Source organism: Nicotiana tabacum, chromosome 6 (genome assembly GCF_000715075.1).
Source record: "Nicotiana tabacum cultivar K326 chromosome 6, ASM71507v2, whole genome shotgun sequence".
Lineage (NCBI taxonomy): Eukaryota > Viridiplantae > Streptophyta > Magnoliopsida > Solanales > Solanaceae > Nicotiana > Nicotiana tabacum.
In genome coordinates this window covers 7,365,580-7,437,668 of record NC_134085.1, presented here as the reverse complement: position 1 = coordinate 7,437,668, position 72,089 = coordinate 7,365,580, and the positions used below count along the sequence as shown (strand labels likewise).

Below are 72,089 nucleotides of genomic sequence, written 5' to 3'. Positions count from 1 at the left end.
TGATAGGATTAGGGTGGGTAATAGCATGCAATAAGTAAACGAGACCATTCTGCACTTTAATACCTTAACGGGGTGGGAAAGGGTAGATATGGATATGATGACCACGCGATAACATCACGTGTAGCCCCTCACTGAGGAGTGATTACCGGATGTTGTGTGGGGTGATCCATATTATTAATAAACCTAGGACTCCCCTTTCCCTTTGTTTCTTCCTTTTAAATCTTTTTAAACCATTTCTTTTAAGGAAATCAACTCTTTTTAGTTCCTTTTGCTTACTTTTGTTTATTTGTAACCATTACATGAAAATCCCCTCTTATTTGAAGACTTTATTTGCCCATGTGTTATTTGCACTTAAGTCACAACAATAGTTTTGCCGGAAACCACATTAGTGGATCCTGAGGGGTGCCTAACACATTCCCCTTATGATAATTTCAAGCCCTTACCCAATCTCTGGTTACTCAAATCAAACCTTTCTTAGTGTCCTGATGCACTTAAATCATTAGGTGGAAACTCTTCAATTCAAAACCCGATTCCTGAAAGGGAACGAGTTGTCTCCCAAATGTCATTAACCCGATTTCACGAGAAAAAGGGGGCGCGATAGCATGGCGACTCTGCTAGGGACTTCTTTTAGGCTTTACCATTTCAGGCTATTATTGTGACTTTGCGCTTCACTATATGTATTTATTTGCTTAATGTCTTTAAGTATTTAATTCTCTCTACTATTATAAAACTGACTTGTCTTTTGTTTCTTTCCTTTATTTCTTTTACTGCTTTCCTTTACTGCACTCCTTTATTACTGTTTTAAATTATTGTAATTATTGCTTTATGAACATGCAAATACGTGACAACTTGTTTTAATTATTGCATAAGCATGTTTTCACCATCATATTCCACTCGTGCCAAACAAAATACCATAGCAACGCTTATAATGAGTGGTTGCAATCTTCCGATATTATCACCCCCTAAATTCGGCAAAGGCGTATTTGCGGTAAAACCAGTCGATCAATGGTGTGGTCGATAGTTCAGTGTCTTTCCCTCTTGAGTTGTCTGCTCAAGTGTACCAGTCTAATACCCATAGAAACCTTACTCTGTTTAATTGTGCATGCATCATTGTCAAACCTAGCTGAGTTAGCTATGTTGTCCGCATAATGACTCTTTAAGATAGCCTTGTCCAAAGTCCATTAGGTTTTCCCAAAACCCAAACGGACACTATCATGTTTTGTGCATTTATTTGGAGAACTATATGTCATATGCCAATTATTGGTATTTAATAGTCGAGTTTGGTAGGGGTAAGGGCCTAACCCTTTTGTCTTGTAGAAAGGGGAAACACTAACATCCACCCAATATTGCTAAGCTGGTGGGAGGATCTTCATTCCAGTGATTAGACTCTTGTCTAGAAATACCTAGTAAATCTACCTTTCCTCCTGAAGGTCCAACCCAACAACAAAATCATAAAAGCTACTACTCTGTTTTGGGATTGTGATAGGTCTGTGTTCCGCTTCGGGGACATTGAGATGACACCCCTGCTAGAGGAAATAGGAGGATTAGCTGGTATACCATGGGAAACTCCGGGTTTGTTAATGCCGGAAAACTGCAAGGGTAGAGGTTTCCTCAAAATGATGGGTCTGAAGAAGAATCCAGACTTGACATGCTTGAAAGAGTCGTATATTCCCTTTGATTATTTGTACGAGAGATACGGTCACAACAAATCTTACCGTACTTATCCTGACGAGTTCGCCCTCACATCATTGGGGCTTCTTCCCCCAAGGGTCTTTGTGTTCATGTTTTGCATCCTGGGGATGATAGTGTTTCCAATGAAGAAAGCAAGGATCCACACCAGGCTAGCTATGGTAACCAAAACTCTAATGGAGGGAATTTTTAGGAAACCATGTAGCATAGTGCCCATGATCCTCGCAGAGATATACCGAGCCTTGAAGAAGTGTCAACAAGGAGCCCAACATTTCGAGGGTTGCAAGTTGCTACTCCAGCTCTGGCTCATGGAGCACCTCCAAAGAGGTGAATACCGACAAGAGATTCAGCGAAGGGATTTGGATGATCACACAGCCTTCCATCATCCAAGATGAATGAACTACATGCCCAACATGTTTGCTCAACTAGAAGATGCCAAAGGGTGGTTAGAGCTGTTTGAAAATCTAACTGAGGATCAAGTACAATGGATGTTCGAGTGGTTCCCTACTGAGGAATTCATCGCCCGATCCTGGGATGGACCATTTCTAATAATGATAGGTTTGAGAGGAACCTACCCTTATGTCCCTCACCGAGTTATGAGATAGGCTGGTATGAAGCAGGTTAATACCAAGGGTGGACAAGACGAGTCACTTCCAGGCAGAATTTCAAGATGATGATAGCCCTTACAAGTGCCAGACTTAGCATATGTGGCACTGCAAAATCGTCATGGGAAGGGATACCATCAAGCCAGACAGATACCATGCTGGTTGTACTCCATACTATTCAGGCTGGCTGGAGGATAATCATAATGGCCTAGGTCAACTCGGGTTTGTTCGAGGTCACAGAATCATAGATGAAAAGGTCAAGGCACAAGTCAAATACAATCAATTGCGCAAGAGTATTCGGGAGTGTGAAAGAGAGCACATTTAGATACAAGAAGTCCACTAAAAGATGATTGAGAAATGGAAAGACATGGCTGTCAATGCCAACAAGCGACTGAGATACTTGGAGCGTGGTTTAGTAGAGCTGGAAAGGAAATTTCTCAAAAGAATCGAGGATTGCCAAAATGTTGAAGGAAACGAGGGCGGACATCTATCCATAGCCTACCTGTTGCTGGGACTTCGGGAGTTGGTGAAACTGTTCGATGGAGCCAAAGATGCCGAGTCTGGGGAAGGTCCTTTTGGGACCAAGTAGATATGAGCTTGTTCTTTAGCTTTAAGAAATGTAATAAGGCCTATGGCCATTAGTGACTCTTATTTCCTGTTATTTAGTGTCGATTTGGGATTCGTCTGCTTTTTATCAATAAAATAAGGCATTTAGCATTCTAAGTTCTCCAAATCAATTTGTCGATAGGCCTACCTCGAGCACAAAGAGGTTCCCCAAATTAGGACACGATTTACATTCTTGCACTATGTGTTTTAATATCGCAACATTTTTTTCTCTTATAATCCTCACTAACTTGTTACCTTTTATTTTATTTTTCATTTTATTCCCCTCCCCAAAGGTTAGTCCGTACACTCTGGCATCGTCATCATATTCCACAAGATCAAAGAGCACTCCTCCCACTACTCCTCCTAGTCCTATCAGAAGTAGAAACAAAGGGAAGATGGAAGATTTGAACAACACCAGAAAGGAAAACTCAACTGAACGGGTAGAGGTCACTCATGGTGCTCAGGTCTCAAAAGAAAGTGCGTCCCAACTCGAGCAGAAACTGTTGAAATTTCAGGAGGAACTTGATTAGGTTCGGAATTTGGGAAACTTGTCATTTTCCCTCACCACTCCAGATATCAATTTTCCGAACGCTCAGAACCCCACGCCTCCACAAAACATCCCAAAACCACAAAACCACCCCGCTTCTCACCACCACTGCAATACTTGCCACACATCCAACAATACTCCACTACTCATCCCTGAACATTTCAATTCTACATATGACCATTTCCATGCCCACCATAACACCCCCATCTATGTGGAGACCATGCCACACTCCACCCAACCCATCTCAAGCACACCCGAGTCTGATGATAAAGACTCACTTATCAGGAACCTGGCTACGGAACTCAAGAAATTGACTAGTCAAATTCAGGGTGTCGAAGGAAGTAAGGGGATTGAAGGGTTGACTACGAAGATGTTTGCATACAACCAGATGTCGAACTGATCGAGGGGTACAAACCTCCTAAGTTCGAGATGTTTGATTGTACAGGGGATCCAAGAGTCCACTTGACAACATATTGCGACAAGCTGGTCGGAGTAGGGAAGGACGAAAGGATTCGCATGAATCTTTTCATGAGGAGCCTAAGAAGAGATGATATGTCTTGGTACATTAGGAAAGACCCGAAGAAATGGTCGAACTGGGTGAGTATGGCATCTGAAATTATGGATAGGTTTAGTTTCAACACAGAAAATACGCCAGATGTGTTCTACATCCAGAATTTAAAGAAGAAGCCCACGAAAACATTCCGCGAGTATGCTACTCGTTGGAGATCAGAAGCCGCTAAGTTCATACCGGCTTTAGAAGAAGAGCAAATGAATAAGTTTTTCGTCTGAGCTCAAGACTCGTAGTACTATGAAAGGCTGATGTTGATTGAGAGCTAGAAATTTTCCAACATCATCAAGCTAGGGGAAAGGATCGATGAAGGCATCAAAAATTGTATGGTTACAATCCTTGAAGCTTTGTAGGCTACCAATAAGGCGTTACAATCTAGTAGTACGTCCAAGAAAAGGAACGTAGGTGCCATAATGGTTGCACAAAGAGCCAAATACCCTATCAAATACCAAGCCTATCCAATGCCTCCACTCACATATCAATCACCTCCACCGCCCACATATCAACCTACTTCACCCAGATATTCCCAACCCACACATGTCTACCAAGCCTACAATGCTCAGCCATCCCACTATCAATCACTTCCCACACGTCAAAACTTTCCTAGACCTCGATCAAATTTCGACCGCAGACCCCCCAAATAGTATACCGCCATTGCTGAACCCATTGACCAGCTGTACGAAAGGCTCAAAACTGCTGGTTATGTCACCCCTATCCCTACTATAACCCCTGAAAACCCTTTTCAATGGGTCAATCCAAATAAATCTTGTGCATACTATTCCGGCATGAAAGGGCATACCATTGATGAATGCCACTCTCTGAAAGAAAGGATCCATACTTTGATTGATAACAAGATCATTGTGGAAAAAGATCCTACTCTGAATGTCCGCAACAACCCTCTGTCGGACCATAAGGGTGGAGGTGTTCACATGATTGAAATAGAGGATGATCGGGACCCCAAGGGATCAATTGGTTTGATTACAGAAGGTGACGAACCAAAAAAGCCAATAGCCACCCTTAATCCGATTGTAGTCTAGACTCAGTCATCTGGGGATGCCAAGGTAAACATGTCTGTACCACTTGAATTTGAAGCACCACCCCCTACAAAGATGCCAACACCAATTGAGGTCGAGTTTGGGTCTCCAGCAAATGCACCCGCACCATTTGAAGTTGCAGTTTTACCCTCCAAAATACATGCTCCGTTCGGAGTAAAGGTGCCCATTCCAGTAGCAATGTCGGCCGTAACACCATTCCATACAAATAACATACCTTGTGATTTACACAGCTTAGGCAAGAAGGAAAGGCAAAGCCAAGTTCGGGGAAATAGTTGCGACATAGGGTATGACAAAAACTGGCAGGATTTATACTCCGGAGCATTTAGTTGAGTTGAGTATGCAGGCCTCTGGTCGATCAACCATCACTGAAACCGGGCTAGATGATATTTGGAGAAAGATACAAGCCAAGGAATACTCAGTCATTGATCAGAAGGGTTGAGCCACAACAAAGCGTTTCACATCACAGTACAATGCGAAGATTATTTTATCACTATGATCCTGATTGATGGAGTGTCCAGCCTTAATATTTGTCCGTTGGTAAAACTCAAAACATTGGGAAAGAGGCTGCATGAGATCAAGGATGGGGCCATCAACGTCAAATCTTTCGACGGTTCCTAAAGGTCCACTATTGGGGAAATTAGTTTGTGCTTGCAAATGGGGCCTACTTGGTTCGATGTTTATTTCTATGTAATAGATGTGTCGGCATCTTACAACTTGTTGTTGGGATGACCGTGGATTCATGCCGCTGAGGCTATAGCGTCAACACTACATCAGGCAGTGAAGTTTGAGTGGAATCACCAAGAGGTGATCATTCACGACGACGGTAGCAATCCTATATAAATTCGCCAAACCATCCCAGTGATCGGAGGAAGAAGAAAGATAGGCGGGGAAACCTATCACCATATCGAGCGAGTCAACACCGTTGACAAATACAAATGGTGGGACAACAAAATTGAAAGCATATTGAACTGAAGCGGATATGAACCTGGCAAAGGACTTGGCAAGAACCTCCAAGGAATCGCCAAGCCTATCAAACTGAAGAAACATGGAACCACATTCGAGGTGGGATACAAGTATACTTGGGAGGAATTCAACAACTGGTCACCACCATGGCGCGGTCTATACTACCCGCTGGAGCATCCAATACCACATTTGGAGCAGACTTTCCAGCTGGTCGATGTTATCTATGGGTCGAAAGAAGAGGAAGCACTGGCAGCGGTGAGGAATTTGTTCCTAGAAGATGATGACATGGATTGTTGTGTCAACTTCGAGGAGGAGAGGGAGGAAGGCCCTTCCATATAGGCCGTAAGATGAGGAGCATGCCTCAACAATTGGACCATCAGAACCACTAGAGCTCGGAAAGCCTCGGGGTAGCAAAGCTGAACAAATCATCATGCACTATCTTTTATTTTTACTAGTTCATTTTCCTTTCGCATTTTGAATTTTTGCAATAAGATCTTCCAATGTTCAAAACAGTTACGAAATTTATAAAAGTATTTTGGTTTCCTTACAAATCTTACTCTTATTATTTTCTCTCATTACTTTATTTATACATCATTACTATTACCTATCTTAATGAACCAATGGTTGTGACATGCAACGAGACAACGCAACAAATGGACATAGATTCAAAGGAAGATGATATACCAGAAGAGATTGTTAAAGAAGTCGAGAACATTGAGAACAGGCCGAAGTCCAACCTGGATGAGATTGAGATTGTTAACTTGGGAGATGCAGAAAATGTCAAAGAGGCACGAATCAGCGTTCACTTATCACCGTTAGAAAAGGAAGAGTACAGAGAATTTCTAAGAGAATACGAGGACATATTTGCCTGGTCATATGATGACATGAATGGTCTGAGCACATCTATTGTGGCCCACAAATTTCCAACTGATCCGACATGTCCCCCGGTAAAGCAGAAGCTCAGAAAGTTCAAGCCTGATATGAGTCTGAAGATCAAAGAAGAAGTCACTAAGCAGGTGAAAGCTAAGGTTCTCAGGGTAGTAGAATATCTGACATGGTTAGCCAATATTGTGCTTGTCCCGAAGAAGGATGGGAAGGTTAGAGTCTGTGTCTACTATTAGGATCTCAATCAGGCCAGCCTAAAGGACGACTTCCCCTTGCCGAACGTACATATTCTATCGACAATTGCGCAAGCATGAGTTGCAATCATTTGTAGATTGTTTCGTTGGATATCATCAAATTTGGATGGACGAAGAAGATGCTGAGAAAATGGCTTTCATTACGCCATGGGGGATGTACTGCTACAAGATGATGCCATTCGGGTTAAAGAATGCAGGGGCCACCAACATGAGGTCCATGACTACTATTTTCCATGATATGATACACAAAGAGATTGAGGTGTATGTAGATGATGTCATCATAAAGTCCAAGAAAGCCACTGATCACATAGAAGATTTGAGGAAGTTCTTCAACAGACTGAGAAGGTACAACCTAAAAATGAATCCCGTGAAATGTGTATTTGGGGTTCCTGCCGGAAAACTACTTGGGTTCATTGTGAGTCGCCGAGGGATAGAACTGGATCCATCAAAGGTCAAAGCTATTCAAGAACTACCACCGCCAAAGAACAAGAAGGACATAATAAGCTTATTGGGTCAGCATGATGAAACAGGGAGGAAGGAGCAGACCATATATTACCTTAGTAAGAAGTTTACCCCGTACGAGGCTTTGTATTCTCTGTTAGAGAACACATGTTGTGCTTTGACTTGGGTGGCGCAGAAGTTGAGTTACTATTTTTGTGCCTATACCACATATATCATATCAAGGATGGATTCTTTGAAGTGCATCTTCCAGAAGCCCATGCCCACTGGAGAGCTAGCCAAGTGGCAAATCCTGTTGAGTGAATTTGACATTGTCTACGTAACTCAGAAGGCAATCAAGGGACAAGCACTAGCTGATCACCTTGCTGAAAATCCCGTAGACGGAGAATACGAACCCCTGAAAATGTATTTTCCTGACGAAGAGGTATCATTCATAGGAGAAGACATTGCAGAATCCTATGACGGTTGGAGAATGTTTTTCGATGGAGCATCAAATTTCAAAGGAGTTGGCATAAGAGCAGTCCTAGTATCAGAAACCAGTCAACATTATCCAGTATCTGCCAAGCTCAGGTTCCCGTGCACCAAGAACATGGCCGAGTACGAAGCCTACATCTTAGGGCTTAAGATGGTCATTGACATGAACATCCAAGAGTTGCTAGTAATTGGGGATTCAGACTTGCTTATACATAAGGTCCGAGAAGAATGGGCGACCAAGAACTTCAAGATACTCCCTTATTTGCATCATGTACAGGAGTTGAGAAAGAGGTTCACAAAGACAGAATTCCAGCATGTTCCCAGGATGCAGAATGAATTTGCCGATGCACTGGCTACCCTATCATCCATGATACAACATCAAGACAAGAATGTCATTGATCCCATTCCAGTAAAGATCCATGATCAGCCAGCTTACTATGCTCATGTCGAAGAAGAAGCATACGGAAAGCCTTGGTTTCATGATATGAAGGAATACTTAGCAAAAGGAGAATACCCAAAACTCGCAAATGCTACTCAGAAGCACACGCTTCAGAGGTTATCCAACAATTTCTTTCACAGTGGAGGAATCCTGTACAGGAGGACTCCTGATTTGGGATTACTAAGGTGTGTCGACGCAAAGGAAGCATCCAGGCTATTAGAGGAAATTCATGTAGGGACCTGTGGTCCACATATGAATGGTTTTATCTTAGCAAAGAAAATACTCTGAGCTGGTTACGTTTAGATGAGTATAGAAATAGACTACATCCAGTATGTCCGAAAGTGTCACCGCTGCCAGATACATGCAGACATGATAAAGGTGCCTCCAAATGAGCTTAATGCAACAAGCTCGTCGTGGTCGTTCGCCGCCTGGGGAATGGATGTTATCGGACCAATCGAACCTGCTGCATCAAACGGGCACAGGTTTATCCTAGTAGCAATTGATTATTTCACCAAATGGGTTGAAGCAGCATCTTACAAAGCAGTGACTAAAAAAGTCGTGGCAGATTTCGTCCATAACCGTATCATTTGCCAATTCGGGATCCCGGAGTCAATTGTCACTGATAATGGTTCCAACCTCAACAGTGACCTGATGAAAGCCATGTGTGAAACCTTCAAGATCAAACAGAAGAATTCTACAACCTACAGAACTCAGATGAACGGAGCTGTAGAGGCCGCCAATAAGAATATCAAGAAGATATTGAGGAAAATGACAGAGAAACATAAACAGTGGCACGAAAAGTTATCATTTGCTTTATTGGGGTACCGCACCACAATCCGCACATCAACTGGGGCAACCCCCTATATGCTGGTTTACGGTGTAGAGGTAGTCATTCCCGCCAAGGTGGAAATTCATTCCTTAAGGATCATACAAGAAGCAGAGCTCGACGACGCAGAATGGGTGAAAAGTCGTTACGAGTAGCTAGCTCTTATAGACGGAAAGAGAATGAATGCAGTTTGCCACGGTCAGCTCTATCAGAATAGAATGTCCTAAGCCTTCAACAAAAGAGTCAAGCCGAGACAATTCACACCAGAGCAGTTGGTGTTAAAGAAAATTTTTCCGCATCAAGATGAAACCAAAGGAAAATTCTCTCCCAACTGGCAGGGTCCGTATATGGTTCACCAGGTTCTGACAGGAGGAGCCCTCATACTTGCAGAAATGGACGGAGAAGTTTGGCCAAAGCCGGTCAATTCAGACGCAGTCAAGCGATACTATGTGTAAATGCTTTCCTTATATGATGTAATTTGAACTACGCCTGACCTGATTCCCGTTTAAGAGGGGGTACGTAGGCAGTCCTATGGGTTCAGTCACATGTCAATAAAATTTTCATTTCCCCCGCAATTGGAAAGTGGGGCAGAATTTTGAGGAGGACCCTTGCCGCAAGCAGCCGTCAGAAGCAGCAACCCAATAAATTGGGGTAGAATTTTGAGGAGGACCCTCAAAATTCCGGAGCAAGAAAGATGCAATATCTTAAACCACCTCCCAGTCATCGGTTCATCTAAACAAAACTATTCTCGATTATTTATTTATGTTATATTTTTACTAAATCATACATGTTTGTTACCAAAATTGCTTTGTTTAGCAATGCTACCCCAATGATACACATAGTATCACCGAAACAGAGCCGAGCAGGTCAAGAAAAGTCAGCAGGGATATGAACTAACCTTTCCCCCTTTACAAAATCACGATTTTCTTTGGATGCAGGCACTTGAGTTGCAAAATCATCAAATATACTATACGCTCACTCACAGAGTTCAGGAATACAACTCTCCGAACCGTTGCACTTGCTTGCAACTATTATCTGCACACAATAATGTCCCTAGAAGGCATAATATCCCCAGCAATCATGATATTGCAATCCGCTGTCAGCTAAGAAAACTCTACTACCACTCTGCCTTTCGAGGTTAAGCTCTACTTCCATCCGCATTTTGCATTACATAAGGCTACCATTCTGCCTTCTGAGACTAATCTTTGTCTCCATCTACTTTCTCCACTACCATTTCTGCCTTCCGAGGTTATGCTCTACCTCCATCTACGTTTCCTGCATTATATAAGGCTACCATCCTGCCTTCCGAGACTAAGCTCTGTCTCTATCTGCATTATCTGCATTGCATAAGGCTACCATTCTGCCTTCCGAGACTAAGCTCTGTCTCCATCTGCATTCTCTGTATTGCATAAGGCTACTATATGCTTTCCGAGACTAAGCTCTGTCTCCATCTGCATTCTCTGCATTGCATAAGGTTACCATACTACCTTCCAAGGTTAAGCTAAACCTTCATCTGCATTTCTAGCATTGCATAAGGCTATCATTCTGCCTTCCGAGACTAATCTCTGTCTTCATCTACATTCTCTGCATTACATAAGGCTACCATTCTACTTTCCGAGGTTAATCTCTACCTCCATATGCATTTCCTACATTGCATAAGGCTACCATTCTGCCTTCCCAGACTAAGCTTTGTCTCCATCTGCATTCTCTGCATTGCATAAAGCTACCATTCTGCCTTCCGAGGTTAAGCTCTACCTCCATCTGCATGGCTGAAAGATTGCCACTTCATCTACATCTTGCATGGCTAAAATATAGCCATGTAATTTACATCTTGCATGGCTGACATATTGCTGCTTTATTTCGCATCTGCACTGGCTGAAAGATCGCCACCTACTGCATCTCATGGGCAGAAAGATCGACAATCTGTCCAAAGGAGTCATTGTTCGGAGGAACCATTTTCATGGCCCGAGAACACCATGCCATGACCTGATGACCCCTTTTATCTTTTGCATATCATTATTCAAAGGCATCATAGTTTGTAGGCATCATTCTCATAGCCCGAGAGCATCATATCATGGCTTGCGAATCCTTTATTATACGCTTCATGCCTAGGATGTCATGGTCTGAAGACGTCATCCTAACCGTCCAAAGACAACATTTCATGGTCCGACGGGAACTTGCATTATGTTTAAATTTTTGCACAACATATTTTTCATTTGCAGGTAAACTGGCAAGCAACGACCGTCTCAGCAGGAGCAATCCCACTCCAGTTCTTGCAGCCCTATTAGACCTTAACCGTTCATTCCATTACGTCCGTTCTTGAAAACCTCCATCGGCATACTCTGCTGATGGATCCTAAACTACATATGGATTGATTCCTGTAAGACCAGGGATATGTAGGCATCTCAGGAAATAGAGCACGGTCAATTTCTTCAAACCATTTCGTTCGGTCAAAATTGGTCATCATGTCTTTACCCGACAACTCTTTCATCCTTCCTGGGTAAAGAGGGGCAGCTGTTGATACAAAAATTTTCCTATATACGCAAAACACTTTCAAAATAACATATGTATACATATATAAGTATTTACAAGTATTTTTATTATTTTTCCTTAATTTTAAAGGCTTTTAAAATCAATTTTATTGCCTAATTTTATCAAAACAAATCCAAAAAGTGTCCAAAATTATCATTTTTTGGTGATTCACTTATTGAATTCTCATATTTATGCTAAACTACAGCTTATATAATTTGTGCATATTTTTACAAATTTATTTAGTATTTTTAAAGCTCAACTGTATGTAATTGCAATATTAACCTCATTTATGATTTGCTTGCATTTATATTTATAAAAATTAAGTCCAACATTTTTTTAATTGATAATTATATGTTATAAATTATTTTAGTACATTCAATTTACTTCCAAAATTTAATTTGCTATTTTTTATAAAATAAATGGGAAGAAATGGCTATTTAAAATTTAGCCAGATTTTATTTCAATTGTAGCCCAAATTCTACCCAATTAAACCCAATTGAACCCTAACCCAATTCATAAAATTACTCGACCTACAGCCTATTTGAATGACCCTCCTGGCTCCCCTTTTAATCCAGGCCATTGATCGAAATAATCAACGGCCACATTTCGACCTTACCTTTTTTAATTCACCAACACCCCCCAACCCTAATCATTTCCACCTACTAGCCGTCTCTGAAACGCACCCCCCCCCCCCCATTCTCTCAAACTCTCTCGAAGCTTCTCAAATCCTAGTCGTCTTCCACCGCTTCCGCCCTGAAAGCCACTAGAATCCATGGCTTCCAAGGCTATGGAAGCCCTATACCCACCTCCTATGGCTCTCACGCACCTGATTTCTGAAGATTCAAGGCCTGACCATAAATGGTTGTATCCAGACCTCTGTCGATTCGAAGTTTCATGGTCATCTCCGGCTTTGCTCCGGCGTACCATTGTTGTTTGAGCCTGATTCTGACCTCTCCAACTCAGATCGGTGACTTTTCAAAGCCTTTCTCATTTTTAGGGTTCTTCTGAAACCCTTACCCTTCAAGGTTTTCTCCGATTCCTTTAGATTTGTTGTGTATATATGCTTTCCCTGAGTTTTCAAATGATTTCTTTGGCTTTTCTTTCAAAAATTACTTTTAAAACCATCTCTTCTCCAATCTAGGGTTTTCTGAAAATATTTAAATGTTTCTCTCACTTTTTTTCTTTTTCCTTTGTGTATATTTGCTTTTACTATGATCTTGTATTTTTCTTTTACCATGTTCTTGTATGCTTCTCCTACTGTGTTTTCTTATACTATGTTCTCGCATGCTTTTCTACTGAATTTCTTTTCTCTTGTGTTCTTGTATTTCTTCTACTGTATTTTTTCAGTTCTTAAGTTTCTTTATTAAGTTCTTTCTACTGAGCTCTGTGTAAGTTTCTTCTAAAATTTCTTAGCATACTTCTTCTACTGTTCTTATCAGTCTTTTTCCATTATGTTTCATATTAGCTTCTTCTACTCTATTTTCTTTGAATTCTTCTACTATGTTCTGCGTGTTACTTGCTATCATCGTTTTCCCATGAGTTTCTGCTGCTTAAAGAAACATGCAAGGGGTCTTAGTTCTTCTCTGAGACCTCTGAGCCTGTTCGATCACTTGCCTTCTCATCTCGGTACTCGGTTAATGGTGGAAACCCTAGAATTTGGGGTTCTTCCAAGTTTGGTTATGTGATTGGCTTGAACTAGGATTTTATTTCAGAACACCTAATTCCTTCAAATCAATTTCGAGTCTCTGAACTGAGTTTGGACATCTTTGTTTTCATATGATTCTGACTTTTTGCTAAACTCTTCTACACTGGATTTTTCTACTGATTTTACTATGATACAACAACCTTCTTTCATGCTTAACATGTGCGTATGCTCCTTATATATGATGAACTTCCCTCTAAAGTAGTTTTTAAATTCGTGATTAGTTCATACCTCCCTCTGAATATGGTTTGATTGATTCTTTTCCATTGATTGTTGATTTCCCTTGAGTTAAAACATTTCTCACCTTTCTTGACTTGGTTCATTCATACAAAAATCCCTAACCTTTGATTTGCTGGCTGTTAATTGATTTTCTTACCTTATTTGTATAAACGTGTACTTCAAAACCCTGTCCTTAAAATAACCTTTTATGTATTTGCCCCTAATTGCATGTTGTGCACAAAGTGCTTACTCAATTTCTTTCCTTAAATGGTTTTTACCCGTGAATCTAAATCCCTTAATTAAGGGAAGTCTTGTATAATTGATTGACAATCAGTTCCTTAACTATTTTCTTACCTTATTTCTGCCTGATTTTTACACTATAAAAGGCACGACCCTCTTTACACACTACAACAGAGAATCCTTCTGAACTCAAACTCTCTCATAATAATATTCTCTTCTTGTCTGCATTGTGGCCTGTTTTACAAGACCTACTGCTTTTCTTACTTGTTTCCCTGAAAACTGGTATGTCTGGATTTAATTCTTAGCACCACAACAATGTGTATTTACTACTTTTGTATCCATGTTCACCTGTTGTTTCTGTATATCTCAGCAATTAAACTGGCATGCTAATTTCCTTATGTGTGTTTTGTTATGAACCCCCATTCCCCTATCACCCCTATGTGTTTTGAGTTGTGACTTAAGGCATAACAATGTAAGTTGTTGTCCATGAATTAAGTTTGAACCACTGGTGTCTTGACCTCTAAGCAAACAGATTGGAGGGTGTGCCAGCATCTTCCATTGCTGGGTATGCCCTTCAGCCTGTTTTCTTTTGCCTCTTGCAACTTCCCCATTCCCCTATACCCTTATGTGTACTAATTTAAGTTGCTTCCCTTTTCCTTTTTCCTTTTCCCTTTCCCCTTTCACTTATACTCTCTCTTAGTTTCTAAGTTCTTCCCCCCTCTTGTGAGCCTTGCCTTGGGACTTTGAGTTCCCTCTAAACTTGGACACCTGAGGGCTGGCCCTTTCACGCTGCACTTTGGCTTAATATGGTGATACATTTTCCTGTAACTATAGATATGTGAATTTTGACCCTCCCCGAGATTTTTTATATATTAGCGAAAATATTTAACTTAGGCATAATATAGATATTTTAAGTAATTTTGACTCTTTTACTCTATTTTATTATAAGAAAACTAAATTTACAAAAATAGGTTCATTAAGGTTTTGTAGTCATTTTTAATCCAAAATATACAAAAAAGGTATCGTATTTTTATTTTAATATGATATTTGAAAATACCAAAAATTGATTTGTTTTAATGATTAGTTTTATTTTAATAATTATTTGAATAGTAGGACTAATTAAAAATTGAGATCGTATTTTAAGTCTTGTTCACGGGGAAGGGATAGAACTTGGGCTCGAGCAACCCGCTTTTAGGCCTAATTTTGGACCTAGCCCACAATTCCTAGGCCAATACCCCTTAACCTAAAAACCCTACCAAAAAAAAGAAAAAAAATAAAAAACTAAACTATATATAAAGAAGAAGAACGAAAAAGGCTGAAGAAAAATACGCAGAAGTTGCGCAGGGAACGAACCCCACCCTCCACCCCCCTGCGAGTCATCTTCTCCAAACGACCCTACCTCTAAAAATGACCCTCCCCTCCATTGGATATCTGAAAAACGAAAAAGATAACACCAAAAAAGAATAAGAGTGAAAAAGGGCTGAAGGTAACAAAGACGCAGAAGCTGCGCATCGTCTTCTTTAGAAACTCGAAACCAGAGAACGACCCCCACCACCCCTCGCGTCTGTCTCCTCCAAACACCCCTCTTTCCACTCCTTTTCATCAATAACAACACCATAACAAGGAGCTGATGCTGCTTCTCCATCTTCCGACCCCTCGCTGGAAACCAGTCCACAAACGACCACCCCGAGCTTCATCTTGGCTATACCATTCGAACACACAGACATACACGAAAACAACAGGGAAGGAAAGGGGATATGAACAAAAGCTGTGCATGAACGAAGAAAAAACCAAGAAACGAAAATGCTAAAAAGCTAAAGACTGCGCAGCAAAACAACCCCAAAACAGTGACCCTTCACTGGAAATCACCACACCCCGCGCCTGACCTCATGCCGATCACCCAGGCGACGACCCTCTGCATTCCCCCGTCAACCCAGCTCGTCGGAGAAAACACCAACGACCCCTGAACATTAATCGTCAAACGACTCTGTCTCTACCTGAAACTCGCCGGAAAAATGAGATCCACCAGCTCGTCGAATTAACGAGTTTCAGACGCGACAAACATAACCAAGCGACCTCACCCAGCTCACCATCGTCTATGGACCTCCGTTCATCGCGAAGATTCCATTTCCGGCGAAGCTTGACGCCAAACGACCTAACCTAACACCACTCTCTTTCACCAAAGCAGCCAAAACTCTCTTTCTTTACAACGCTAAAATACAGTCATTCAAATTTCAAAATCCAAATCACAGTCTTCTTCACCTAGTGTTTTCTTCACGCTCGCGTTCTTTCAAGAACTGAGTTCGAGTCCAGGTCCAACGAGATGAGCCGAGGTTGATTCCGGTTTGAAGTCGAGGTGACAACGAGGTTTGTTGAGGTTTCCGGCGCCGATTTCGATCTTTGTTCGTGTCAAATAACTGACGCTGCAAATGTCTGATGAAGGATCATTCTTAATGAAGAAAGCTTTCTATTGAAGGTCCGTTCGTTTATTTCATCTGTTGTTTCAATCGTCTTTTTTGCTGCTTACGGTTTGTTCAATGCTATGTTCGTTTTGTGTCCTTAGTGAGATCTAGTTTTCTAATATTAAAGGAACTGTGATATAACTCTAGCTAGGTGTTAATGGAGGGGTTCAATTTGGCAGTTTGGCATCTTGTGGATTTGGAACAGTGAAATATTTTGTCTGTAGTTAATCTGATTTCTCCCTTCTATTTGTTTATTGATTAATCGCAGTGTTATTATCGTATTTGAACTTTAGTCTATAATTTTTCTTTTTCTTCTAGTAGCTACTTTTTAAAAATGTAATAAGAAGTTAATTCTTGCCATAACTCTTCTGATCGTCATTGTTAGTAAATAAACATTGCTTTAGGGATACATAGATATAGTTTTATGGTGTTTTGTTGATAGTTCTGCAACTGAACAATACACGGTTAATAATTTATAGCCTAATAATAGTTTCAAACTAGTCTTAGAAAAATAATTCATGAATATCCGTGGTTTGCTTCAGTTGAGTAAAACCTTTTAGAATAATTCGAGGCGTGTCATGCTAAATGAAATCTCAAAATGCATGACCCTCGCTTAACTAGTATTCTGAGCCTTAGAATTCGAGGCGTTCCATTTAGCGAATAACCTATGGCCCTCGCATTAATATTAAAATAACCTTAAACACTCGTAGTTTGCTTTAGGCTTAACTTAGACTACTATTGTGACTGTGTATATGTCCGCGTAACATAGTTGCGAATTTAATTCTAAAAGTAACTCGAGGTATGCGTTCACTCAACTTCGGCCAAATCTTCCTAAAAATTAACAAAGCGTCATTAATCATGAACACGTTCGCGTGACATGATTTCTGACGTGCCAAAGGAAAAGAGTATACGTACGCGTAACTCAATTCTTTAATTACGAATAATCAAGTGATTTAAAAGCGGTTAATAGATAAATGCCCATAGATCCTAAAAATGAATATTTAAACAATTTAAGCCAAGTATAAATTGCTAAGCGACCGTGCTAGAACCACGGAACTCGGGAGTACCTAACACCTTCTCCCGGGTTAATAGAATTCCTTACCTGAATTTCTGGTTCGCGGACTGTTAAACAGAGTCAATATTTTCCTCGAATCGGTATTCAATCGATGACTTGGGACACCATAAATCTCTCAAGTGGCGACTCTGAATTTCTTAATATAATCTCGTTTCGATTGTCCTTTAATTGGAAAAACTCCCTTATATTTATACCCTTTACAAGGTGTAGTAAAAAGGAGGTGTGACGGTTCTGGCGACTCTGCTGGGGATCGAACCCAAAATCTCTAGTTCAGGGTTCAAGAATTCGAGCTTGTTTCATGATTTTTACTTGGCTTTATTTATTGTTCATAATACTGTATTCTGTGAACCTTTATGCTAATTGCTATCTGTTTACCGCTTTGATATTGTTGGAACTGTATATAACTATCTTCTTACGCCATCCATCTGAGTCTTCTGAAAATGGTGCATATGTTCGCGTAGCCCGCTTTTTCTATAGAAATTATACCAAATAGAATGAGGCTAGGCAAGCGACAAGGCCGGGTAGACTTCAGTGCTCCCGGTACGTCGCCCTCTCCTCGTCCCTAGTTGTCCGCTCGGGTACCCCAAGTCTTGACCAAAAACGCAGGATTTAAACCTAGAAAAATACAGCCTCATGCCGGATCCCTAGTAGGAACGTGTGTTTGCATCATGTGCATTTTGACTTTGGAGACTCAACACAGGGGTTGGGTCTGTCTAGGACAGGTGCACCTGAAATGAAAAGACCATCTTGATGCATCCTATGTGCTACATGTTGCATTTATTCAAGGGTAAAAGGGTCATTTGGCGGACCAATGATAGTTGAGGGCAAGTGAAAAAATAAAAAAAAATGAAAAAAGGGGAAAAAGAGAGGGTGAATTGTGAGGATAAAGCGAGCGGGGCCTAATTATATTTTCTGTTACATTTTTGTTTAAAAAAAAAAGAAGAGAAGAGCTTGAAAATTGTAAAGATTTTGCACTTTTTATCATTTTTCAAAAATAAAAACAAAATCGAAAAAAAAAAGAGAAAAGAAAATACAAAAAAGATTTTATATGTTTCATCATTGTTCGAACAAAAAAGAAGGAAAAAATATGTTTTCTTTATGTCAGTTGTTTTTATTATTCTCGCCCGTATCCAATCTGCCCGAACTACGCATACCTGATTCTCGTCTTTCAGGGCGTGATACGTAGGCAACCCACATAGGGTCCGGTCTTCCTAGTAAATCTTAGGTTCTTGGCTTTGCGGGGTCTTAGCCAAATTTTGCACTTCTAGCCACCTTTTAGCCAAATAAACCATTTTGCAAAAATAGTCTCAATCATATCTTGCATGTGTCTTAGGGAATGTTATTGTCTCACATAGTGTTGGTTTAGGTTTTCTTATACAGGTGTGGATTTATTTACCAAAGTTTGAGCATGACAGACACCCTGTGACCATCCGGTCAGGATTGCATTCAGGAGTAGCTTAAGGAGATTTTTATATTTGTTATTTTTATTTTATTTTTATGTCGTCTTTTACTTTCTAGTTTTGTACAGTAATGTCAAATATTTTGTTATTGTATTTTCTGCTTTATGTGTGAAAATGTGTTGTAACCCAAAAATCCAAAAAAAAAGAGATGTTGCATTTTTTATTTCCGTTATAAATTTTCTTTAGAATACTAATTCTAGAAATGAAAAAAAAAAGAAAAATTTTGAGGTTGTTTTTCCTTTAGGGAATTAATATCTAGGACTTAAAATGAATTATTTTTATGTTCCTTTTAGTATATTAGGACCAAAATTCAAAAAAAAAAAGAATTTTATTTTAGTACTTCTTTAAAAGCTTTCTTTAAGGTGTTAATTCCAAAATCCAAAAAAAAAAATTTGAGGTGTTTCTTTGGGAAATTAGTGAAAATGAAAAAAAAATTCTTTTATTTTCATTAGAACTTTAGGAGTTGTACATAGAAAAAATATATTTTATCTTTTGTTTATCATTAGAGTTTCCCCTTTAGGTAATCAAAAACTGAAATCCAAAAATATCTTTTATCTTTTCTCGCTGCGAAATCCTTCTTCAGGGATATCAAATGCAAGTTGAAAATATTTTTCTATGGTTTAATATCTATATTTCCTTCCTAAAAAACAAAAAAAAAGTCTCCTCTATGGTTTGTTCCTTAATAATTCCCGCAGAGCATTTGTTTCAAAAAGAAGCAAAATTCAAAAAAAGGGATTTGCTTCTTTATTTCTCTGTTCTCATCAGATTAGTCACTAAGGTAAAAAGAAAATGAAAAAGAGAATGTCAGTTTGTTTCTTCCTAATCTTCCAGAACTACGCAAAGATCTGATTCATGCGGGGTGATGATACGTAGGCAACCTACATAGGGTTCGATCGAATCCCTTTTTTTTACTGTTAAAAGAAAGGAAAAAGGGAAACGTAAAAAGAGAAAGAAAAAAAAGGTGAAGTCATGGGATGTGAGAAATGAGAAGGAAGAAAAAGAGCGATAATTAGAAAGAAAAAGGTGAAGGAAAATGAGCGAGCTAAGAAGTGCTAGAAAAACAAAGAAAAGAGAAGCTGAAATGAACGAATTGGGATGATGCCAACTAACCTTTATACCCTCGAAGTCATTTTAAACCGATAACTGTGGCTAGGTGCATTGCACATGAAGTGAGATTATATTATGTTAAATGCCCTAACGCTAACGTGGTGGTTTCATTTTATTATATTCATAGCAGAAGGGTGGTTGGTTTGTGGTTTTTAAAGTGGTAACTCTTCTCCACAACATAAAGTCAAAAGGCAATGGCAGACAACAACAGAAATGAGTTGGTTGATACCAGTGCCCGAAAGCAGTTGGTTGAACAGGATAAGGGGTTGGTTGAAGAGGTGATGATGTTAAGATAACACATGGCGGACATGTATCAGTCCTAGATGACTGGGAGGGCACCACCCCCGCCACCACCTAGCTTCTTAAATGCTACCCTTACCCAAACACCGATCACAGTGCCAAATAATCCCCCATACTCTCTAGATTCACCCGCTCATGGCTTTCCCAACCACCCTAGTAGCTCCGTAACTCATCTTCCAATTACCTTTCCCAAAAATTGCCCTCCTGTCTTTTCCACCATCGCCAACAATGAACACCCACTCAAAACTGACGATGCCCGATATTACCGCTCAGAGGTTGCCCACAAAGTTCCCAACTCATACAAACAGAGCCCTCAGGATAAGTTGCATGTTGAAAATGAAAGGTTCACAGGAAGAGAAAGGAAAGAGTGGATACCCAGGAGGCTGAAAGGTGTAGAACAATACTCGAAGAACAAACAAGGAAGGGAAGAACAGGGCAGCATGTCCTACAAAGAATTGTCTATGTCCCCCGACGTTCGTCTTCCTGTAGGGTTTAAAGTGCCAAAGTTTAACTTGTATGATGGGTGTGGAGATCCGGTAGCCCATTTGAGGGATTATTGCAGTGAAATGAGAAGTGTTGGCGAGAAAGATGATTTGTGGATGACGTATTTCAGTGAGAGCCTGACTGGGGCAGCTTTTGAATGGAATAATCATCAAGATGTTGGTAAGTGGCCTACATTGGGTGATATGGCTCAAGATTTTATTCGATACTTTAAATACGGATCAGGCGTTACCCTAAACCACTCCTCCCTATATAGAATGGAAAAGAAGCCAGAGGAAAGCTTTAGAGAATTTGGACTTAGATGGAGGGAGCACGCTGCTCGAGTCAATACCCTGATTGGTGAAGAAGAAATGGTTGAGCTATTCCTAAAAGCCCAGGGGCCCACCTACTTCAGTCATTTGATCTCGGCCTTGGGAAAGCCTTTCAATAATGTGTTAAAAATGGGGGAGATGGTAGAAGAGGGAATCAAGTCAGGCAAAATCATGAGTTTTTCGAAAGACATTCAGAACATCTCAGTAAGCTTGGGTGGAAGAAAGAGAAACAGAAAAGATGATCCGATGGACTTTCCTGATCAATACTTCCAGCCTCGAAATCGTCCACGTGGATATCCTTGTGCAACAGATGATCCTCCCCAATGCAACTTCTCTCCACAGAACTCCTAAAATCGTACATCACTCTCCCAATACCCAGATCCACAAAATGTCTATCCACTCCTACGAGCCTATCGAAAACCCCCTAGATCAGGTTTCTGACCCAATAAAGAATTTAAGAATGAGATGTTGCTGAAAAAGAAAAGGCTTTCACCCCATTGGGAGTGTCATATGCCAGTTTGTTCCAAAAGTTGAAGCAATTGGACATGTTGAAGCCGATTCATATAAAAATGCCAAACCCTCTGTCAAAGAAGTTTGATTTTTCTCAAAGGTGCGCATATTGCTCAGATGCCCCGGGGCATGACATAGAGAAGTGTTGGAATCTGAAGAAAGCAATTCAGAAGCTTATTAATGCAGGTGACATTGTCGTGCAAAATCCAGATGCAGCAGACACTAGCCAAAGTCCATCACCTGTTCGTAATGAGACGCATATGGTGAGTATGATTTGTTTTGAAAAGGAATATGAAAATTCTTCCGAGATCCTTGAAGGTCCACGCGCTGCAAAGTTTCCAGTGCTATCAGAGGTTGATCTTAAGAACGATCCAGCAAAGGGAACCCAAAAGCAATTTGTTAAGAACAATGTGATGGAAGTTTGTGAAGGTCCTAGTAATGTTGATGCGGAATTCAGTGGCTAAGATGTCGATCTTGGCAATTGGAAAGATGTTGTTGTCTTGGTTAGCTAGGGATGGGTTTTGGTGGTTTATTTTGTTGTTTATTTTAGGGTTGTAATTCGGATATTATCTTATGACTCAAACCCTTCTATCCTTTTATTTTACCTAGTTTAATTTTTCATAGTAACTCGTTTAGTGTTGTCTAGGTTTGTTCCAGGGTTGTAACCCAGTTTAGTTTGCTTGTTTTGTTGTTCAAACCCTTTCACCATCTGTCTAATGCAATTTCCTATTTTCTGTTATTCTTAGTAAATTTTGTTTAGTTCTCTTTTCCTTTTATAGTCTTTTTCCTGTTGACTCTAGTGATATGACATGCACTCGTAATTCTCAGCATGGTTTTAAAAGTCAGTTTAGTCACGAAGCAATGAAACAACGTTGAAGATGTAGGGACATTGGAGGGAAATAAGTGAAAACATTTTGAGATCACTTCAAGCCCGAATTGTGTGAAACTGGGGTAGGTGGAACATAAAAATACACTACTGAAATGCATCATGCTGCATCGGGTGAAGATAATGGCAAGTTTGCCCCAAATTTGTAGGGGGTCGTTCGTGGTAATGAGAGTGAGGGTGTTGTCCAATAGGGCTTGGTAATTAACAGATGTAAAAGGCGAATGTGTGGATATGGTTATCAAGTACAAATGTTCTACATGGTCTGTTTAATTGTGTAGTTTGCACTTGGCATGTTTTTGATATTGGAATGACGAAGGCATTTTGTTCTGCTATCTAAATACTTTATCCTTCATTACCCCTTTGAGCCTCATTTATTTTCTTTCATACCCCTCTTTCGGAATCAGTAGCAAATATCAGAAACACAAGCGTGAAAGATAAGTAAAGGAAAAGGAAAAGAAAAGAACGAAAAGGGAGAGAAGAAAAATGAAGTTGAAAAAAAAAAAGAAAAAAGAAAGAAAAAAGAGGAAAAAGAAGAAAGAAAAAAATAACAAAAAGAGAAAAAGAGTAAAGAAAAGAAAAGAAAAGGAAAAGGGGAAAAGAGGAAAAGAAGAAAAAATGAGAGAGAGAAAAGTACAAAAACGAAGCAATTCCTATGTCATGAACTACGTTTGACCTGATTCCTTTTAAGGATACGTTGGCAGCCTCATGGTTCAGTCTCATCAAAATAAAAATCCAAAAGTCCCCAAGAAAGAAACTGGGGCAGACGTTGTGATTGTTGTAAGAAATCTGATTCCGAAAGTTGTAATTTTGAACCCATGAGAATTGTTTATGAGCCTTTAACATCCTTTCTTCATAACCCCATCCAAAAGCCCACATTATGGTCCAAAGAAAGACCTTCCAATCAGTCTTCGAGAGATGCTAAGTCGAGCAAATAGAGGTGATTCATATCAGGGGCAACATTATGGTCCAAGCAGAAAAATAATAATAACAATGAAAATGAGAGAGTCTTATCGGTGAAAACCCTCACAGGCACCATAGGGCGACGGGAGCTGAGAGAAGTCAAAAATGAGAGAGTCTTATTGGTGAAAACCCTCGCAGGCATCGTAAGACGGCGGTAAGTTGACATAAAGAACAAAATGAGAGAGGCTTGATGGTGAAAACCCTTCCGGCACTACAAGTCAAATAAGGATTGTGAATCATATTGGATAATCAGAGCATTGAATCCCAGTTTCATGGTTTAGAGGTATAATAGGAGTTGAACATCAGACTTTCTCAACAGAATAGGCTATAGGTGCATGTCATGGTCGTTAGAGTTGGTATCCACATCTGATAGGTTTCTACTTTATAGTTTTCTTGTTAGGAATCACCTATTTCCTTTGTCCTTTTGTTCCTTTTGTCTTGTTTACTTCCTCTTCTAGATTTTGTTTGGTCAAAATAAGGAGAAATGACTTCAATATCTACCACCAGCTTTCCAATTGCACAAAATGGGATCTGGCCAGCACATCAGTATCATAAGTCAGGAAACAACAATAAGCGCACTGAGTTGGTAGCAATCAACATGATTTGTGGTCCATGAGAAATACAAAGGTTTGGTATATTTCAATTCACGAACAGTGTAATAGATAGAGGATGTTGGGTGAATGGGTCAAATGTATTCTCTGTGATGAGGTCAACAAAGAACGTGTTTAACCAGCGACAAGCGAGGTCTTCCAAGCAGAAATCAAAGTTATCGTGACAAGTGAGGGAACAATAGACTTCAAGGCCAAGGCCAGTGATTTATGTCAGGAAAGAACAACATGCGCACTAAGTGAATGGAAATTAACGTGCTTTGGAATTCATGAGAAACACAAAGGTGCAGTACATGTCAACACAAGAGCACGATGCAATAGATGGAGGATGTTAGGTAAACGAATCAAAGGTATTTTCGGTGAAACACAAAGGTTGGTAAATGTAATTTAATGAGTAATGCAACGGATAAAGGGAATTGGGTCTAAACGGAGAAGGGGTATTTTCTGTGATAAGGATGACAGAGAAAGTGGTTAGTCCATAAGAAAGCAAGGTCCTCGAGTGGAAATCAGTTATCATGGAAAGTGAAGGAGCAATCGCCCTCAAAGTCAAGGCCACAAACCAACCACCACATTTTAAACTAACAAGATTTTTCTTTGATTGAAACAGGGGCAGGAAGTTTCAGTTGTTTCAGAGAAATTTTCCGTGGAGAAAGGCAATCACCAAACAGGTTTAATTTTCTTTTAATTTTCAGGACCCTCCTGAAAAATGGGACCTAGTTTAATGTTCAGAAATAGCATAATCTAGCATAAATGTATCCCAAGGGAATATAAGTTGGCTTAGAAGTTTGCATGTTTGAAATAAGATTCAATTAGGAGTTTCCAGGACACTCCTGAATAATGAGACTTAGCTTTAAGATTTCGATTAGATAACAATAATTTAGCGTAAACTCTACTGTAGGGTAATATAATGCAGCCATGAAAGTTGTCACCCTTAAGATAAAAATTGACATTTGATTTTCAGGGCCCTCGTGGATAATGGGAAGTAGTTTAAAGATTCTCTTAGATAGCAAGATTTAGCAGAAGTCACACCTGTAGAAGATATAACTTAGATTTAAAATTGTTGTTCAGTTAAGAGTTGTCAGGACCCCCTTCATAATGGGACCTAGCTTTCAAATTCTTAGTAATATTTGGTAATATGATTCAGTTTAACACTCACATATGTGCCCAGTCACCAAACTGTGGCAGAAAAATTTTCTTTGTTTTTGTCTATTTTGTTTAAATCAGGTACCCGCTTAGAGAATAGGGAGAAGACTTTCAAGCGCAGCAGTCAGGAGCCCGCCTAGAGAACAAGGGAGTACAATTTAAGTTTTAGCTTTTAAATTCTTTGTTTTGTCCATTTGAAATCAGGAGCCCGCCTGGAGAGCACGGAATACATTTCAAGTTGAAGTCAGGAGCCCGCCTGAAGAGCAGAGAATACTTTCAAGCATAGCAGTTAGGAGCCCGCTGGAGAGTAGGGAATACTTTCAAGCATAGCAGTTAGGAGCCCGCCTGGAGAACAAGGGAGTACAATTTAAAATTTTAGTTTTCAAATTCTTTGCTTTGTTTATTTTGAAGTCAGGAGCCCGCCTGGAGAGCAGGGAATACATTTCAAGTTGGTTTCAGGCACCCACATGGAAAACAAGGGAACAAAGGGAACACAAAAAGTTTCAGCAATTAGGTGCCCACCTGGAGAACAAGGGAATACAGTTCAAGTTTTGGCAATCAGGCGCCCACCTGGAGAACAAGGAAATACAGTTCAAGTATAGGCAATCAGGCGCCCACCTGGAGAACAAGGGAAGTCATTTCAAAATTCAATTCAAGTTAGAAGTAGCAGAAGCTCGCGGCAATAATGCTAGTCAACAGTCCGAGGTGATCAACAAAAGTTAGTCACAATCCAAAAAAAAAAGCAAGAAGTGAATCCAAATGCAGAAATAGATGAAAGATGTGAGCTACTCGAGACATGGCTAAGGTCACAAGCACTACATGTCCGGTCTTGATCCGAAAAGCTGAAGAAGAACGAGCTAGCACCTGCAGCTAACAAGAGTCAAGGTTCAAATCCAAAGTCTGCATGAAGAACCATTCAAGACTCAAGATCAAGCTTCAGAAGACTTATAGATAGGAATCTTGTAACTCGTAGTTGATAGGCTTAGCTAGTCTTTTTCATATTTTGATTTTGATGTAATAACAGGAACCGTGGACCGGAACCTCGATGGAACAGCACCTCGATCGGCTCTCCACCTCGGTACTCCGTCATCTCACTCATCTCTGAACTACACGTGGCCTGATTCCTTTATAGCCAAGGATATGTAGGCAGCCCGGATACCAGGGCTCGGTCACATTCCCTTTCTCTCTCAGTTTTAGTCTCTCCCAAATAAGGGTCGTGTCAAAAAACCTGTCTAGTCAGTCTTTGTCCGAAAACTCTATGCGTTTCCAGTCAAAGAGGGGCAGCTGTAGACATGTGATTTTTGACCCTCCCCAAGAGTTTTTTATATATTAGCATAAAATATTTAAATTAGGCATAATATAGATATTTTAAGTAATTTTGACTCTTTTACTCTATTTTATTACAAGAAAACTAAATTTACAAAAATAGGTTGATTAAGGTTTTGTACTCATTTTTAATCCAAAAAATATACAAAAAAGGTATCGTATTTTTATTTTAATATGATATTTGAAAATACCAAAAATAGATTTGTTTTATTTTAATAATTATTTGAATAGTAGGACTAATTAATAATTGAGATCGTATTTTTAGACTTGTTCGCGGGGAAGGAATAGAACTTTGGCTCGAGCAATCCGCCTTTAGGCCTAATTTTGGACCTAGCCCACAATTTCCAAGCCCACAATTCCTAGGCTCATACCCATTAACCTAAAAACCGTACCAAAACAAAGAAAAAAAAAAGAAAAACCTAAACTATATATAAAGAAGAAGAACGAAGAAGGCTGAAGAAAAATACGCAGAAGCTGTGCAGGGAATGAACCCCACCCCCACCCCCACCCCCTGCGTCGTCTTCTTCACGATCCCCCACCCCCCTGCGAGTCATCTTCTCCAAACGACCCTAACTCTAAAAACGACCCTCCCCTCCATCAGATATCTGAAAAATGAAAAAGATAACACCAAAAAAGAATAAGAACGAAAAAGGGTTGAAGGCAACAAAGACGCAGAAGCTGCGCATCGTCTTCTTTAGAAACTCGACACCAGAGAATGACCCCCACCCCCCTCGCGTCTGTCTCCTCCAAACACCCCTCTCTCCACTGCTTTTCGTCAACAGCAACACCATAACAAGGAGTTGCTGCTGCTTCTCCATCTTGCGACCTCTCGCCGGAAACCAGTCCACAAACAACCACCCCGAACTTCATCTTGGCTATACCATTAGAACACACAGACACACACAAAAACAACAGGGGAGGAAAGGGGATATGAACAAAAGTTGCGCATGAACGAAGAAAGAAACGAAAAGGCTAAAAAGCTAAAGGCTGTGCAGCAGAACAACCCAAAAACAGTGACCCTTCGCCGGAAATCACCACACCTCGTGCCTGACCTCACGCCGATCACCCAGGCGACGACCCTCTGCATTCCCCCATCAACCCAGCTCGCCGGAAAAAACACCAACGACCCCTGAACGTTAATCGTCAAATGACCCCGCCTCTGCCTGAAACTCGCTGGAAAAACGAGCTCCACCAGCTCGTCGGATTAACGAATTCCAGACGCGACAAACAGAACCAAACGACCTCACCTAGCTCACCATCATTGTTGGACCTCCGTTCATCGCGAAGCTGCCATTTTCGGCGAAGCTTGATGCCAAACGACCTAACCTCACACCACTCTCTTTCACCAAAATAGCTAAAACTCTCTTTCTTTTCAACGCTAAAATACAGTCATTCAAATTTCAAAATCCAAATCACAGTCTTCTTCACCTGGCATTTTCTTCACGCTCGCCTTCTTTCATGACCTGAGTTCGAGTCCAGGTTCAACGAGATGAGCCGAGGTTGATTCCGGTTTGAAGTCGAGGTGATGACGAGGTTTGTTGAGGTTTCCAGCACCGATTTCGATCTTTGTTCGTGTCAAATAACTGACGCTGCAAATGTCAGCTGAAGGATCATTCTTAATGAAGAAAGCTTTCTTTTGAAGGTCCGTTCCTTTATTTCATCTGTTGTTTCAATCGTCTCTTTTGCTGCTTACGCTTTGTTCAATGCTACGTTCTTTTTGTGTCCTTAATGAAATCTGGTTTTGTAATATTAAAGGAACTGTTATATAACTCTAACTAGGTATTAATGGAGGGGTTCAATTTGGCAGTTTGGCATCTTGTGGATTTGGAACAGTGAAATATTTTGTCTGTAGTTAATCTGATTTCTCCCTTCTATTTGTTTATTGATTAATCGCAGTGTTATTATCGTATTTGAACTTTAGTCTATAATTTTCCTTTTTCTTCTAGTGGATACTTTTTAAAAATGTAATAAGAAGTTAATTCTTGCCATAACTCTTCTGATTGTCATTGTTAGTAAATAAATATTGCTTTAGGGATACATAGATATAGTTTTATGGTGTTTTGTTGATAGTTCTGCAACTGAACAATACGAGGTTAATAATTTATAGCCTCATAATAGTTTCAAACTAATATTAGAAAAATAATTCATGAATATCCGTGGTTTGTTTTAGTTGAGTAAAACCTTTTAGAATAATTCGAGGCGTGCCATGCCAAATGAAATCTCAAAATGCATGACCCTCGCTTAACTAGTATTCTGAGCCTTGGAATTCGAGGCGTGCCATTTAGCGAATAACCTATGGCCCTCGCATTAATATTAAAATAACCTTAAACACTCGTAGTTTGCTTTAGGCTTAACTTAGACTACTATTGTGACTGTGTATAAGTCCTCATAACATAGTTGCGAATTTAATTCTAAAAGTAACTCGAGGTATGCGTTCGGGCAACTTCGGCCAAATTCTCCTAATAATTAACAAAGTGTCATTAATCGTGGACACGTTCGCGTGACATGATTTTTGACGCGCCAAAGGAAAAGAGTATACGCACGCGTAACTCAATTCTTTAATTATGAATAATCAAGTGATTTAAAAGCAGTTAATAGATAAATGCACATAGGTCCTAAAACTGAATATTTAAACAATTTAAGCCAAGTATAAATTGCTAAGCGACCGTGCTAGAACCACGGAACTCGGGAGTGCCTAACACCTTCTCCCGGGTTAACAGAATTCCTTACCTGGATTTTTGGTTCGCGGATAGTTAAACAGAGTAAATATTTTCCTCGATTCGGGATTCAACCGGTGACTTGTGACACCATAAATCTCCCAAGTGGCGACTCTAAATTTCTTAATATAATCCCGTTTCGATTGTCCTTTAATTGGAAAAACTCCCTTATATTTATACTCTTTACGGGGTGTAGTAAAAAGGAAGTGTGACAAGCACTGCCCGGAGTTCATATGAGACTCTTAGGGAACTCTAACACGCCTCAAATGGGAGAAAGGCTTTGAAATATGATCTCTTGGAGTTGGTTTACTTAATACTTCAGATAGGAAGTCTGACAGGCTCTCCTTGGTTGTACTTTTTAATTTCTGATGTATTTTCGTTTCCTTTACTTTTAATGGGTTGTAATAACTCTGTAATAAAACTCTTGGGGATAGATAGTGAAAGGGGAGGGGTAACCATGTATGCGAAAGGGGTAGATATCCTGCCTAGAGGAATCCAACATTCTCATATATAGAATTTTCTGAATTTCTGCACTTTCACATAGATATTATGTCTATACACTACAACAAATTTGGCTTAATGCCACACTAAGTTTAGGAAACACTTGGTAAGTATTGCCAAATATATTTACGGGCAAGCTTTCTAAGGTGTAGCCTTTGCTGAGGGGTTTAGGCCACGAATTTTAAGCAATGCTTGTAAAACGTTCTTTTTAAATATAAAGGCTACACTTTTTAAGTGTTTGCCAAATGTAAAAATATTTGGAAACACTTATTCCATATATTATAACACTTTTGAATAGTGCTCTTTATTCATCCTAAAAGACACTATTTATAAGCGTACTGTAAAAAATTTTAAAAATTTTCTCCCAAAATTTTCCCTCCATTATTTCACCTACTGAAAATTTCCCCCATTACTTCTCCTACTAAAAATTCCCCCCCCCCCCCCCCCAATTCTAAAGAGTCAAAGAAGACTGCTAAAAAAATATTTTCCCAATGAAATTTTCTCAATCCTGCATCATAGCACCACCATGTATGTTGCTTTAAGGCCACCTGTGTTGTTACCCTATTTCACTATCGAACTCCTCGTTCGGCTAGCAACGACTAAGTCCATCATTCACTTCAAAAAACTGAGTTAAGGCATTAAAAGAAACTGGGATGGTCTTGTACTCAGTCGACTGCAACACCCACTCAAGTTGCCGCAATCGACTTTCTGCCCCTTTTGTTCCTTTATTGAAATGGTTCACTCCGCTTCCATCACTTTTATGTGTTTATCTTGTCAAACCCACTTCTTTTTTGTGCTTAATGGTTATAGAAACCAACTCAAGATGTAATATTGAAGTGTGTTCAAATTTTGGGAGTTTACGTAGGAGTGAGACTAGTAGACATGACCATCAACGACACCGGCGGAAGAGTTGGAAATGCTTCTTAGAGGAGAATGGAGATAGGTGAGGGTTTGATTTTTTATAAAAGAAATTTTAAGTCTCTTGTGTGCATTATTTGATGTTCGTAGATTTAAGGGGATGGGTTGTAAGAACGAAAAAATTTAAAGTAATCCAAATTAGGATGTGAATTTGTGGCTTCCACTATAACCAAAAAATGAGTATCAATAATATTCTTTTTGCACAACCTCATGAGGATTCTTTAACTTAAATAAATGTCATATCTATGACTAAAAGCTACATGAAATATGCAAGAAATTAAATCTGGATTGATTTCCTCTTGATGAAGTCGATGCTCCTGGGATTTTCCTCTTTGGTCAATATCATTAATAAGAATTATATAATTATATATCTTTTTTTTTTGGTTTTCAGCCCAAAGCTTCTTTCTAGAAAAAAAAAAGTACCTTTCCTGATCAGCTTGTGTTTGTTTTTTTATCCTTTTTTTTTCCTTTGGACATATGCTTGCTCACTATTAAAAGATTTTATACTGGATAGATATGAATATGATATTGTTTTTTTATAGGTATGAAAATGTTATAATTTTGGGAAAACTCAGGTATGCTTTGATTTTTCAGTCATTGTTTGTTTTGTTATGGTGACAGTCTGATAGAGATTGTTCTTGTGGTATTATGATATTACCTTTTAGCTGCTAGCATCTACATTTCTTTTTATACTGAGCTGCCTCCATGATCTTCACACTATTTCTATTCAAACAGTGAATTATCCTCCATTATTATCAAGAGCAATGCTAATATCAGACTTTGTGAATCAAGTAACTGATATTTTTACAGTGCAACACTCAAGTTTTTTGATATGAGGAATAATCTACATTAGTAATCTAATTTATATTATTAGGTTCCTTTATTTATCCATGCATGAAAACGTATCTTAGCTAGAGGAATTACCAAATTGTTACATGTTTCAGTGATTTTGTGATTTTAAATACATGAAACTAGCTCTGATATTCTTTTTTTTCTTCTTATGTTCAAAAGAATTAGTATCTTTTTAAGTGTTCCAAGAATAAGTGTGTCTTAGGATTATGAGTGAATGAAGGTACTTGTCTGTGTAAGACTAGTATATTTTGTAGTACTGAGTTGTAGTTATTCATTAACATATTCAGAAAGCTTACCTGATGAGTTTTAGTGTGAATTGGACTTTCCCTTGATATTTAGGTTGTTGGTTCTATAATCACATGAAGAAGAGGCGTACATTGGCAAAATATGCGCAAAATCAGAGAAATGCACTCGACAAGGTTACTTAGCAATAGCTGGTATTCTTCTATTCAACCATATACTTATTTTATCTTTTAAGCTTCTTGCCAGTAGAATTGTAAAATATATGTTATTGTTGACCTGAAACTGAGATTTTACTCACAAGTTCTTTTCTCTAAAATCAATGCTCCATCATAACACCAGTTCAACTTCATTAGCATGTTTTATGTTTTCATACCACTTAAAAATTAGAAATTAATGTATGTTTCATACCACTTGTAAGTTTATGCATTTATGTATAGCATTTTTACGTTTTTTCCATTTTTTCACAGTGTTTCTGTATTATTTTTATTTAAAAGATTTTCAAATTTTTTAAGATTACTATAGTCGTTTAATCTCATTCCTTAGCTCATCTCCGAAGACATTCATAGGGCAAAGTGTAAAGCATCTTACCTAGATATCTGTTAAACCAAATGAATTATTTTCATGTACATAGAACATACAATTTTCAAGTATCATGCAAGAGAGGCCACAAATGCATTCAAAAATTACTTTTTTCTAACAAAAATAGGGGGTACGTATACCTTCGAAATGTCATCTTCTATGTTGATAATGGTTGTGCATCTGTGACATGATTGTGTTGAACTTGGGATTCCCTAGTGAGAAGTGTGCTAAGTCGGATAGTTTGCTATTACATATTCTATCAAAAGCTCACTATTAAGTTTTTACTCCTAAATGACGAGGCCAACTTAAACAGGAATGTATAAAGTTACTCGCTCGGGGTAGTATAACGTACTTTTTGTCTACTACTCACTGAAACTTATAAGAAATTATTCTGACATAGCATGAATAAATATGTTGTATAGGTGTTTCTATTTGTTCTCTCATCCATTGTCTCCTGCTTTGATAGTGTTACCTTTACTCTGTTAAATGTTGTGCTTTTGATTGTTGAAAGTATAAGTGAAATTTTTTAATTTGACTTTTCACTTGCATACTATTGATTTTTATCTAACTTTTATTCCATTTTATATGTATAGAATAAATCTGGGGATTGATGGCCTAAAGTCAAATTGATGTATTGGAAGAAAATGATGAAGAGTTTTGTACAATTATGATATTTGTGATACACTATGAATATATATAATTTTGTAAAGTTAATGGCCAACATGTGCCTTAAAGTAATTGATTTTATTATTTGATGTAGTATATGACATATTTCTTTTTTTGAAGTTATTACAAGTATATGCATTTGAATTATTTTTTGTTACTTCTTAGTTAATTAAATTAATTAATTTATTTCTTGAGATCTCCATACTAAAGTTTATTTTTTGAAATAAATGTGATTATCGAATATACATAAAAATGTAATTTTTTAAACACGAAATTGTAGCTTGGATATTAGTAAAAATATGACAATTGTCACGCTTCAAAGTGTGGCCTTATGAGTATGACAAAAATGTGGCGTGTATAGTAATAAAGGCCACACATTATAAGTGTTGCTATAGGAGCAACATTTGAAAAGGGTGGCCTATAAGGTAACAAAAGACACGCTTAAAAAGTGTAGCTATCAGACAAGAAAAGGGTGGCCATTGTAAACCGTGGCCTTAGCCTCATGAAAAGTGTTGTCTTAGGACAAAGGTTACGCTTACTTAGGCTACCCCCTAAAAGGTGTTGCCCTAGGTCAAAAAGTGTGGTCGGTGATCAAGGGCCACACTTTCTAATAGTTTAGGCCACACTTCTTGGGTGTGGTTAAAGGCCTAAAATATTGTAGCGATAGGAATCCTGCATTCTCATATATAGATATCCTGTCCATAGGGGTTTTCTGAATTTTTGCACACTCATATAGATACCATGTCTATAGGAATCATGCATCCTCTCATATAGATATCATGTTCATATAAAATACAACACCTAGATATCATGTTTGTAGGATTTCTGCATTTCTATATGTCTATAAAAGTGTTCTAAAGTTGACAAACACATAGAAAGCATGCCTATATGAGCTTTAATCAAATCTGAATTGCCTCACTCGCTTATGAGTCTAAAACCAGTAATAATAATGCATTATCAGTTGCAGAACTTATAATCTTTTGCTAAAACTCGCCCTCCTTTAATAGTTGACAACTTTTCTTAAATCAGTATGTAATCAGCTCATGTCCTTGTTTCTGAAGTCTGTAGATATCATGCCTATAGGGTTTTCGTCTAACACATAGGCAAGTCATATGGTAAACTTATAAATTGAATATGTTGTTATTAACTACAACTAGCAGGCAGGCCTGATTCGGGTTTCTTATCTGAATTATGTGATAAATTAGTCTGCCTCAACCTTTAGGTTTTAATCAGACCCAAAACAGTACATGCAAGTCATGCTACATTATGTTCTTTCTTTGGTTTAAAGGAGGTCTGTTCGAGCCATTTTATTTGTTTATATGCTTCCCCAAACTTGCTATATGTGTTTTGATTGTCGCCTTAGTATTTTACCTTTTAAAACTACAAATAAGCCCAATACCTCCTTCCTTTAGGATTAGTAGTCCCAAAGTGCCTCCGAGGCTGATAGGATTGGGGTGGATAATAACATGTAATGAGTAAACGAGACCATTCTGCGCTTTAATACCTTAACGGGGTGGGAAAGGGTAGATATGGATATGATGACCACGCGATAACATCACGTGTAGCCCCTCACTGAGGAGTGATTACCGGATGTTGTGTGAGGTGATCCATATTATTAATAAACCTAGGACCCCCTTTCCCTTTGTTTTCTTTGTTTCTTTGTTTCTTTTAAATCTTTTTAAACCATTTCTTTTAAGGAAATCAACTCTTTTTAGTTCCTTCTTCTTACTTTTGTTTATTTGTAACCATTACGTGAAAATCCCCTCTTATTTGAAGCCTTTATTTGCCCATGTGTTATTTGCACTTAAGTCACAATAATAGTTTGGCCGGGAACCACACTAGTGGATCCTGAGAGGTTCCTAACACCTTTCCCTTGGGATAATTTCAAGCCCTTACCAAATCTCTAATTACTCAAATCAAACCTTTTTTAGTGTCCTGATGCACTTAAATCATTAGGTGGCGATTCTTCAATTCAAAACCCGATTAGTGAAAGGGAACGAGTTGTCTCCCAAATGTCATAAACCTAATTTTGCTAGAAAAAGGGGGCGCGACAACATGTATATCATCAACAGGAAGTCATCCCAACGTCCATTCTATCTGATTTGCAATGACGGAGCGGAGACAAGCTATCCATTCTGCGACCCCTTCTGGCATTTTGAAACCGTCGACCCTTGTATAGAATTCTTCTATGCAGATTTTTTTGTCGACCCATAATTCATGTACAGAGGATGATGACATAGATGCTTGATCATCCACATTTGTAACAACAAGTTGCACCCTTTGAAAAAGTCAACTCTGGCTTTGCAGGCAGTGAGAGCTCGAAATATTTCAGACACTATCATAGGTGCGAGGGTGATTTTGCAATTGGTAAGCAAGGTCTTGACGACACCGGCTATCCGTATATCAATATTCCCGTCCTTTTTGGGAAATACTAGAAGATCCGAAAATACCACTATGAAAGCGACACATCTATGCTTTTCCCATTTTAGTCGATTCCCCAAACTGCAAATTTTGCTTTCAGGATTTTTAAACCCCCTATGTGTCTGTATCGCTAGTATATAAATTGTGGAGTGGAAAACCCAGCTACCAAATCTGCGTATTTGACCCCCCTGCTTATCTTTAGCAAATCCAGAAACTTGTGAGGGGTGACGGGTTTTGGAGCGACCAAGTATTTATGTCTTAGAGCTTCAGTACTCCCAATATACCCGGCCATCTCTTCTAAAGTGGGTGTGAGTTCAAAGTCCAAGAAATGAAATACGTTGTGAGCTGGATCCTTAAATGTAACCAAGGCTTTTAGTATGTCTCCTCTAGGATTGATCTTCAATAAACTGGTGAGACCCCCTAAGTGATTATTGACCACATCTCGTCCTGATTTACCCAGATCTTCCCACCACATATACAGTTCCAAAGGAATCTTGGTCATGACCTTCATTGGTAAATTTGATTTGTGCTCATTCTACACATTTAAATTAAGGTGGTTGGTTCGAAACAAAGAGAATTTTACAAAATTTTGCAAAAATTTAGATAACACGACTAGTTTTGCAAATACGGGCCTTCAGCACTTCGCTAAGGATGGTTTTAGGGTTGTGCTTGCTAGGTAGCAAAAAATTCACAAAGAAACCTTCGGTGGCTATTCTTTCAAAAACAGCCTTCCGGTGCCCCGTCGAACGCTTATTTAGACAAAAATGTCATTTACCATTTTATTTTTGGCAACAAATGATAACATTTTTTTCAATTTTCTGGTTATTTTACAAAAGCGGGGCTGCACCTGATGAGGGTTGCCTATGTATTCCACATCCGGTAAGAATCAAACCCGCATAGTTCGGCCAGTTTTGACATAATAAAAATAAAAAGACATGAAACCTTTGAAACCATTTTCCTTTCCCTTTTTTTTTTCCTTTTTTTAAAAATTTCGGCAGAATTGTGGCATATTTTGGGCACCAGGTTTTCAAAGGCGGGTAATTATCTCTCTCCTACCTCAATTTTATTTTTTCCCTATTCTAGCAACCAGTCAACGTGCAAACCGAAGCAAATAATTGTACAAGTAGCACGTAAAAATTCACCAGGATGATCTTTTGATTCCGGGGTCCACTTGTCCTAGACAGACCCAACCCTTGTGTTGAGTCTCCAAAGTCAAAAATGCATATGATGCAAACAAACGTTCCTACTATGGATCCGACATGAGGATGAGTTATCCTATGTTTTAAAACCTGGGTATATTGTTCTAGACTTGGTGTACCCAAGCGGACAACTCGAGTAGAGGAGGGGGCTACGTACCGGGAACCAAAAGGCCATCCGGCTTTGTAACTTGTCCGAGCCTCTTTCTTATTTAAGGTATGACACTAACAGAAGCGGAGTCACGCTAGTGTAAACATCCCCGAAGATGAGAAGAGAAGGGTTTCGTAACCGTTTATATACAGTTCAAATAATATCAAAGCGGTAAAAAGCGACATTTAGCACATTAGTCTCAAACATGTAAAAATCAGATAACAAATAAAGCCAAGTGCAACAGCTATTCTAAGCTTAAATTCTTGAACCCTAAACTAGAGATTCTAGGTTCATATCCCCAGCAGAGTCGCTAGAGTTGTCACAACTCCTTTTTACCACCCGAAGGGGGCATAAGAGAGTTTTTCCAATTTAAGCGACATTATTCGAAATGGAATTATTTAATTTATCATAGTCACCAATTGGAATAAATTATTTGGTTTCCCAAGTCACTAGTTTATTTTAAATCCTAAATCGAGGAAGTTTTTGACATTATTTAAAAGTCTGCGAACAAGAAATTCTAAGTAAGAAATTCTGTTAACCCGGGAGAAGGTGTTAGGCATTCCCGGGTTTCTGGGTTCTAGAACGGTTGCTTAAACTATTAATAATTGGCCTATTATCTAATTTACTACATATTTTAAACCTATTGTGCATTTTTAACTTTATAACCGCTTTTAATTATTTTATGAAATTAATATGGTACAAGTTACGATTGTCGTACACTTGTTTGTTTGATACACATTGTGAATCGTGTTACGAGAACCGTACCCACGATGTATAACATATTTAAATTATTAAAAATTATTAGAAGTTATAGCTGGGTCACATAAATGTACCCCCAGATTTGGAAATTAGGTACCGTAGCTACGTCACGGGAACCGTACCCGTAGCTATGATGATTTTATTATAACGCGCCTAAAGAAAGCTACGAAGATTCGTTTTTAATAGCAATATTTGTGAGGGCCATGGATGATTTAATTTATTTATGGCACACTAAAAACCTTTTTCTATAACCGTTAGCTCTTGGTCTATTTTTATGAGGTCTATGAATTATAGGGTTTGCTTGATATGGCACGCCTAAACTGATTTTAATAAAGGGAAGTTTTAGTTCCTATACCATATAGAAAACTATATTAACAAATATGTTAATAGTTTGCATATTACCCTTCATGATAATAGTATTTCAACATAATATATACAATGCATTAAATAAGGAATCATTATAGCTGTAGGATTCCTTATTTAGGTGAGCTAAAAAAGGGGAATTAAATATTTTTTAGATCTTCCAACGCAAATCACGCACAGTAATCACTATCGTCTACTTCGTTACAAACTTCCAATACTCTGTTTTTTGCTCTAAACTCTGTTTCGACATTTTCTCTAATTTCACAAATCAAAATCGACAAAATCTTCTACAATTCTTCTGCAACAAAAACAATTATGGCGAAAATACCAATTATGCTACAATCGAATGAGAATTGGGATAGCTATGGGAGATTTAGAGAATTCGAGGTCGATGGCATTGTAGTCGATGATGATGCGACTTATAGTCTATTGATTTCTACAATAGCACAGTAATTAATGATTGATACATCCGAAAAAATTATAGAAATCAAATACATTATCAACGAGCATTGTCCTCCAATGGAAATTAGGAACGGTATGTGTGTTCGTGTATACATGGAGATGCAAAAGGAAACAAAAACTTAGGATCATATCTGCTATGTATAACTGCTCGCGATTTCAATATGGAATTGAGTATCACCAATGAGAACGCAGATGCAGGTGAGCGATGTTATTTTTTCTATGAAATTCTGGTAAATTGTAAATGAAATACAATTTATCTACATTGTATCTACAAATAAACTACATATATATAGCAATATGGATTTCTGTAATATCTACAAAATTTCTACTTTTATTCTACATTAAAACTACAAAAATTGAAAAATTAATATGAAATACTGAATTTCAACCTTTCTACAAATTATCTACAAATTTTCTACAAACTGGTGATAACAATATTTATATTTATTTTCATGCAGGTTCATCTGGAATACTAAAGTTACTTGATATGCCAACATCTCCCATTATAGAGAAATATGAAAGTATAATAATAATAGATAGTACACCAAGTTCTATTGAAGTAGGACAAGTATACCTAGACAAGGAAACAATTGCAACTGCAACGAAGCACTATTCTATCATGCACAAGTTCCAATTCATGGTTAAAGATCTAGTGCTAGAAGGTATGAACATATGAATAGTCAAATATTATTATTTTTTAATTTTGTAGTTTATTTGTAATTTTTTACTTCTTCAGTTTTCCTTGTGATAATGTTTAGCAGAATTGTAGTTAAATTGTAGTTATATTGTATAATGTGATCGTTTAAGCTAAAACAATTTTTTTTTTGAATCTAAATTTTAACCCATTGTTTAAAATGTATTTATTTTGTAGCTACAAGCTGATATGTGTTTGAAAACTGTACATGTCACTTCAAGGCAACTAACATAAATGATTCTGCAATGTTCAAGGTCAGAAATTTTGATAAACAACACACATATTGTAGCTTGTATATATATGTCTTCTTCTGCATTTTTACTGCAGCCAATTAATTACTTCTTGCCTCATAATGTAGGTACCATATTACCATTGGCATATGTTGTTGTTGATTCAGAGAATGATGCATCATGGAAGTGGTTTTTTGAGCAATTCAAGCTCACGTATGGTGAAAGACCAAATATGTGTGTTGTTTCGGATCAGAATGAGAGTATCTTGAAGGCAACATCTATTATTTATCCCGGCATGCCACATTATTCTTGCATGTGGCATATTTGGACAAATATACGGGCAGAGTTCAAGAAGGGACATCTTAAGCTAAGTGAATTATACATTGCCACGGCGCGGTCATACATACTTGATGAATTTAATGAGAGGATGTCAAAGATTGAGGAGATTGACCCCCGTGTTAAAGCATAGTTATACGGCATTGGATATCATAGATGGTTTCGAGTACATGCTATGGTGAATAGAACTTGGACTATGATATCAAACATTACATAATCATTGCATGCTGTAACAAAATATGCAAGAGAGCTACCGATAGTAGAACTATTAGAGTATATGAAGACCCTTCTTGAACGTTGGACGAAAGAAAAATTGTTGAAATAAAAGGGTACATTCACATACCTTGTACACAAATTCAACAAAGAGTTGGATGACAACAGAACATTGTCGCACAAGCTTAGAGTAAGACCTGATTATTTATTGAATCAAATTCATAAACAACACAATATAGTTTTTTTGTAGATATTTTGTATATAGCTTGATTTTAACCATATATGAATTGTTTTTTTGTTTTTAATATACTCGTAGATGAGGGCTTCAACAGACTACATCCATATAGTAATAGATGGTGTGAGGCGCTATATTGTTTGTCTTAAAAACAAAAAATATAGTTGTGGGCAATTCTAGCTTGATGAACTACCTTGTCCACATGCTTTGGTTGCTTTAAGACAAAGGGATAAGTTCTTTGAAAAATATTGTTCTCCTTATTACACAAGGGCGAACCTCTTGCGTATGTATGAAATACCAGTAAATCCGTTTCCTGATGAAAGCAAATGGAATGTGCCACAACATATAACTGAAGAAGTAGTAAATCCACCTAAAGGAGGGAAAAGGCAGTCAGGAAGACCTCAAAAAGAAAGATGCAAAACATATGATGAAATAAATTCAAAGAAGTACAAGGTTTCATGCGGCAACTGCGGAGGAGAAGGGCATAACAAAAGACCTTGCAAGAATGCACCCAAAATGAAATAAACTTCTATATAGTTAACGGATTTGATGAAAATTTGTTGGTTAGTTCTGGATAACAGATGTTGATATGTAATCGTTGATTCTTTTAAAGATCATAATGTAGTTAGTTAGGATGTTTCTATAATGAGATAATACTTTCATATATTGATTTGTTTATGAATGCTTTCTATATATATAGTCTATAACTTTTTTACTATATATGGAATCCTTTACATAGTTGCTAATGTGTTTTTGCAATTTATCTACAATAAAACTACTAAAAAAATACATTATCTGGAATTTACAGAGTATATACATTATAAATTTGTAGGAAAGTAGTTAAAAACCAAGCCATATTGTAGATGAAATATTGTTTACATTCAACAAAATAAATATAAAAGAAACAAAACACACTGTTATAATAATCTACAAAATATCTACAAACACAACTACAAAAAAACTATAAATATCTGTAGCTGACATAATATATAGATTAAAATTCTAGTAGAAAGAAGCTTTATGGTGGAAATAATGTAGATCAGAATAACTGTATAAAATTTCAGTTGGAAAGGATTTAAATGCTAAAAATAATGAAGATCAAGTACTGTAAAGATTGAACAATTGAATATAAACCCAACAGAATGTGTCCATTTGAACTACAATAGTGGATAAGGAAAAAAAAACAAAGGCTACTATAATTGTAGCACAAAGTCTGATAAATTAAAACATACTAAAATGTTCTAAAAATTGTCTACCATTTTTCTTATAAACTAGCATCAACTACACAATTGTACTACATGTTCCATTCAAAAGATTACAACTACTTCTTCTTCCTCTGGACTCGTGTTTTCTCATTTAAAGGTGGTGCACCTTTCCTCCTTGCCAATTTGTCTGTCACCTCACTATCACTAATTGCCCCAAGCTCCTGCTTCTTTCTAGCATAGTCCCATAGTAGCGCTCCATAGCATCTACGGTGTTGGTCAATATCATAAAGGTCATCTGGGGGAATTGATAATTCTCTAATACTAACATACTCTACAAAGGAAACAATAAATACACTACAATCGCTGCAAAAAGATAACAAAATGTCAATATTTACCAAACCATCAGAAAAAATGGTTAAATGTATAGAAAGAAAGAAGATTTTTGTTACAGTGATATTTCTTTTTTCTGTGGTATCTCTCCGACTATCCACTGAATGTTAAGAGGGTCGGTAACCGCTTTCTCAATGTATGCTTTTGTATTCTTGAAGTTGCTGTCTTTTCGCTTCCCGTAAAATCCGGTGCATGACAACTACAAAGGGATAATAATATAAAACTTGTCGACATAAGATTCAACAATAGGGTGATTGTGTGAAAAGACCATGTAATCATACGCATAAAGACAACTTTCCGCAATGTCAAAAACAAGCAACACCCAGTGGAATGTTTCTACAATGTTGACTGGCATGATGACGTAATCAACTTCATCCCATGCAATATTTGCGAGTAGTCTATACCCTAATATATATTCTGCTACAACATCCTGGGGTTTGACTATAGAAAACTTCTTTTCTTGAGGAGAATTTTTGAACTTTTCATAAATCTGATCAATCCTAGTCTTGAAAACACAATATGTTATAGTAAATCTGGTGTTGTTGTGGGGGCAATACTTGCCTCTTTTCTCAAGTAATACATTATAACATTAATGTGCTGTAACAAAAACAGATTGCATTTATACTACATGTTTTCTCAAAAAATTCTACACAAAACTACAAACTATCTACAATACATCTACAATCAGAATACAAAGCATCTATTCATTCAGAAAATACAAACTATCTACAATTTATCTACAAAAATCTACAAATTAAATACATTGAATATTACTGAATCGTTAATGACTAGTCCTGGGTGTGTAAGGGAAAAGAACCACTCCTTCTTGTCAACCTTTTCAACTCCAAGATCCAACAAATGGGCTAATTTGGTTGTCCTTTATAGAATACGGAGCCTTCCTCCTATATAAACCAATAGAAATTAAAATAAAATTGTTGAATGAAGTGGATGTGTAAAAGATGAATACTGGAATATAAGTGTCAAATTGTACAACCTAACCTCTTTAAACGTGTGTCTATACCGTTGTATAACCACTTGTGGAATTGATCCAACAACTCAGGGTCTACATTTTCACTGATAACACTAGTAAACGGGTGCTTGAGGTGGAATATTAGAGGTCCAACCGAGGTGCTGCCACCAGAAAAGTATAAAGGGAGATATGGTGATCGGGCATGCTTTCCCAGTTGCCTTGTTCTACCTTGATGCACGAGTGTTGTTTCATCTTGTATAGGCTCACCGAACTTAACCAACTGGGAGAAGTTATCAGGCAGCTCGAAATCATCCAGCGTAACCTCCATATTCTCACCTCCGGATTCTTATGAATCACCTATATTCACAAACTCTGCCTCTTCAACTACATTGTCATCTTCCGGGTACTGCTGTTCTGTTTGAGCTGCTACTGTGACTCCGTGAATTGGAGATTGTACATGCAGATCTTCCCTCTCTGAAACACATTGTATATATAACTTAATAGAATGGTAAAAATATTGAAACAAAAAGAAAACATCTCTGAAAATATTTTCAAACCTGCATTCTCTTCATCAACAGCCCCTTCAAAATGTGTATATAAATCAACACGTGATGGATAATTTTCTTCACCATGCGCACATTCAACATGTTCTGTTTTTTTCATTAAAAATATTAAATAATACTGGATAGTATTGGCTTGACAATTTATGAAGATATGAAGGCATGTCATAATATGTACTTAATTCTATATTGCTGTGTAAATAAGTTGGAATTAATTATATATATTATGTATATATAATGTAGACAAATTGTAGTTATGTTGTAGATATTTTGCAATTATTTTGTAGATCCAGTGTATGTAATTATAGATATATTGGAGATATATTGTAGATACCTGTTTTGCTGGGGCTGACCTACACTGTTTCACCACTATTTAACTGAAATTGCTGATTTTCTTTACCATGCGCACATTCAACATGTTCTATTTTTTTCATTAAAAATATTAAATAATACTGGATAGTATTGGCTTGACAATTTATGAAGATATAAAAGTGTGTCATAATATGTACATAAATCTGTATTGCTGTGTAAATAAGCTGGAATTAATGGTATATATTATGTATATATAATGTAGACAAATTGTAGTTATGTTGTAGATATTTTATAGTTATTTTGTAGATGTTGTGTATGTAATTGTAGATATATTGTAGATACCTATTTTGCTGGGGCTGACCTGCAATGTTTCACCACTATTGAACTGAAATTGCTGATTGTTCTTGTCTTTTGGTTGGTCAGTATTTTTGGTTGAACTACCAGCAAACTGTAAGTTTTATATTAGTTAAGAAATATATTTTAGAGGTGACATAAATAGTTTTGTTAACATGATTAAGATTCAAATGTTACCTTTGCATCAACTTGATCATTTGAAGTGTTTATCACCTGCAAAAACAGTCTTGACTTATTCCTTTATTAGGTCTCGAAGGCTACCTAGTTCTTCAAATACATCTTCCCTAAGTTTTTCAAGCTTTTCATCAACCTACATAATAAAAAAAATACATAGTTACCTTCATACATATGTTTTAAAATACAGATACACTACTATATAAAAATCATAATGCTTTATTAGGACTACATGTTACCTTCTCAACACCTCTTTTTAACTTTTTTATTTTACGAAGAATAGACTCCTTTTCCTCTTTTCCAATCGTTTCTTTGGGTTCCAATGGAGGAGCAACAACTTTTGGATTCTCAGAAACATGTTCCACCGCTTCAATTGTGTATTCAACTTTATTAGGAAAATATAAGATTCCAAATGTAAGTTTTCTCATTAAAATTTTTGAAAAGAAAAAAGAACCAAAATTTCATCAATTAATGTAATTACCGAGTTTGATGACAATTGACGAAGACCCAATATCAAATAAGGTCCAGGACTTGAGGGGTGTCACATGGAAAGAGAAACAGAGTCGAGGGATGTGGGTAGGAAAAGGGCGAGTCTTGTGCTACATGACATGCATACCTAAGCCGACGGTAGCAACGGTTGAAAACTATAGAAAATAGGAACGGTTAGTCACATTAGCAATCAATCGGAAGGGTAACACCTCTTCAAATAAATTTTTTATTTTTAATTATTTATTTAAATAAGTAAAGAATTTATATTAATAAGAGGGATAATTTGGTAATTTAACCTTTAAGTTGTGGGATTCCCACTTTTAATATAGTATAAATTAAAAATACTAAGACGAGGAAGTTTAAATATTGAGGCAGATTGGTTTATTATATAACTCAGATAAGAAGTCCGAATCAGCCCTGCCTGCTGGTTGTAGAGATTAACAAAAATGGGTTCAATTTGCGGTTATTACTCTAAGGCTTGCCTACATGTTTAGACGGGGCCCTATAGACATAAGATCTACTGAATTCAGAAGGTGATAAGACAGTAAAAGCTCGAAATGAATTTGTTTGATGTCCTATATGCATACTTGCTAAACTTTGTTAAGCGGAGGAGTTAGGTTATTAAAAGAAGTTCAGAATGGACAAAATTAGACTAGTTGCAAGTTCTACAGGTGACAGTATCTACTACTACTGATTTTAATCCCTAGGAGCGTGATTTTTAACATTGACTGTGAATGAAGCGAATTAGATTGCTTTAAGAAATCCTATAGGCATGATTTCTATACGTTACTAATTTTAACACGTTACTGGGTGACAAACATGCAAAACTTTAGATAATCCCTATAGGCATGGCTTCTAAATGTGATTGGATATGCAGAATTAAAAGTACACTGTAAGCAAGTTTTCTAAATGAAGTTTAATATGCAGAATTAAAAGTACCATATAGGCAGGTTTTCTAAATGAAGTTGAATATGCAGAATTAAAAGTACCCTATAGGCAGGTTTTCTAAATGAAGTTTAATATGCAGAATTAAAGTACCCTATAGGCAGGTTTTCTAAATGAAGTTGAATATGCAGAATTAAAGTACTTTATAAGCAGGTTTTCTAAATGAAGTTGAATATGCAGAATTAAAAGTACCATATAAGCAGGTTTTCTATCCTTGCATGCATAATTACCCAACCTTTGCACATGCCGACCCCAAATGTTTATTACAACTTATTAACCAGAATAATAAATTACATCAGCAAAAATACAAAGAAAAGTACAACCAAATGAAGCCTGATTCTTGACTTCCTCTCTGGGTTATGAGATAAACCAACTCAAAGACCACTGATCCAAAGCCTTTCTCAGACTTGGGTGTGTCAGAGTTCCCTAAGGGCCTCAATAGGACCCCGGGCAGTGCTCGCACCTAACTTCCATAATCAGAATAGGGACAAGTACAGTGTGGAAATGTCAGCCCTCAGGTGTCCAAGTTCAGAGGGAGCTCATGGGTCCTAAGGCAAGGCTCACAAGAGGGGGGCAGAACTTAAGTGTAAGAGAGAGTGGAAGCGCAGAAGCAGAATTTTGAGAGCTGAGGCAATAAAGGAAAGGGGAAAAGGGAAACAGTTATAGAGTTCACAACATCATACAAGAGGGGTTCAGGGGTTGGGAATTTGTTGCAAAGAGCCTATGTACTTAGGCAAGGGTCAGCTTTGGGCATGCATAGCAGTAGAAGATGCTGGCACGCCTATAAGTCCACCAGAACACACAACACCAGAGAAACATAGAGGTTATGATCCCAGGGGATCAAGTTTGAGTTATGGACAATAATGTTCTATATTGCCATGCCTCAAACAAACCATAAATATCAATCAAATTGGGGAGGGGGATTTAAGGTTCACAAAAACATTAGTTTAGAACAAAAAAGTAGAATTCAACATGCTTAATGATGGAACTGAGTTAAATACGAACATGAGGCAAACAGGAATGACAGAAATAGTAAGGAAACATATTGTCGTTGTTGCGGAAAATTAGTTAGAACATACCAGTTCAAAGAAGCAAAATGTAGTAAATAAAGGTAGCATGATTTCGAAATATAGCTTTGGCCTTCAGCCAGCTATACATGCCACAATACAAGTAGTAAAGCAAGAGAGTGTTTTTAGTGTAAATTGTGTATTCATAACTAGAAATGTCCGTGTCTGTGGTAATGAAACAACAAGGTACTAATAGTTTGAAAACAGGTAGAAAATAAGGCAAGAATCATAGTTTAGTAGTAATTATGGAACTATGTACTAATTAAAATCAAATAAGTATTAAGGACTTCCTTTAATTAAGGATTTACATTTAAACAGTAATGGGCAAAAAACAATTAAGGAAAGAAATCAAGTAGAGCATCATGTGTAGAATAAACAACTAGGGGTAAGTACATAGAGGTTCAATTAAGGGAACAACTAATGAAGAATCCTTGAAATACTCAGTTAACCCAAATAAGGTAAGAAAACAAAATAAAGTTATAGAACATGGAGATAATCGAAAATTAGTACATAGTAAATCAGGGAGTCCAGGATTCGAAATCACTGATTTAATGAGAATCACATGGGTCCCATGAATAAGCAAATAAACCAAGTTAAAATAGGAGAATCGAAAGTTTAAAAGGAAGTTTTCAAATCAACTTAGGTAACTCAGAGTCAGTCAATGAGAGAGTCATGAGTTCTGTTTTAGCATATAAATAGAGTGAGATATGAGTAACCAGACATAGCAAGCAAAGAGGCCAGTCTTGACTAGTCAAGATGAACACAAGCATGTAAGTTAGGCATACAAAACTTAGAAGAAACACATTCGAAGCGAGATAGTCACAGAAATTCAAACGAGAACAGGCCAGCCACAAAGTCAAACGAAGAACCCTAGAAAAATTAGGGCTTTCAACATACGTGAGTTAAAGAGAGGATAAAAACCCAGAATCAGAAGAATCACACAAAAGGACCAAGAGATTTCGAAAAGAACTTCTGCACTTGAACAAATAGTCTCAGACCCAAAACCATATGATTTTCCAGAATAGAAGGGTTTTAAAAAAGAGGATAAATAGACAGATCGGACAAAACTCAGGCAAACAACATTCACTTAAGAAATAGTTAAAGAAATTATTGGTTTTAACATGCAAACTCAAGTAGTAGAATAATACGAACAAGCACAACAAAACATATCAAAAATCAAAGAAAGGTTTTGAAATAACTTAACAGAATCTTAATCAGAAAGATAAGAAGTTTTGAAGGTAGAGTTTTAAAAGAAACTTTAAGAAAAACGTTTAGAAATTTAGAGCAAACACAGATCTAAAACAGATCTAAAACAATCGAAGAACCTTAAAGGTTAGGGTTTCAGAAGAACCCCCAAGTGGTAAGAAAGGCTTTGAAAATCATTGATCTAAGCAGGAGAGTCAAGAGTCAGACTCGAATAACCATGGCTGGCTGGAGAAAAGTAAGAGATGACAGGAGAACAACTAGAAAATGAAATCGACCAAGGTCTGAACCAAACTTCTTCAAGATCTGGCATTGAAACCATAATAGTCGAACACATAGAAGCCTAGGGAGGTAGATACAGGCCTCCAATGACCTTGGAAGCCATGGATTTGGGAGGTTTTAGGGTGATAGTTGATGGCGGCGGCTAGGGTTTGAGAGAGGATTGAGATAGAGTTGAGAGAGAAAGGGATTCAGAGGCAGGTGGGGGTGTGAAACAGTTAGGGTTAGGGGGTAGTTCGGGATTAAAAACGGAAAAGAGGTTTGGTGGTCGTTGATCATTCTGATCAACGACCTGGATTGAATGGGTAGGTAGGGGATCCGAGCGGGTTATTTAAATTGGGTCGGGGGTCAGGTATGACTAGGATTTGCGCTGGGTAATTGGGTTTAAAATTGGGGGTTCAATTCAGGCTACAATTGAAACACAATTGGGCTAGATTTTAAATAGCCACTTTTCCTTTATTTATTTTATAAAAAATAGTATAATAATTTCTGGAAATAAATTAAAGGCACTAAAATGGCTAATAGTACATAATTATCAAATTAAAAATACTGGACCTAATTTTTATAGCCATAAAGGTAATTAAATCTAAAAGAGGTTAATATTGCAATTATATGCAATTTAGTTTTAAAAATACTAAATAAATTTTTAAAAATATGTAAAAGTTATGTTAGCTAAATTGTGGTATAAATATGAGAATCCAATAAATTAATCACCAAAAATGATAATTTTGGGAATAATTATTGGGTTTTTATGGATAAGATAGGGCAATAAATTGATTTAAAAATCTTTGAAAATTAAGGAAAGATAATTAAACATTTGTACATCCTTATATATGCATACATATGCTATTTTGAAAGTATTTTGTATATTTAAAATATACAGGGAAAAATTGGGTATCAACAGATACTATTGTTGTGGACCGTGTATATTGGTCGTGTGTAGTGACTATTAGGGGATACTATGGTTGATTTTGACATGATCTCGTGTGTGGATTGGTCGTCTCCATTTCATGATATTCTAGATTTCCACGCTAAGACCGTGACATTGGCGATGCTAGGGTTGCTGAGGATCGAGTGGAGAGGTTCTCTATATTATGTTCCCAATAGGGTGATTTCTTATTTGAAGGCCCAACGGATGGTGTTGAAGGGATGTATGTCATATTTCACCTTTAGGAGGGATGTTGGTACTGATACTTCTACTATTTGTTCTGTTTAGTGGTACGAGATTTTTCGCATATGTTTCCTGCAAACCTGCTGGGCATACCGCACGACAGGGATATTGACTTTAGTATTTACTTGGTGCCGGGCACTCAACCCATTTCTATTCCTTCGTATCGTACGACACCGACTGAGTTGAAGAAATTGAAAGAATAGCATTAGGAACCTCTTGATAAGGGTTTTATTTGGCCTAGTGTGTTGCCATGGGGTGCACTGGTTCTATTTGTAATGAAGAAGAAGGATGACACTATGTGGATGTGCATTGATTATTGGCAATTGAACAAAGTTACAGTCAACAACAAGCATCCTTTGTCGCATATTGATGACCTATTTCACCAGCTTCAAGGGATGAAGATTTTCTCTAAGATTGATCTGACGTCTAGGTATTACCAGCTGAAGATTTAGGACTCAGATATTCTAAAGATGGCATCCAGGACCCGTTATGGTCATTCTAAGTTCCTTGTGATGTCTTTTGGGCTGACCAATGTCGCAACAACATTCATGCATCCAATGAACACTATATTTCAGCCTAATCTCAACTCGTTTGTCACAGTATTCATTGATGACATCCTTGTGTAATCTCATAGCCAGGAGGAGCATGCCCAACATTTAAGGATTGTGTTGTAGCATCTAAGAGAGGAGAAACTTTATGCCAAGTTCTCCAAGTATGAGTTGTGGCTTAGATCAATGGAATTCTTGGGGCACGTGGTGTCTACTGAGGGATTAAGGTAGATCTGAAGAAGGTAGAGGTAGTTTAGAGTTGGCCCACACTATTCTCAACCACAAAGATTATGAGCTTTCTCGGTTGGCCGGTTCTTATCGTCGCTTTGGGGAGGGTTTCTTGTCTATTGCATTAACTTTGACCAAGTTGACCTAGAAGGGTGCTCCTTTCAAGTTGTCGGATGAGTGTACGGAGAGCTTTCAGAAGCTCATGACTAGTTTGACCACAACTCTAGTTCTAGTTCTACCTTCAACTTTTGGTTCTTGTACAATGTATTGTGATGCTTCACGGATTGGTATTGGGTGTATTTTGCTGTAGGGGGTAGAGTAATTACTTATGCTTTGCGCAAATTGAAGCCCCATGAGAAAAGCTACATTGTCCATGATTTGGAGTTGGCTGCCATTGTTCATGCATTGAAGATTTTGAGGCACTATCTATATGGTGTGTCTTGTAAAGTATTTACGGATCATCAGACTCTCCAACACTTGTTCAAATAGAAGGATCCAAATTTGAGGAAGCGGAGATGGTTGGAGCTACTAAAAGACTATGATATTACTATTCTGTATCATCCCAGAAAGGCCAATATAGTGGCCAATGGTTTAAGTAGAAAGGTAGTGAGCATGGGTAGCCTTGCATTCATTCCTGTTGGTGAGAGACCTTCAGTTAATCTTTAGGCTTTGGCCAACCAGTTCATGAGATTAGATGTTTAGGAGCCCAACCGAGTTCTAGCTTATGTGGTTTTTTGGTCTTCCTTATTTGATCGTATCAAAAATCGCCAATTTGATGATCCCCATTTGTTTTTCCTTAAAGACACGGTTAGACACAGTTTTGATAGAGATGTTACTATTTGGGATGATGGGGTGTTGAGGATGCAGGTCAAATTTGTGTGCCTAATGTAGATGGGCTACGTGAGTTGATTCTTGAGAAGTCCTACAGTTCGCAGTATTCCATTTATTCAGGTGTCGCGAAAATGTACTAGGACTTAAGGCAACATTATTGGTAGAGGAGAATGAATAAGAATATAATGGGGCTTGTAGCTTAGTGCCTAAACTGTCAGCAGGTGAAGCATAAGCATCAGAAACCAGGCGGATTGCTGTAGAGGATTGAGATTCCAGAGTGGAAATAAGAGTGTATGACCATGGATTTTGTAGTTAGGCTCCCACAGGCTTCGAGGAAGTTTGATGCTATTTGGGTAATTTTGGATCGGCTGACCAAGTCCGCTTACTTAGTTCTAGTTAGGACTACCTATTCTTCAGAGCGGTTGGCTGAGATTTACATTCGCGAGATTGTTCGCCTTCACATTATGATGGTGTCCATCATTTTAAATTGGGGCATGCAGTTCACATCACAATTTTGGAGAGTCGTGCAGCGAGTTTAGGGAACCCAGGTTGAGTTGAGTACAACATTTCACCATCGGACAGATGGAAAGTCTAAGTGCACTATAAAATATTGGAGGATATGCTACGCGCTTGTGTCTAGATTTCAGGGGTTCTTGGGATCCATTTCTACCGCTCATGGAGGTTTCCTACAATAACAGCTACCAGTAGAGCATTTAGATTACTCCGCATGACGATTTGTATGGAAGACGGTGTCGATCTCTAGTGGGTTGGTTTGAGCCGGGGGAGGCTACGCTATTGGGTGGTGACTTGGTTCAGGATGCTTTGGACAAGGTTAAATTGATTCAGAATCGGCTTTGCACGGTGTAGTCTACACAGAAGAGTGATGCTCATAAAAGGTTCGTGATGTTTCTTACATTGTTGGGGAGAAGGTACTGCTCAAGGTTTCACCCATGAAGAGTTTTATGAGGTTGAGAAGAAAGGCAAGTTAAGCCCTCGGTATATTGGACAATTTGAGGTGATTTAGAGGATTATAGAGGTGTCTTACAAGCTTGCCGTGCCACATAGTATGCTGAGTGTGCTTCAAGTATTCATGTTTCTATGCTCGGGAAGTATGTCGGCGATCCATCTCATGTTATGGATTTCAGCATGGTTCAGTTGGATGGTGATTTGACTTATGATGTTGAGCCGGTGGCCATTTTGGGTTGACAGGTTCGAAAGTTGAGGTCAAAGGACATAGGTTCGGTGAAGGTGCAGTAGAGATATTAGCCAATTGAGGAGGCTACTTAGGAGATCGAAAGATAAATGTGGAGCAGATATCCACGCCTAGTTGAGACTCCAGGTACATTTATTTACTCGTTCAAGGATGAACATTTGTTGTAGAGGGGGATGATGTTATGTCCCGCCTAGTCGTTTTGAGAATTGTAGCCCCATTCCGTCATTTACTTCTTATTCTCTGCCTAATTGTTGTTATCTAACTTGCCGGGGTAGTTGATTTGGGTCCGTAGAGGTTTCGAAACATGTTGAGACATATATTCTCAAGGTTGGAAACTTAAGTTAAAAAGGTTGACCGGATGTTGACTTATGTATAAATGACAAAGGAATGAAGCTTTGATGGTTTCGTTAGGTCTGTTTGATGATTTTATACTTAAGAGCATGTCCGGACAGTGATTTGGAAGTTCGTGATTGATTTAGTCTTGAAATGTCAAAAGTTGAAAATTTAGAAGTTTGACCGAGAGTGGACCATTTGGTTACCTGACTCGGATTGGGATTCCGGGAGTTGGAGTGCGTACGTTGTATCATTTGTGACTTGTGCATAAAATTTGTGGCCAATCGAACGTGATTTGGTAGGTTTCGACATTAAATGTAGAAGTTAGAAGTTCAAAAGTTTATTAGCCGTGAATTGATGCGTGATTCATGGTTTTAGCGTTGCTTGATGTGATTTGAAGGCTCGACTAAATTTTTATGGTATTTTAGGACTTGTTGGTGTAATTGTTTGAGGTTCCGGGGGCTCGGGTTTGTACGCAGCAAAATCAGAAGACTTGATTTTTTGCTATCAAGACATTTCAGAAGCCTTCCCCGACACCCCGAAGGTGGAAGTCCGCGATCGAGTTCTCAGCCTTAAGGCTCGTCGAAGTCTGACTCGGAAGAAACAAGGTCCGAGGTCGGGATAAAAGGGGAAGCCCCCTAGGTACATGGCTACGCCTGACAGGCCCAGCCTATCTAGAGCCTATTGTGAGGCCCTGCATCAAGGTGTCCCATCTTTGTACTCTTGCAATTAATATACATGTACTATACCGAGTCCCCTTGCCTATATAATAGGGACTCACCCTACCTTGTAAACGACTGATGTTGCTCCACTTCTTCATAAATAAAATAATATTTCTCTCTCTATCTCTCTCTCTCTCTCTCTTTTTTTTCTAATTTGTCTATCTTCATTGACCCCGAGGTCGCCTTAGCACTTCATCGCTTTCTCATTTGTTCTTCATTACTTTGATAAATATTGATGATATAGAGCTTTGCTTAGCTATATTTTTACTTGTTATCCCCTTCCCGATTACCCTCAATAGCCCGAGAAAGGCTTGCACCTCGGCCCCGAGGTATCTGCTGGCTGGCTTTGCGCCCGAGAAACAACCCCTTACCGGTTCGATTACTGCTTTGCTTAACTCGATTCTTATCATTTTACCTCACGCCTTCGCACTAACTGCCCTAAAAACTAGCTCGGGAATAGATCACATATTTTTAGAATCCCATTTATAAATTTAATTGTTGTTACCATTTTCATGGTAAATAGTTTGGCGCTCACCGTAGGGCTAAAAATAATAGTGAGTATTCTCTTGTTAGTTTCGTCACTCGAACATACAATATCTTTCACACTTTTTCTTGCCCAAGATCTTTCGATTTCAGGTTGATGTCCAACTCGATAGGGGAAATCGAGAACGATAACCCCGAAAATCGCAAAGAGAACAGTATGGCCATTCCAACGACTGGCGCAACACCGCAGGACCCCGATAACGCATCTAGATCGTTTCAAGCGGACGCGGGCCTGCATGACGCTCAGCGGGGCAATGGAGTATCGTGCACCAATGACGACACATGGCGTGTCGACCAACAAGAAGCCCCGAAAATCCAAGCCCGGGTGGAACAGGAAGTTAATCTTCATATTATTTTTGAAATGTTGTAGGAACGTCATTTGGCTATCGCTCAGCTACAGAGTCACCCGGAGACTCCCAATGCGGCAACACCAGAAATATCTCCTTATGTCGAGCCAGTGCCCGAGATATTAGACAACAACAGACCGACAACCTACCTCGTAACGGTAAGGATGTTGGAATAACTCATCGAAAGTAGTGAATCATGCTCACGAAAACTCCTACAACATCCGTCTCCCGAAGATACAACCCCGGAACTCATTTCACAAAAGTTGTAAACAACGAAACTCCCCACGAGTGACGGGACCTCAAGTCCTTACGGGCGCATCACCACTTACGCATGCTCGTCAAGGAATAGCGACCTCTAAAATAGAGAACTCGAGCCCATCCCGATAAAGAGATTTGAAGAAACCACCTCGAAAGAAACCATGACGCAGCACCACTGTTCGACACCTGACCTCTAGGACTTGCTTACCATACCAGCACAGTCCGTGGAAGCATGCACCGACACCATCAAAGCAATACCAAGAGGGACCGATGCACTGAAGGCTAGAAGGAGAAGAAGTAAAGTGCTGCGGGAAGCCGCACCCCACTCCCCAACAGGACAAACGAGACTGCTCCCGGTCCCGAGTAGTTGGACGGCACAGGACTTTGCCTAAAACATAAAAAAAGCATACCCGACAACTCCAGGGTAGTTCAACCAAAGCCTGGTCAAATATTCGGCCAAGACTTGGTCGGATGCCCGCAACCGACACCTGTCAAAATCAGGGTCGTAGGCGACCGTCCGGGAACCTCCTCGGGTTCGGCATATCCAGGTAGATTCCTAGCAAAGAATCTGAGACTGAGTGAATGGAGCCATCATCCATGTGGCGCGAACAAAAGAAATGATTCGAGATGCAACACGTCTAGAAACAACAAAGCATCAGCCTGAGAACAACACCCTCGAGGAACCTCTAATGGTATCAGGTTCAACAAGACACATCCGACAAGGAAACCTCGCCCGATAGAGCACGACTTCAATGTTGCAGTTCCAAGCATAGTGGTCACCATAAGCGAAGCCAGGAACTCCAGGTGGCTCAGATCTATTCAATCGGGACACCTCCAAGGAAACCATGGCGCGACACGGGAATCACGAAATGCTCGGGGTCACAGACCCAAAAGAGCAGCAACTATGCCATTCAACAAAGGTCGCCACAAAGTGTCGCCAAGCGAGCAGACCCAGATCCATATCCACGGAAGGAAGGAGATCGGGAAAAACATAGTCAGCGAGCCGCGACACATCGTCACGGCTGTAAAAGGATGGTGGCACCCCGTGAAGATCCGTAGAATGTAGAGTGGAAGCGCCCATCACCAGAAAGGGACTACCCCATAAATTGCTCTCAAAGGGCACTCTCGCGCTCGAGTTAAAGGACGACGGATACCACCTCGGCAGTGTGTTATCGTATTGGTAATCCCTTACGTCATTCGACTCATTTCAAATAAAACATGCGTTTATGAGTACAGGTGGTTCGGCCAATCTATACTGAAGATGTCGGGCCGAAGCCGACAGGACAACCTGGACCAACATCGCTCTCGCGCCGGATCTCTGATAGGTGCTGATGGAAATCGCTGCAATGACCAAATCGCTCCCTCGGCGCAGCCCGGCCAAGTTTAAGCTGATACGTCAAGTGCACAGGGCGTGAACGCTTTATATAGACAACATCAGATATATCGCCCGGAGGCAGCTCCGACCCTGCTATGCCAAAGGTGTAAAACCCCACGACAAATGCATGGCTAAAGTATTTAGCCACGAGCGACAAGAGGAGATCCCTATCTCCGGCATTGACCTCGAATGAGGTCAAATGGTAAGCATAACTTTATCTTCAGTCAGGCCTAGCCGGGCGTGGTATACGGTTGCAGCAGGGCTCGCTTCCCGAAGCACCGCCTACGCACCTCACGGAGAGGAAGAATTACTCCGCCCTCTTTATCATTTCCTTTCTTTTCTTGGTGCTAATCTGCATGCAGGCAGCCAACTGAGGCATTCGGTAAGCTCTGGACCCCGATCGAGGATCCGCAGCCCCCGGGGCCCGCCGAGCATTCTTTTCTCGACCGGGTTTTTTAACATGAAGAAGGTTCCACCAAAAAGATTATTAGCAGGGCTGTACAACCCCAAGAAGGGGGCCTGAAGAGATCGCAATCCTCTCTTCTAAAAGTTCCAATATGGAATCATACAAGCACATCGGATAATCGGAGAAGTCATACCCATGTGGGCTAAACTCACAGCAACAGGACAACATGTATTTACAGCTTATATTTTCGCCAAGCAATAAAGAATATTTTTTAAAGCATTCCACGCTTAGGAGAAGACTATTTCGGCGTATTCATAAGCAAAAACCTCTCCATCAAATGCATCCCGAGATAGTCGGAGACTTAAAATGATTCAGCATCTACCCTATCCCGAGGTCGGAATCCCGAGCTCACGAAGCCCTCGCAATGCAATCTACGGGTTTGCAAAAGTTGTCTTCAAGATTAAGCAGAACTCGGTGACTCGTAAAAATCATCGCCAATCGCCATGTACCGGAAAATCTAAAATTGTAAGACCCTAGCGGGTAGCCTCGACACAACCAGATCTGTTCTCCACAAACTATAAGACCTCAACAGGCATGAAAAATCCCGCAGTTTATGCTATACGTCGCATTTGTAAGAAACCCTAAAGGGCATACCCTCGGTGTAGACGCCTAAAACTGCCTCTCAGGATAAAAAATGGCCCCGGCCAAACATACATGACTCCGATCAAAATGAATGCTACATCCCAAATAACACGACTCGGGGACGCCCGACTAACGCTAGAAAATCCTCCGAATCTACTTCGGAAAGAACCGGTTAAAACTCAGGCTACCCTCAATACGCAAAAAATGAGTCCCGACCATGTCGGCTCAGAAAATTGCAAAAGCGTCGATCTACTAGACCTATGAGCTATGAACCTTACGAGGTACTCAAAACATCGCCGACTACGACTTGAAATCGAGGTTCATTCAGAACCAACAACGGGTCAGGCAAAAACATTCAAAAAAAACCTTAACGAGAGGAAACACAGCCTACAAAAAGCCTCTGGGTCGCATATCAAAAGGTCTCTACGACCAAACAGCGTAAGAGCCATTGTCGCCGGCTAAGCAAGCCTCCAGGTATCATATCTAAAAGTCTCTACGACCATACAATGTAAGAGCCGTTGTGACTGGCTTGAAAATTGACAATATGAGGATTAAAGTGAGCTCGAATCGTAACCTGATTCGGAGACCGTATCCAAAATAGTTAACAAAGCAAAGCCTCCAGGACTCACACTAAAAGGTCTCAATGACCAAACAATAGAAAGGCCACCATCGTTGGCCAAAAACTCGATAAGATTTGAGGGTCGATTATAGCTCGAGTCACAATGCAACTCGGAGACTGGACCCATAAATTATAATACACCCAAGGGCATTACATCGATGCCACTACCGCCATCCGGAATCTCTGGAAAGATTAAGGGTCAATTATAGCTCGAATCGCAATGTGACTCAGAGACTGAACCTGGGAAATCACCAAACGCCCAAGAACAGAAAAATAAAAACCATCATCGCCAGCCCAAACAGGCTCAAGGGTATATTAAGCTCGAGTCGGATCCCGAGTCGGAGACTAAACTTGAGGACAATTCAACCACAATACACCTAAAGGCACGACCCAAATGACGCTATCGTTGGTCAAGACAAATCTCCAGACCGCGCGCCCACAAAATCGCTTCGGTCCAGGAGCATAAAGGGCTATCGCCCTCCGCCCATACATGTGGGAAAAATTTGGAAAGACAATAGAAGCTCGAGCCATAACAGGACTCGGGGACTAGTTCCAAAACCGGTCTACACGATCAAGAGAAATGACAGAAAAAGGTACAAAAGGAACAAAGCGTTAAAATTCTTCTAATATTACATGCGAAAAAACATTCTCCACCTATAGGCACGCCCTGCGTTCGCCAGAAACAAAGTTACAAAATGGCGGAACCTATATTTTGCACCAAAGGACTATAGGTTGTCAAGTTCGCCCTCTGCAACGTCCACAAGGAGTGATCGAGCGTCATCCTCATCTGCCTTTGCTTGAGTCAATTCCTCCGAGAGAATGAAGCCCCTCGCTCTAACCTTCTCGAATACCTCTCTCCAGGATCGGCAACGAACATATTCCTCGATCCTCTTCTTATGGTAAAGGGCTCGCCTCAACTCGAATTGAGCGTCAGCAGCATCCTTTATGCAAATCTCCATTTCACGATCATCCCTGGTTCGACTTAATGCCGCTTTCGCTCGGGCATCATCTTGGCCCTGACCTTCGAGAGATCAGACTCAAGTCTCTCGATCATATCCGCCTAAACTTTGGCATTGTCATGGGTCAAGTTGAGAAGGACCTCGAAGTCAGCGATCCTAGCCGAGGCACTCATCTCCTCTAAAGCTTGAGCTTGCACTTGAGCTCTTAGCTCCTCGCAAACGGCCTTATTGCGGTTCACGTCGCCTTTAACGTACTCTTAGGCCTCTGCCTTTTTCTGCAACTGATATAGAAAGGATAAATTAGGCTTAAAATTAGAAGAAAACGAAGCACGCACTACAGGAAGTTACCTGCTCCATAGAATAACTCTCATAGTTTGGGTTCCGATACGCCTCATATCGCCAAGCAGCTCGCCTTCATTCTCCTTGCTAAGGAGCCTTAGGGATTCTCCCTCATCCGGAATCCTCTAATACTTGGCCTTTTGACGAAACAACTCGAACTTAAGCCTATCGCAGGCCTGCGCAAGAAAGATCCAATTAGAGTAGGAAGATGCAGGATACAAGATAACTTTGCACAAACTCACCACAAAGTGAAGATGGCAGATTTCCTCCAGATCAGAACATGTTCTTGTCGGTCCTGCCCCTGCGACCCCAGAAGAACCGGCCCCGGGCATAACGTGCTCACTTAAAGGAGCCGTTTACTGGGAAACAGGCGTTCCAAGAATAGCAGACTCGGGCGATGCCTTGTTCTTAGAGATACGAGCCCGTCCAGCACTACTACAGTCTCCTTCGCATTGTGGGCTCTGGTCCCTCTTATTACCGCCATCTCTTGACCTAGAGGCCTACGACTCCATCTCCTCTCAGAAAAATGCTTCCTCGCCCCAAGGAACCGCCTGATAGCTGCAAACAGTGAATCCAGTACAAATGCGATGGGAAAATGTTACCTCGGGTATACGCATAAATGAGAAAAGCAATGTACGCACGAACCTTGATGTTCCGCTCCCCACCTAGCACAAGACATACGCCACCTGCGTTTGCTGCAAGACGAATATGTCACCAACTTCTGAACCCAGCTAGGCAGATCATGGACTTTGCCCGGTATCCACGAAGTTGCTGCAACAAGGAAAATGGCATTGTTATTTTGCCAATTTTTGTCATGAACAAAATCTGAATGAGCGACAAAGCGCCTCACTTACGTGCATGAGTCCACCATTTGGGGAATGACAGAAATTCCACAGGAATAGTATCGATTGTCCGGACTCAGGCGAACCAACTGGCCCACTCTCGATCTACGGCCTCGTCATCATCAACAACGAAGAGCATGGGCGAACGACCCCTCAGGGTTAGTAGGGCTCGATGATGAAAAGGACAATAAAGCCTAATGAGATGATTAAGCGTGAACTCAAGCCCGACTTTCTCCGCAAAGAATCTTATCATCAACACCATTCGCCAAAACGACGGATGAATCAAAGCCAGAGTAATCCGATACTTCAAACAAAAGTCAAGCACAACCCTATCAGGGGGGATGAATGCAAAAGGGTATAGGTGCACACTCAAGAACCCATCAGCAGAGTCCGTGATGCCTCCACCTGGGGAAAACACCCGCAGTGTCACCCCCTCGCTCCACCCGTAGTATCGCCTTGCCATCTCCAGGTGTTCCTCTCTTAGCAAGCACGCTATCTCCAGAGCGAAATCCTTTGACTCCTGAGCACCGGGAACATCATTCTCCACCCTTTACCATGCCGATCCCGAAGTGGTGTCCATGACTATGGAAAAACCGACAAAATAAAGCAAAGGCAAGCACCAACGTTTTTGCACTTTAAGAATTAGAGAGCCCTATGCCGAAATAGAAGGACATCTACCTAAAAATAATGAAGTCTCGCGAAAAGGTCTAAGCCACCCCTCTTATATACGAGAGGCAACAGTGAGTCGCCTGCTCGAGGTAAACTCCAGGAAGCCAATGGCCTCGATACGAATCAACGGGTCGATACCCGACCTAGGGAACCCAGACGATAAATCTCAAGGGACCACACAAATTATCTTCATGCTCGAGGTAGAATCTCACATTCGGAGCCCCTAGCCCCAAGAAACAAGGTCACGATGAGCTCGAAAACACCGGTAACAGATGCAAGGCAAGCGTTCGGGCTTGTGATCCCTTTCCCGGAGGAGTAAACCCCGGAAGCCCCGATCACCAAAGCTCCACGAGGGCCCAAAAAAGTGCCCAAACATAGACAATCTCCTCAAATGGAAGCCACCCTTATACTCTCTGAAAGAATTATCTACATTAAAATCAACATGGACCACCGGGGCACCCGAAGATGACCTTCATCCAGAGTAGCATTCCCGAAGGCCCCAGAATTTGGTGCGTGATCTCCATACAAATTAGCAGGCCCAAATAGCTCGACCTGATCTGGTCGGTCCTCCATCAGTCTGAAGTATGACAAATGGGGTCGGGGAAGAGCCTTATCAATTAGCTAGAGACCAGGACAAGATATCATGATAGACTACGACGACCAATAGACAAAAGAAAGCATTCAAAAACCCCGAAGGGCGTAAGAGCATACAAACGTCAGAAGAGAATCGGAAGCCAGCAAAATAAATTCTTATTTATGAAGGATTCAATTACAAAACCCCCCGAAGAATCATTGTGTACAAATTACAAAATTCCACAAAGGATCTCTACATGGATGTAAAGAAGTCAAAGGGTACACATAGTAAAACTCCGGTCTTGGTTTGAATGGTCGACGATCCACCACGGCGCCAATACCTCCGAAAGCCGTCTCCCTCGAGCGCGTGGCCACAAGGAAGATGTTTCCCGGGGCACCGGCCTTCCACACTGATATCCTCAAAAGGGGTAAGCCAATGAGAAGAGAGGAATGGGAAAATGCCATATCTCCTCGGGGGTCGAGGAACCTCACTGGACAAGAGAACCTCGAAGAGGCTAAGGACTGACCAAACCCCAGGTTCGCTTCTACGGCTACTTAAAATCCACTTATTGGATTATCGAGTCATGCAATCTCCCGGCTTGAAATAGAATTCCACGACGATCCGAGGTATGAAGGTGAGCAACGGTGGATAATTCGAGCCCCCTTTTGAGTAGCGGTGCATAATCCGAACGGCCATCTACGCGAAGGTGAAACCAACTCTCCATCCAACACCATCTCGGGCCAACGGTAGCAACAGCGACCAACATGACGATGACCGCAGCAATAGCAGAATAGCATGTTTATGTTCAATGAAGGGAGGCCCCGACAGAAGGCTACGATACAGTCCGAAGGAACTCCTCCAAACAACCTTGAGATAGAAAGATTCCATCATAGTGATCAAGGGTAAAAGAAGATGATGGGAAGAAAAACCAAAGCATGCCAATGGAAATATTGAGATGGGGGACGCAATGCCACAAAATGCCCTCGTTTATAGGGGAAAAATGACATGGTCATCGATGCTCTAGATGTTAGCCGACGGGTGCAATTACTGCTTCCTTAAAAAAATGAATCGACAGTAGTATTTTTGCCTTGAGAAGCGGATACGACAAGGCATCGAGTAGGGATCTATGAGATATGCCGTCCATTACAAAAGATTGAGCCGCGATCCGAATCGCCAGCATAATGTCGCCAAAAGGAGGTCGAGGAGTCGAGTATCAGAATCGTTTCCCATCACTTCATCATGGGAAACACGAAGACTATCTATACATGGCAAAATCAGAAGACTTGATTTTCGCTATCAAGACATTTCGGAAGCCTTCCTCGAGACCCCGAGGGTGGAAGGCCACGATCGAGTTCTGAGCCTCAGGGCTTGTCGAACTCCGACTTGGAAGAAACAAGGTCCGAGGTCGGGATAAAAGGGGAAGCCCCCTAGACACATGGCTACACCTGACAGGACCAGACTATCTAGAGCCTATTATGAGGCCCTACATCAAGCTGTCCCATCTTTGTACTCTTACAATTAATATACATGTACTATACCGAGTCCCCTCGCCTATATAAGGGGGACTCACCCTACCTTGTAAGGGACTGATGTTGCTCCACTTCTCCACAAATGCAATAATATCTCTCTCTCTCTTTCTTCGAAATTGTCTATCTTCATCGACCTAAATTGCCTGTCTTCAGCGACCCCGACGTCGCCTTAGCACTTTATCGCTTTCTCATTTGTTCTTCATTAATTTGATCAAAATTGATGATATAGATCTTTGATTAGCTATATTTGTACTTGTTATCCCCTTCCCGACTACCCTCGATAGCTCGAGAAAGGCTTGTACATCGGCCCCGAGGTATCTACTAGCTGGCTTTGCGCCCGAGCAACAGCCCCTTACTGGTTCGATTATTGCTTTGCTTTACTCGATTCTTATCATTTTACCTCACTCCTTAGCACTAACTGCCCTAACAAACTAGCTCGGGAATAGATAACATATTTTTAGAATCTCATTTACAAATTTAATTTTTGTTACCATTTTCATGCTAAACAGGGTTGATTTCAGATAGTTAACAGATCGAATTTTGAGTTTGAAGGATTGTTGAAGCACTAGGTCCGGTGCAATCGCACATGCGAAGGTTTTGATCACAGGAGAGGTGCCGCATGTGCGCACCAGCCATCACAAAAGCGGTCACTATTTGAGATGTGCAGTGCTCGCAGGTGCGAAGAGCTTGACTGCACCTACGAGGTGGCAGGTGCGAAGTAATGATTGTAGAAGTGGAAATGGAAATGGGAGTTGGGTCTGTCGAAGCGGCACTGCGGGTCACAAAAACGAGTTCACAGGTATGGAATTATGGTCAATAGGAGCGAAGGAAACCGTAGAAGGGGGGAAGGCTAGCTTCTGCGACACGGCAGAAGTGGGTTAGTTGTCGAAGGTGTGAGAAGGCCTGGGCAGTGTATTAAAATTGAGTGTTCTGTGATTTTCTTAATTTTTAACATTTGAATCTTGGGATTAGGCAATTTTTGAGAGGTATTTCGAAGGGATTTTTGAGGTAAGTCACTTGTGGTTAAATTTATTCAATAATTATATTTCCCCATTGAACTTCCCACCTAGATTGTGTGGTTTTGAGGTGAAATGTTAGGTGTTTGAGGCTAGGGATTTGGAGAGTTTAAGTTGGGTATTTGGGTGTCGATTTGGTATTAAATTTTGGTAAATTTTGTATGGTTGTATTCGTGGATGAATGGGCTTTCGAATTTTGTGACTATTATTAGATTATGAGACATGGTCCATGGGTTCGAATTTTGAGTTGACTTTTTGACTTGGATTCAGAACTTGGTATTTTCTTATGGAATTGATTCCTTAGCTTGTGTTGATTGTATCGAACTGTTTGTGGGTAGATTTGAACCATTCAGAGCCCATTTACCGAGGCAATAATGTGTTGGAGTGGAGATTTGCACGGTTTGAAGCAACACTTCTAAACATGGTTCTGAGGGTATGAATCCCCGAATTACATGCTATGTGATTGATGTTGAAGTAAAACGCATGTTAGGTGACAAGTATGTGGGTGTGCACCATAGATATTATGATTACTCATTTCCCTAGAATTTCATATCCATTTTATCTAAACATTTTGTTGTACTTTATGTGTTAGAGCACTTGAGCTGTGTGATTCATGCTAGGACTCATGTTTAGGCTATATGTTGGTACTATTCGGACCAATGGTGCTCGTTCATTGCTGTTGGGTTATTTGCTTACTTGCAATTATGTACTCAGTCACATTCAACATCTCATATGATATCTCACTCTCTGTTATTGTATATTGTCATATCTTGTATCTTTGAATAGGGCTACTTAGGATTAGCGTTGTGAGCCCAAGAGACTGGAGAGATTGGTGATTGAGTTGGGGCCTGAGTGCACGCCGCAATGAGCCATACATACATACATACATACATACATACATACATACATACATACATATAAATATATATATATATGGATCGGTCGTAAAAAGCCTTATGGCTATATATATAGTGCTGAGTGACATGGTGTGGCGAGCGAGGATTGAGACGGGCAGATTGAGCGATCTGAGAGTTTGAGTACTTGGGATTTCACTCTGTTGCATTACATACGGTATTCACCTTGACATGTAGATATAGAGATGTCATATTCCTCTTATCAGTTACACATGGCCTATTTAACCTGTGATGAACTTAACTGTCGAACCTAGAAGAGTGTCTAATTTTTTGCATTGCTAAATTTTGTATTTTTACTGTATTGTTTGAGCTCGTCACTTCTTTCAGACCACATGTTAGACTTATCACTTATTGAGATGGTTGTACTCATGCTACACCCTGCACTTCGTGTGCAGATCTAGGTGCTTCGAGCTACGACAGTTGCTAAATCTTAGTGACTCTAGTTTGGAGATCATCGAGGTAATTGCCTTGGGGTTCGCAGACCTTGAATCTCCTCTTTTATATTTAGTCTTGTTATACTATTCTACATTCCTATGTTGTGTTACTTTGGTCAGATTTTGTTAATTTGTAGATGCTCATGGACTCCATGACACCCAGATTTTTTGGGAGAATTTTGTATTGAGTTTCGATGCTCATATCCAGTTTTACAAGATTCTTAATTATTTAAACTTATTTCCGCATATTTAGGTTTTAAAAATGTTGTTATGTGTGAGAAGCCGGCTTCCGTAGTACCATGATAGGCGTCACCACGACATATCAAGTTTTGGGTCATGACAAGTTGATATCAGAGACTAGGTTACATAGGTCTCATGAGTCATGAATATGTTTAGTAGAGTCTTGCGGATTGGTACGGAGACATCTGTACTTATCTTCGAGAGGCTGTGCAACCCTTGGGAAAACTTCACATTCCTGTATTTTTGTCGTGCTCATTTGTTGATTCCAGAAATTAAACTTTTGTTATTTTATTCTCTCATAGATGGTAAGGACACGTGCTACACGATATGACAAACAACCGCCCGTACCACTGTCTAGGGACAAGAGCGGCCGGGGTAGCGGTAAGGGCAGATGTAGGGGCATAGGTGCAACTCATACAACAGCTAGGGAAGCACCTATAGATCCACCAATTGTCTCAACTCAGGAGCATGTTCCATATGTAGTTGAGCCGGTGGGAGCAGCTCAGTCACCAGTTATGCCTATTATGATTTTTGGCCTTTAGGAGGCTCTAGCCCAGATATTGACTCTTTGCACTGGCCTTGCTCAGGCAGTCTCAATTCCTACTGCAGCAGCCACTTCTCAGGCCGGGGAGGTACTCAGACTCGCGCCGCCCGAACCCCGGAGCACGTAGGGCTTACGTTGGTTAATTATATCTTCCACCCAAAGTAACTAACTTATGGAAATGTTTCTTTTCCCAATCATATGTGGAAAACTTTAGTTTTTTCATATTCATAATCGTATCTGTTATTTGGCCATAGTTCCAAATAAGGGAGTTATTACTATAATTTTCAATATTTATATGCACTTACTTTGTAATATAGAGAGACAATGCCAAACCATTATCCACTAATTAATATATTAACTTTTTGAGTTGAGAAATTTAAAACTTTAACAAGTAAATAGCAGTAAAGAAAATTCCACTTAGTTCCAGCTCTATCTTTCTTTATTTTTTTAGGTCAAAATTAAAAGTATTATTTCAACCAAGTATAATTATGTACATCCACTAGTTACATTGGACTCTATAACTTGTCTTCTATAATCTCCCTACCTATTTGTAAAGGTACATGTTCCTCTTTCTAGTATCTCAACTACCCCTACATAGGATAACTATTCAAACACTCTAAAACTCTCTTCCATTTGTTGAAGTGTTGTCCTCTTGTGTGCAGCTGTATGGTTATCTCTTTTAGTATCTGTTGACTTTCTTTCTTTGTATCTTGGAATCTCCTTGCATTTATTTCTCTCCACATGTGGTAAATAGTAGCAGCATATAGGAACCTAATGATCTGTGCTCGTTGTCTGTTGTTCCTCATTTTCCTGCTTATCCATTCAGTCTCTTCCTCCCAGTTGCTAATTCTCCTAGTCTTCCCTAGCACATGAGCAGTGCACTCCAGATTCTAGATGAGTAAGAGGATTGGAAGAACAAATGTTACAGGTTTTCCTCAACTCCAGTATTACATAAGACACAATTAGTTTGGACATGTATACCCCATTTCTGCAATCTATCAATAGTCGCCAATCGACCCAGAAGTGCTAGCCATAGGATGAACTTGTGTTTTAGTATAGTAGTTGGTTCTAGCATTAGCCCTTTATATTGGACTTTATGAAACTATGGTAGAAGGGATAATTAGGCTTTTAATGATGAATTTATCTTTATCACAACAACTCTGTGCCACATTGATGTCCATGTTCAAAAACCATTTCATTGCATCCAATATTTTCCTTACGAGCTAGCATGCCTGTGTAGGTGTACTTAGATTCTGCAACTCATTCCCTTTGATATACAAGGTACATACCCATTTTATCCAAAATGCATCTTTTTTTGTTGCAACAACCCATAGTAATTTGTTGATAGCTGCTCTATTCCAGATATGGAACTCTATGAAGTTAAGACTACCTACTGAATGTGGTCAATATAATGTCTCCCATGCAACTAGAGCTTTCCTTGAGCTCTCGTGACTGGTTGTCCATAGGAATATTCTTCAAACTCTAGTTATGAGTTGATGACCTTCTTTGGTATTAGAAATACCTGAGCCCAGTAGGTTTGCATCTAAAACCATACACTTTTTATAAGTTGCACCCTTCCACTATATGATAAGTACTTAGTGGACCAACATCTTATTCTTGCAATCATTTTCTCAACTAAAAGTAGGCATCGTTGAACTGTGATCTTCTTTGAGGATAGGGGAACCCCCAAATACTTGAATGGAATCTCTCTCTCTAAGAATTACATTTCAGTCAATAGTTATTCCTTAAGTGGTTGACTGATCCCTGCTACATACAATGAACTTTTTTCCATGTTTGCCTTGAGACTAGATAATGCTGAGAAGTGGTGGAACTTCTGAAGTATCAACTTTACAGAGATTGAATCAGCTCGGCAACACATTATTAGGTCATTAGCAAAACATATATGGACTATCACTAGCTTGCTCCATCTTGGGTGATAGTTGAAGTCTGGGTTGTGTCTAAGCTGCTTGAGGGATCTATTCAAGTACTCCAACACAAGAACAAACAAGAATTGAGACATTGGGTCTCACTATCTTAGACATCTCTTAGCTTGAAACCTAGGTGTAAGTCCACCATTAAATAGCAAAGAATAGACCACTGTGGTGACACACTCCACAATTAGGATTACAAATTTCCCAAGAATCCCAAATTCTTGTAAGACCACTCTGAGAAAGCCTTATTCAACTGTATTATATGCTTTTCTAATGTCCCCCTTCATTGTGCATCTAGGGGACACTCTTTTTTGCGTGTATCCCTTCACCATTTCACGTGACACAATCATATTGTCTAAAAAGTTTCTCCCCTCAATAAATGCTGACTGTGAAGGCCCTACCAGGTAGTCAACTACTAGTTTTAGCCTAGAAGTAACGACTTTGGCTATCAGTTTATACAGTATAGTACAACATGCTATGGGTCTGAATTCCTTCACAAAGGTGAGATTTTTTACTTTTGGAACTAAAGATATAGTAGTGCAATTTACCCCCTTTAGCAGTTTGCCAGTTTGAAAAAATTGCTTTGTAGCCTTAGTCACCTCCTTTCCCATCAAATGCCAATAATGGTTTGAAGAGTTCAGTTGGGAATCCATCAATGCCAGGGGCTTTATAAATTGGGAGGTCCATTAAAGCCTGGATCACTTCTGTTTCTGTTACTTCCTATATGAGGAGCAGCTTCTGATAGTAGTAAGACAAGGTCCATCTCTTGCTATAATTGGGTCTAAGCATGGCATTTTGCTGCAGTTGTTCCCACTAAGTTCTGCAATAAGCTTATAAAATCTTTCTGGATTAAAGCACGCTCATGTAGTTGTATTCCATTTTCGGTGCAGATTGAGGAGATTCTATTTCTAGCTTGCCTTGCTTTCAATGATGCATGGAATATTTTTATGTTCGAGTTCCCATAAGCTAGCCATGTTGCTCTAGACTTCTGTCAAAGTACCTTCTCACATATAGTTGCCCATTTTTCTAATTGTACCAGAGTATCCTTCTCAGTTGTAATGAGTCGCTCATTTAACAGATCTGCATTCAGTTCCAACCGTATTTGTTGTAGTTTGTCTTGCATTTCATATAGTTTCCTCTCCAATGTTGACATTTCTCTATTCATCTGGGAGGTTTCCATCTCTATTAGCTTCAGTTTCCGCCAAATTGCATACATAGTTTGTCCTTGGATATGTTGATCCCAAGCTTTATGTACTACTTCCTTGAAGTTCTCTTGAGTCAATAGAACATTAACAAGTCTGAATGGCCTAGGCAATTTCTGTTTGGCCACCTCTGTTCTGTTTATGATTGGTGAGTGGTCTTAGCATTCCAAGTGATGGTAGAATGCTTCCAACTTTTCATACCTCATAAACCAGAGGTCATTACCAAATACCTCAATCAATCAAGCTATATATTCTGTCCTTTGCCTCTGTCTTATTATACCATGAGTAAGTACAACCCTTTCTGCTAATTTGTCCAAGTCCAGTTTCATGTATGCAGTTTTGAATGTCCTTCATCTCTGATTGTTTCATAAGCAGACCATTTATCCTATCTTGCATAGAGGGAATTGTATTAAAGTCCCCTAGAACAACCCAGGTATCTGACATCAATGTGCTGATTTGCTTCAATTGTCTCCATAGCTCGTCCATCTCTTTTTGTATATTCAATCCATACACAAAGGTCATGTGACAAGCAAATTGTAACTCTTTGTCCTCAACCTTGTTGTGTACCACTTGCATATGAGATTCTAAAATTGTTACTGAAACCTTGTAGGTTTCCAACATATCCACAATCTACCTCAAGGGGAGGTTGTATAGTATGCATGTATCCTCCATTGAGCTCCCAACTTTCCTTTTATTTTTCTACTCTATTTTGCTTTATCTTAGTTTCTAAACCTCCCAGTAGTACCACTTTATTTTTATGCAAAAAAGATTTCTATTCCTTTTGCTTTTAGCGCTTATTCGGATTTCTTATGTTCCATGAGCAAATGATCATGTGGGATCTTTATTTACAGTATCCCCCTTTACCCTACTGGTATTAGCTTTCTTAGGTTGTATCGTTAGCACACTGAATCTGTTCTGCTGTAGGAATTGTTCAACATATTCAGTTACTAATGAAGTCCTTGACTTGGTATCCTTCTTTTCTTCCATTTCCTGCTTGCCTCTGTCATTGCCTATTCTTTGAGTTTGCTGACCTTTCTCTATAACTTTCATTTCCTTATGATTTTCCTTTGGTACATCATTTGTCTATTCAGCAGCTTCAGCAGGTAGTTCTGCATTGGGCTTGGCCTTCCATTGTTGCTATTTTGCTTTCTTCTGTGGTCTCATTGGTTGTTGTTTATCATTTGTTCCTGAGTGTGTCTTAGTTTGTGCTTTATAATTTTTTTTGTGCTTACCAATCTGGAAGCATTCCTGGCAGTATTCTGGCCTCCACTCATACTCAATTAGTTGCAAAATGCAGCTACCATCAGGCACCTCTAGTACTACTGATTCAGGAAGAGGCTGAGCGACATACATTTCAATACGCACCCTAGCATAGGAGATTCTTTATTTTTTTTTGTTGTGAGCTTATCAGTATATATTGGTTTTCCCATGCTACTAACTATTCGTCCCAAATTTTCTGTCGCCCAATACTAGATGGGTTGGATTGGAAGCAGTACCGATACTACTATTGCATTTAGTTATTCTTCAGCTAGCTTGAAGTTTCGTGATGACCCAAAAGGTCATCTCGTGTTTTAGAAGTCAAATATGAGTTCCGAGGCCTTAAAAATCTCCTTTAGTTTCACTTTAATTTGCGTGCGCAGTCCTGACGTATATTTGGAAAGCCCTTATGCGAAAATTTATGAAAAATGCTAAGTTTTGCCTTTAAAATGGAATTATGTTGACTTCGGTCAATATTTTGGTTACGTACCCGAAATCATATTCTGACAGTCCCGTAGGGTCCGTAGTAAAATATAGACTTGAGCGTATGCCCTGAATCGAATTTCGAGGCCCCTAGCCCGAGAAAAGAATTTTTAAAGAAAATTGTTTGCTGGAAAATACAAAGACTTTTGGAAATGAAATGGCGTGTGTTGTTGGTGGTATCGGACCCGTATTTTGTGATATTTGGTAAGAATCGGAATTGATTTGGTATAAATCTGACCTTTAGTTGAGAAAATGGAAATTTCAATGTTCTTGAGAATTTTATGTATTTTGGTGCTAAATTCGTAGTTGTTGATATTATTTTGATGATTTGATTGCACGAGCAAGTTTGTATGATATTTATAGACTTGTGCGCATGTTTGGTTTGGATCCCTGAGGGCTTGGGTGAGTTTTGGGTGTGCATGTTTGGTTTGGAGCTCCGAGGGCTCGGGTGAGTTTTGGAATGGCTACAGAGTGATTTTGAACTTAGGGAGATTGCTGGTATGTTTCAGTTGTTGTAGCAGGCCCCTGATCTCGCAATTGCGAGATCAGGCATCGCAATTGCGACGTAATCAGTGACTGCAAATGCGAGCTTTTGCTTCGCAAATGTTAAGAACTCAGGGACAGCCTTTCTCGCAAATGCGAGATATACTTCACAAATGCGAAGTATGTCCAGATAGGCTAGAGGTCGCAAATGCGAAGATAGCAGAAATTCCCACAGTTCACAATTACGAACCCCTGATCGCAATTGCGATAACTGCACCTGTTAAGTGGGATTTCATACGGGATTTTCATATCATTCTTTAACATTTTAAAACCTTAACTCCTAAGGGCGATTTTCAAGAGTAAGTTCTTCCCTAAATCATAAGTAAATAATTTCTAGCTAATTTTCTTCAATCTATTTCATCTTTTTACAGGATTTTACTTCAAAATCTAGGGTTTTTTCATGGAAAATAAAGTGCTTTTGGGTGGAAGTTAACATTTTCAAATTTTGTGGATTTGGACCTCAATTTGAGGTCCGATTTCAACATTAATTGCATATTTGAGTACGTGGGTGAATGAGTGATCGGGTTTTGGATCGAACTTCAAGTTTTGACAAAGCGAGCCTAGGGTGATTTTTGACTTTTTGGGAAAAGAAATGGAAATCTATTTTCATGCATTAGAATTGGTTTATTTAGCATTTATTTATGTTATTAGATAAATTATGACTAGATACAAGTGGATTGGAAGTGGACCCGAGAGGTAAAGCGGTAGTTGAGGCTTAATCTTGTCCATCGAATCGACGTAAGTGTTTGGCCTAGCCTTAGCTTGAGGGAATAAGAGTTGTGGTCTTATTTGCTATGTGTTAGTATGAGTACGCCGTATAGTTGTGGTGACGAGTATCTATACGTTGGTGTCAAGCATGCCCGTGAGTCTTATATCATGATTGTTGTGGCTCTATTATGTATCGTTCATGCTCAAATTGATGATTAACAATGTTGAACAAAGCTTATGAAAGTTTCTTTGTAATTAACTATTGTTGAGTATTGACTCAAATTGAGTTTCATTTTGTAAAGTAATTGTTGAAAATGAGATAGGTTATAGTCGATTCCCTTGCCGGGATGTTAATTGTTGTATTGTTGATTCCCTTGCCGGGACATATTATTTCTATTGCTTGGGTGTGGAAGAGTGTAAAACAAGAAGGGTGATGCCCTGCATGATATTCTGAGTGAGTGTAATGCACGAAG

The 72,089-nt window shown here is 39.4% G+C and overlaps 1 long non-coding RNA gene across 2 annotated transcripts; it reads left to right on the top strand.

The window, feature by feature from the left end:
* Nucleotides 1-30,399: 30,399 nt before the first annotated feature.
* LOC107782239 (uncharacterized) lies at nucleotides 30,400-33,246 on the top strand. 2 transcript variants are annotated; one of them, XR_012710095.1, is made up of 4 exons: nucleotides 30,400-30,873; nucleotides 31,391-31,423; nucleotides 32,040-32,137; nucleotides 33,116-33,246. It is a non-coding gene; the product is annotated as an uncharacterized LOC107782239 (long non-coding RNA). The 2 variants fall into 2 exon arrangements; XR_001647183.2 differs by lacking the exon at nucleotides 31,391-31,423.
* The last annotated feature ends 38,843 nt before the right edge of the window (nucleotides 33,247-72,089 follow it).